This window comes from Chrysoperla carnea, chromosome 1 (genome assembly GCF_905475395.1).
Source record: "Chrysoperla carnea chromosome 1, inChrCarn1.1, whole genome shotgun sequence".
Classification (NCBI taxonomy): Eukaryota; Metazoa; Arthropoda; class Insecta; order Neuroptera; family Chrysopidae; genus Chrysoperla; species Chrysoperla carnea.
Window position 1 is genome coordinate 39652171 of NC_058337.1, and position 72089 is coordinate 39724259.

Below are 72089 nucleotides of genomic sequence, written 5' to 3' on the forward strand. Positions count from 1 at the left end.
ATAATAAATCAAAAACAAAAATTTTTTTTTCTTTAATAATGTTAATTCTTTGTAAGAGCCTGAAAATGATGTCTTCCCTATAAGAACCCATAAGGAAATGGGAAAAATTTACGGTAACTTATTGTTTAAGTAATTTTTAGACAATCTTTTTAAAAATATAATGGTGAATTCTCAACATGTTTAAGAACAATTTCTAAATAATTTCAGTTAATGGTGTTTCTTTTTCTGTAGCGCATCAAACTATCTTAATATAGTATTTGTACTAATATGATAAGTTCCATCTGAAACATCTAGTATAAGTACCATAAACTGGTGCTTTCTTTACCTAATATTAAAAAAATAATATAAAAATAAAGACTAAAATATTAAAGGTTCTGAATATTAGGGATGAAGACTTCAGAAATGGTTGGGTAGACATGGATATATAATAAAAGAATATAGTGAGAAAAATAAATTTTACTGATGGCTGGTTGTTGAGTAGAAGTATTTTTTAGATGACAGTAGAGTTTTTGTCACATATCTTTTTAACAACAGTACCTATAGCTACGAAGAAAATAAAAGAATGTTACTACTATAACGACACTCACAAACTTATACGAACGTAAACCATGAAACTGTGTAGAGAAAATGGTTTGAGAGGTGAAATTAAACGCACAATTGAAGGAATACCAAACAATGTTTCCCAGAACAGATTATACAGACGGGGAACGATTGTTCCCATTTTCCCGTTTGGCTTTCAAATTTGTCAATAATTTTGAGCTTCCAAAAAGCAAACGGTTGTTATAAATTTGGGTCATTTATTTCGTACAATGCGTATAAGTAACGTGCGGTAATATTCCCGGACCAAATATCTCTTGTTAAAATATATTCTCGTAGAATATTGCCAAAACTATATATCTTCAAAGCTCAAACTAAATGTCCTAGACGTATAATAATCCATAATGAAATCTCATGGTGAACGCAAGGATCAAACAACTTGCAGACTGGTGCGTTCACCCTATGATTGCATTAATCACTGGGATAACGCACCATTATACTGTAAAAATGTGAATTTTATCATGAAAATTTGTATAAAAAAACATTCTAAGCGACTTTTTCAAGTAACTTTTTTCGGTAACTCTAACCATCTCTGACAATGTCATAATATTAAGAATCGACCTTATTTGTCAATTTGCAGTAGACTAGGTTTAAAGTTGAGATTTCGGTTAAGTATAAAAAAAAATGGGATCCATCACCCTGTATGACTATGCAAAATTTCAAATCGATATTCCTAAAAATAACGAAAATATGAGGGTGTCTTCATCTAAATGCGACACACTGCATATACGGATTACATTGAACATTTATTATTATATTGTAACAAATTTAAATATGAAATTAATTTAAATTTTTTAACAAGTGAAAACAAGCAATTGACTGAGTTAATTGTTAAAACACCATGTATAGACAGTGTTGATTACTCTGTCACATTACACATACATACATGTCACACATATATAACTGATATTCCCATATAATACATACTATACAATTTTCGCTCTCACGGGTAGACAGTGGTGTTTATGAAAAAATGTTTCTAACAATAGTTGTTTATTTTTATATAAGGAACATTTTTTACATTTAAACTTTTTTTCTATCTCTAACGGTTTACAAGATGGGTCCTGCGGAACCAAAATCCAATTGACCTATGTTGCTCATTTACGAACTTGACCTCACTTTTTACGTCCACAGCACGCTATAAAAATTTCAGCTTGATATCTCTTTTCATTTTTGAGCAATCGTGATGGCAGACGGACAGACGACAGCCAGACAACCGGACTAAATAGGTGATTTTATGAACACCTATACCAAAATTTTGTTCATAGCATCAATATTTTAAAGCGTTACAAACTTGGGACTGAACTTAATATACGTCACTCAGCATTTGCTGAGTGAAAGCTATTTGCTGACGTTAGTTTTGACTCAGTGTGGTGATCTGTATGACTATGCAAAATTTCAAATCTATATTCCTATAAATAACGCAAATATGAGGGTGTCTTCACCTTAAATGCGACACACTATATATTGAAAATATATTATTATATTGTAACAAATTTAAATAAGTAGTATTATTTATACAATTTCGTCTCTTATTTTCACAATTTCTAATGTAACAACTTTCATTAATTGTTATTTTTTAATAATTTCAATTTCACATTTATTTACCTACTACCAATAAGAAGAATGCAGAAATAATTTTGTGTGGCACCTGATAAAAAGTCTACGTCTTGTGAAGCCGCAAATGGAAATAGCAGCTCCTCAATTTAAAGATGGCAGTACAGAATGAGTGCTGGGCCTCCCTCCCTGTCAGTGCCATGGGGCTGTCTAAGGACTAATTCTATTGAATTTCCGACTAAAAAAGCCCATAATGAAACAAAAACTATATTTTTCTTCTTAAACGCCTTTTGATTTTACAATCGTTTTCATATTCTCATTTTTTATTCACCTAACTTAGTTTTAACAATCTATAAAAACAAGTAAAAAAATAACAGATTTTTTACTCTATTCGCTGGTTTATTAAGAAATCTTTATTTGGAACACACAATTCGTTTATATTATCTTTAAAGACATGTTGTTTTCAATTCCCTTAAGAATATTCTGCGAGATATGCTCTCGTAAATATTATATAAAGGACTAAACTAGCAAAAACATATAAAAAAAACACCTCAACAAACTCTTTGTCATTTAGTTCTATGAACAAATATAGAAAGAAAAACACCTCGAAGCGGAAAAAAGACAAACGAATCATTTCTTCATGTATAAATAGACATTACAAGAAGAATTTTTTATTAATATTTTTGTTATTAAATTGAAGAAATTCAGTATTTTTCTGGAAATATTTTTCGAATATCTTAATTTTATGAAAAAAAAAATACAATTAATTATACTTTTTTTTGACATGTGGCTGTTTTTTTGATTTTTCATTCATGTTTTTTTGGTATAAACAAATTATTAAAGTATTAATCTTAATGAAAATATTTTAGTGCACCTGTGGTCCATGTATTTCGATATTAATTATTTAAAAATGTAAAATGCGTTAGAATACAAACAAATTCAACTTATTTTATAATTTTAAAGCACTATGTATAAACAAACATAGACTTTTTTTGGTTTGGGTCATAATTTATTAAAATAATTTGATGCACTTAACATATCTACAATAAGTATTATTTTTAGGATACTATTATTATTATTAAAAAATTAGCACAGAAGAGGCTTTCAATGAACAACGTCTTGAATCAAATCTATTGTATAAACTACAAAGAAAGTTTAAACTTCGTTTTATCTTTTAATGGGATACGTTAACCACGCACGATTCACTGTCGTGTGGAATATTTCACTAGGTACCTTACTTTTTGCAAAATCGTTCTACATGAAAATTGATATATTTTTAAGAGCCACTTGTATAAAATAATCGATAAGTCAGTTTAAAAGTAAAGATTGATAAAGAATGCTCTCGCTTATCCCCCTTCTATAACACTCGAAATAATGGTAAGGATTGTTTTACATAGGTAAAATATGTGTATGGTTTTCTATTTTTTTAAATATGTAATAGTCGTAATTATCCATTGAGTATATCAGAAAAAATGGCCGTGAAATATTTTATATTGAGTATTAGAAATCTGTAACTTGGTATGGTAATGTCAAATTAAATTCATTTTTAAATTTTCTTTTATTTTTATTAATATATCATTATAAATTATAGCTCATGTGGAATTCTGAAGTATGAGCTATATTGCTGTACAGTTTCATTAAAATCCATTCGCTAGTTTTAGCTTGAAAGCGTAACAAACAAACAAACAAACGTGCTTACTTTCGCATTCATAATATATAGAGATAGAAATACCCTCCCTTTTATTTTTTATTAAATATTAAAGGAATAGTTACACATCTGCGGCAGATTTCAAATCGTTGACATTTATTGCATTTTACGGCTATCTATACTTAGTGTAATCAAATTATTGTTATTTCATAAAAGTATTACTAAGTTAAACAAGTGAAAATAACAACAACAGAAATAATTGTTTAAGTACCTTGAATCAATCGAAACAAAAATGCTCCTTTCAAAACAAAGAACCTTTGCTTGGAACTTAATTTTATAAATTCTATAGATTTGCCACAATTTCAAGTTTAAAATTAACTCAAGAATTTAATTCTTCACTTTTTTGTAAGAGAAATTATGGTTATATAGTTTGTTTTTTTTTTTATATCTATATTATATTTTACTTAGGTAGATGTGCAGAATTGGGATGAGAATTGGGTTAAGCCGAAGGGCGTGGTATTTTATACCGACGGATCTAAATTGGAAGAAGGGTAAGCTATAGGATTTTTTATGAAAATCTAGATTAAGGCTGTCATTCCGGCTTCCGGATCACTGTAGCGTGTATCAAGCCGGAGTGATGGCTATTTAAGAGGTATGTGAATGTATAAGCACTCGTATATGCATCGACATTACTATCTACACCGATAGCCAAGCAGCGCTTAGATTCTTCAACTCAGTCTGCCTAGCCTCAAAGAGCTTACTAGAAATGGCACAATGCTACCGTACACAACCATCAATAGACATCTGGGAGTTCCATTTGCGAGCTGAAAGTTGCTCTTCAAAGAAGAACCTTAAAAAAGGCCAATGTTAGATGGAAGGAGGAATGTACTTGTGGTACTACAGGACAGATTTGGTCTGAATACAATCGTAGGCCTTACGAAGATTTTATATCCCTTCTAAGGGTTTCTATTAGCAAAATTGTTGCTGTTATTACAGTACACTGGCTAGGCGGCAGGCACGCTGGACGCTTGGCCCCGACAGTGTATCATGACTACTGCTGGAGCTGTCACATCGAAGAGGAGTAAGAAACGATGACTCATCTTCTCTGTCACTTAACTTATTAACTTAATATTATTACACCCAAAAAAAATTTTTGATTTTAGAGAACCAGTTGTTCCTTATGTCAAATACTGGAGCACCTTTAAGGAGACCGATGATTAATAAAATAAGCGGATGGTTAATAAAGTTAAGGCGGTTATGGTCACCATACATAATAAAGATTTATAAAATTATTTGTATATGACGGCTACTCTCCTCTATGATCATTTTAAACACTTCATATATTTTTATAAAAAATTTTATATAAATATTTATGTAGATCTATAAAACAATTTGATTCATACAAAACACTTTACGTAAACACTATAATTATGTGGTGACGCGCGAGCACTGATGGATTTTATACCATTTATGGACGTACGTGTATAATCACATTGAATTATTAATTCTTCATAATATAAATTTATTTTTTTTTTGTGTTTCAATTGTTTTTAGTAAAAAAAAAATTAATTATTTTAATAGGAATATTTTCCATAGATAATTATTATGCTTTTAAATTGAAAATTATATGTTTTTTATTAATTTTATATGATTTTTTGAGATGTTTTAAATTATCAATTCTTCTGTAAAAAATATTGAACGAATTTCAAATTTTTCGAATATTATGAAATATATTTGACAGACAATAATGAATTTAATTTGAGTACTTGAAAGTCGGCATGTAATTAGATCAAAAGAAATAACAGTTTAAGTAGCATAGTTTTTAATACGATAAAAGCATGCAATACATTGTGGTCTAAAAAACGGACTTCTTATAATTAAGGATCTTAAAAATTTTTATAGATACATACGTTCTTCAAATTTGTTGTTTACGCCCGACTTGCATTTGACGTGGCGTATTTGTATTTTAAACTATAGCATGCCTCGTGAGTTTTTTCTACGACGTGCGCTTACTAGATTTCATATACTGTTTCACATAAATTTATTTTTTAGGTTAAATGAGCTACAAAACTTGGGATCACCTGAACTTCAAACTACAAATTTTAAGCTAATTTACAATGTGTTTGAGTTTCTAGAATTTTGGGTCAAGCTGAACTTGCATTTCTATATTCCATGCAAAAATATTCAGTGCTTACAGAATATAAACAAATTGTAATATTCTTTTCCAATCCTCACTTACAATTTGTCTTGCGCGAGAACATAACACTCATTACAAAAATATGATAAGAAATTTGTTAAATATCTATCCTGAACAAACTACGCACGATGAGATTTCCTAAAATAAGATTATAATTCAGATAACGTTGGCTGGGTTTTCAACTATTGGGTTTTCCAGCTAAGAGATACTCCATCTAACGTTTTTAATAGAAGCCCTCATCGTTGCTAAACAAGCTGTTGTTGGCTAAATACACCAAATTATTCAATGTTTGTTTTTTGTTTCTTTTTCTTTTTTTTGTTACTAAGCAATCAAAATTGTATCATTTTTTTTCCAAAATATGAGTCAAACAAAATTACAAAAGTCAAGAAAGTGACGTTTTGAACATCAAAAAATTAGAAAAAAATCATTATTTAATAAAATTAGTAAATAATAATTTGCATTTTTTCAAGAGTTATTTTGTCTAGTTTGTGAGTTATTTTGTCTAGTTGAGTGGTTTTAAAAATATATTTGGACAAAAAACTGCTATTTTAATTTAAATCAAATGAATTCGATTTTGATTTACTTGGCCAGACGCACAAAATTTTGTAAATATGGGTACAACGTTCAGCTGTTTTTGTGATGATGATGGTTGATATTTGCCACATTGTGGCGTGGTAGTCTTGATTGAAAAATCCAATGAATGTTTTGGTATGAAATGGTTAATAATGTTCGTTTTAAAGAGCCAACTGGTAATCAAATACACAACATGCTCAATGTACATACGAAGATAAACTTTTATTCTACTAACCAACCAAATCAAAGAAATAACTACTTTAATATTAAGGCCAATTAATAAACATTAACTGAAGAAAAAAACATCTTAAAATATCATTTCTTAATAAATTAATAAATAAGCGGCAAATAAAATAAAAAAATTATGACGTTTCATACCATATTATACATATGCGTGCAGAGAAATATATTATCAAAAATGGCGTTGTTGTTATTTTCAGTTACCTTCATCTGAATTTATTGTAAAATATCTAGAATTATTGTTGTATCAAAAGAAGTAAAAATAAACAAGGGTGACCAATCAAGCGCAGAATGACCGTCAGTCATTCAAGGGTGGAAGTTTCTATGATTAGATTTTAAATGTAATATGTAGGTATACAGTATAAAACATAAACCATACCCAAATATGTATAATTCTGCCCTTTCCCATCAATGTAGTATTCAATGATACAGATATGGTACAGTTGTTAGTTACTATGGCCACATCAAAATGTAACTATAATATTTATTCATGCAAGGATAACTTTTTAACATTTATGTTTGAGTTTTGTATTATGGTAGATATTTTCAAAAGGGAACTTAAACAATTCAGTTTTTTTTTATATCGTGTATAAAGGATATTCGTTGGGTGTGTAGTCATGGTAAGGACAATCAAATCGACGCCAGCGCTTCCAGTGGATAATGTTTATTTCTTTGCATGTAAATGCTGTAGAATTGTGAAAATAAGAGACGAAATTGCATAAATAATATTTTTTAAATGTAAATTAACATAATTATTGATTTAAATTTATTAAAAAATAAAGTTCAATTTTCAAAGTAAACCATATATGCAATCCATTGAATTATATGTCCATCCACACCATTATATTAATAAAGTAGTGTATCATTACCACAGAAATCCCTTCAATAAAGCGCATGCACGGTGCACATAAGATCTAGTTATTGTGAAGTTTATGAAGACAATGAAAAGTCACTTTTGGGAAGGTATGTCCCTTCAGATGAAATTTTGATTAAAAGAAGATTTAAAAAAAAAATACTGCACTAAAATGATGCAGAAATCTTTAAACCTTAGATTCATGAGCGATCTGGTAGTATCCATATTCTTAACTGAACTATGAGCAGAAATTTGTAATATTATTTTAATTCTATTGATTACAAAATCAAATAAATTGGCCGTTTCCGATTATGGAAGAGGAATACATGCCGTTCAAAAGTTTATTTCTCTAACATAATATCCATAATCTGTAGTAGGTACATTTATATTCAAAAAATTCGATTCATGATTTGAAGTTTCACTAAATTCAGATATGAAAGCATCGTTTTGTATGCGCACAAATTTTGTTTGAAGAATAATTTAAACATTCCAGGCAGATTATTGAAAAACTTTAGCTAAAATGAGTACTTTTCTGAATATCGAACTTTCTCTGGATATGCGCTTCTGAAGCTGATAAAAAAATACAAAAATATCTTTCATTTTGAAAAAATTCAAAATTTTGTAATTTGGGCACACTCTCCCCCCCCCCTTGGTTATATGTCGATTTTTCTCATTAATAAATTTGACCTTTCAAATACCAAAACCATTCTTGATACCAAATTTAATTCAAGTCGAACTTCAATTGCGACCGCTAGAGAGTTTATGACACATCAACGTATAGTAGATTAATATGTTTAATACATACATTCTATCATAAGCACAAAGGCCACAGTTCCATTTCTTTCGGAAATTTGCTAAAACGATTATAGAATGCGATAAGTGTTTTTTTTGTAAATTTTGTACTTGAATCGCGTTGTGTGTTTTTAAAATAAATTTTGTACTTTTGAATTTTGCGTGTTTTGTGTTTTTATAAATACTTTTGATATTACTGTTTTGAGTATTCGGATGCTGTTTATGCAAATTTTGTACTTTATCGTGTTATGTGTTTTTCTGATAAATATTGTACTTGATCGCCTTGTTTGTTTCTTATAAATTTTCCACTTTTAATTTCAATGTGTTACCATAATTAACAATCGTAATTATGGTAAAGCCTTTCATCTGTATAATATTCTATGTCTAAAAAGTGACCTATAATAAGATTCCCATTTAAATCGGTAGTTAGAGTCTTCCTTAGTAGGATTTTCACATATATTACCTGCATGCCAGTGTTTATTATGTTTCTTACTGTAATATTCGATACATTTCGAATCAACTTTCTCCAAATACTACTGATAAGTCGTTCATGGTAAAGTGTACGACCTTGTCAAGTCCCTTATGACCAGTATGACAAGCTCTATTTCATGAGCACATCAATTTTCCTCTGTACATATATTCGATTTCTATTTTGAGTCTGAGTACTTAAACATGAAAAGACAGGGAACATTTTCATATACAGGCATATAAATTTTTGAACGGAAGTGTATTCCAAAACGTATATACAAATGTTGTTACATTGTCTGATGTAGTCACAAGTCGTCAGCAGCATTTGATATTCATTTGTTTGTATATGTCAAAAAATATTATTATGATAGACAGCCGAGTTGGATAAAGTTTGAAGGAAGGGTCTTTTGCTGAGTGTACAGTGTATGTATTTAAACATACGGGATACGGCATATAAATATAATAGATATACAGAAAGTTGTACTACTTCGTTGTAAAATACAACAAAGAAACTTTTCGTTTGAGCTTCATTTTACCCGACTATGTTTTATCAAACAGTTTCGCTTTGTATATAATAAAGAGGTGCGTGCTATACTCAAGGGACTAAACCTTCGGTACATATCCAGTATAATATAAATAAATACCCTTATACATTCTATTAAATTTTTGTGTATATAATTATTCAACAAACAAATATAATGGCTGCCAACAGCATTGTATATAAATTTAATAAGATTTTGTCGCGTCTACACAACTTATTCACATACTACAGTTTATAGTTCATTCACATGCTTACAAATTGAAAATTTAAATATGAGATATTATGAAATATTCATATAAAATTGCACATTAGACCGTGAGTCCACATTGAAATGAAAATTGTCAGATCCATTCAACCTTCGTTTCGGAAGATTAATAAAGATACGTATCCTAAATTAAAGAGTTGAGATTTCAACCGTGATTTAAGTATTACATTAACAATAAAATAAGTAATAACAAGTAAATAAACAATTGATTGAGTTAACTGTTGAAACACCCTGTATAAATAGTGGTTTATATCATTGTTTCCATTATTTTTATTACATTAGGAAAGTTTAAAAAATCAAAGGTGTATTATCAATTATTTTACTTTAAGAAACAAAAAAAAAGTCGAAAAACAATTTCCACTAAAAACTTTTGAGATTCTAATAAAAAAAAACCCTTTTGAAGTCAGTTTTCTTTTTGTTAAAAGTTTTTTTATTTGGTGAGTTTAAGTGAATCTAAAGTACACTAAAAAGTACTTCTAGTTTGTCACTAAAAAAAGAATCATCGAAATCGGTTGGCGTGACATTGAATTATTCGACCTCTTGACGTGCATACTAAATGCAAATTTAAGACTTTTATGGGTTTCTCATGGATGCCGTTGTCAGAACTGAACCAAAATAAAATGAGACCACACGGAAAGCACCAGCTTTCAAATAGATAAAGAATCATCAAAATCGGTGCACCAAGTCAAAAGTTCTGAGGTAACACTCATAAAAAAAATACAGTCGCATTGATAACTTCCTCCTTTTTTGTATGCAATTGGTTAAAAAATATTCATGAGAAGAATCAAAATTTCGAATTCATGATAGATAAAATCTGCTAAATAATCTATGATATTCTGTTAAATGATCTCCGATCGACAATGATTGTTGGTGAAGTTTTGACTGAATAATAGGGTATGTTTGAAAAAGTAGGTACTTCCAAATGTTGATTGAAAAATTTTGATAACAGGCAAGGCTCATTTTAAATTCTCTGGTGGCATTAATAAACAAAATTGACGCATTTGGGGAACGGAGAATCCACACGAGATCCATGAAACACCATTGAATGCCAAAAAAGTGAGTGTTGGGCCCAAGACACCAAAAAGAGCCAATTTTGTTTAGTAAAATAGAAGCAGCCATTTGACTGATATGGTATTCAAAAAATAATCCAAATAAATTGCAAAGGACCAAATTGAATAAAAACGTCTCATACACAGAAATCGGTTTTTCTTTCAAAGTTATTCAATGTTTACACACCGACATAAAAGTTGGCTCACCCTATACATATATTCCAATGGTGTTTTTGCAATGCTTCATTTTATTTATAATAAATTTTTCCACGCAATCCCAGTATTCGAACAAATCCAGTAATTGGGACACTCCTGATTTTTATTAAGTTTTGATTATTGAGACTCTACTGTGTATAAGAAATGCAATTTTTGTATCGAGGAGTACATCAGATCACTGTTACTAGAAAGTATGAAAATATTTCATGGTATATTCTTAAAAAATATATGAACTGTAACCGAAGTAAGTAATCTGTGCCTAATAATTTGATGAACAAAAATTATCAACATAAAAAAATGAAATTAATCATGAATTCATTGAGAAAGTGGATATATATCTCTCTTTTATGAAAAAATAAATAAAATAAAAAATCATCAGAGCAATAAAAATTATAAGTTACTTTCAAAATAAACTCTTTCGTTTGATACTCACTCAAACTCAAACAAGAGAAATATCAACAAACAAACTGACAAATTTACAATTATTGTCTCCAAGGGATTTACAACAATTAAAGGGATAAGAAACTTTTTTTTTCGCAAATAAATAAATATACAAGCTAAACCGTTGACAATTGTCAAAGGGGTGTGTACAACTGACCAATGGTCGGTTTTATTATATTATCAATAGCATTAACACAAATCTTTCAAAAGGGTTTATAGTAATTTAGTGTTTGGCTCCAAATATTCTCTTGGGTATTATTAAAATATTATTTTTACTTACCAGGCATTATCTATTGTTTATTTCTTGACTTTTTAAGAATATTATTATTCATTTTTGGGGGATATTTTATGGCGGCTTGTTTTTTTATTTTTTATGTATGCAAAAATTTGTCAGTATCAAGAGATTTTACGTACATAGATAACAGGATTAGAGACAAATACTGCCGGTAACTTCTTGTAATTCTATTTCCTTTGAAAATATATTAGCATTGTATTTCATATCTTAAGTATTGTGAATGTCTTTTATGGCGGTAATATTTAAAAACTTGAATGTTTTCCAATTGGGAATCAGAAATTGGAAAAAATGGAAATATTGAAATTTATTTATTCTAACAAGTATTGCTAGAAAGGAAAAAAAGTCTTTTCGTTCTTGGGTTAACATTAGATAAAAAATGACGGCTTTTATTTTTAAACGTCTTATATGTTTACAAATGCCGAAAAACATCATGAATATTCTTAGAATTAGTGGATTTGAAGGTTTTGGAAGAAGTATTAGATGGAAACGAATACTAACTTAGTCGTTAAATGCTAATTATACATGTATTATACATTTCTACGGGACTGTTTCTCACATCCCAGGAATCTCAGAAATCTGAAACATGTATAATAAAGAGAATCAAATCTACCCTAACGTATGGTTTTTGAAAAACTTGATGGGTATACAACCTTAATTGCTCACAAGAAAATTATTGTTTGGAGTTGGTACTTGAAAATTATTTTTTACTTTTTAGTGCATTTTGGAGTCGTAGTCTTTTGTATAAATAAGGGCTCTCCTGTAGAAAAAGTGTATATTTTAAAAGTGCTCAAATTTGAGTTGGATAGAGAACTAAAAAAGCTACAATTGTAGGACGGAAAAGTTTGCTTTTTCTACAAAAGCGCCATTCTGGGCAGTTCTAAAACTGTCATTTAATGTTTCTAACTGAGCAATTTTTTGCTCAGTTAGACTGTGACCTGTATTTAATTGGATCTTCCTCAATTAATACCAGCCCAGTTTAACTAAAAATGGCGGAATTGACTAAACTCTCCCTTAAACAACTTTAGTAATTATAAAACTTTATGTTTATGACATCACAAATATTATTATTTATTGAAAAAAAAAAAAAATACATAAAATAATGAAACACTTAATTGAATGAATTTTAATGGAATCTATAAATACCATCTATTAATACGAGATGGTTTCCAGAAATCAGTGTAATATTCTCTTAGGAAATCTATAAATATATAGGAGACTTTCTATAGATATAGATAGTCACTCATCACGATATCTCTGGAACTATAAGACCTAGAGACTTGAAATTTGGCAGGAATATTCCTTTTGCCAAGTAGAGGTCAGCTAAGAACGGATTTTACGAAATTCCACCCACAAGGGGGTGGGGGGGGGTGTTCATGAATAAAAAATTCATATTTTTCAATTATGGCTTTTAATAGTTCAAAACTTGGTCAGAATGTTTTAAATTACATTTAGAAATTTTTTTAACCTTCGGAGGGTAGAAAGGTGTAGCGAGAAAGTGGGAAGGAAATATCGAATATTTACAAATATACCTAAGTGGGGTATCAAATAAAAGAGCATGGCGTGTACATTACAAAACTGTTATCCAACGCAAGGAAATGTGGAGGGAGGGGTGCAAGTGGGGATGTTGCCCAGCAAAGCGGGTAGTTCCCAGCTAGTATATTATATGTGGCTTGTCTGATAAAAATTTGTATCAGACAATCTTACTTTCTCAAATATACCGGGGTGTTTTTAAAGAGAATTAGTTTTTCTGGTAAAATAAAAAACTTGTTTGTCCTCATGTAAATCTTATAAACTCCATTTGTTCTGTAGACACATTATAGTATTTAAAAAACCATTATATAAAAATTCATATCAACAAGCATTGGTATTTATATAAAATATTTATCAAAAATATAATTAATTTATAATTAATTATAAATTTTATTGGTTATATAATTATGTCAATATGCAAATAGGACATTAAAATTATCAACAAACAACAACAGGTGAGCTACAATAAATAAATATAACAGGAGCTAAGTTCATTATAATACATTTAAAGGGTTTTCCATTAAGATTGATAAAGCTCTAAACTTTAAACAACTTGTGTATTAGACATCTTTTTTGTTTTTGTTTGAAAGTGTATTTCATAGGAACTTATGTGTTGTATGAATTTATAAAATACAACTTATCGTTTACTCGACCACATAGATTCGATTCGGTATCATCGATGCCTTTATTTGGGCCTACTTCTACACACATGTTGGTTTATATTGACGTTGATCCAAAATCATATATTATACGATAAGTATCTCGATTTTCATGTAATGTTGAATCATTATTTTTCTAATATTTATTTATTACATCGCGCTGCTCAAAAAAGTTGTGGTTGCCAATTGGCTTGTAGTATACAACACCCAAGTTCCCATAAAAAACTTTTTCAACAAACAAATTTTTTTATGATATATGTTACAGAAGTTGTTAACTTCCCACTATAGGAAGTTATTGTATTGGGTCCGATTTTCGATATAGAAATTTTCAACAAATCTTTATGTTTCATAGTTAGGAGAAGGCATTAACATTAATTTGAAGAAGTATGAGTGTGTGTGTGCATATACGTACGTACGCTCGTAGTTTTTTTTTTCGTCGTTGATATCGCGCGAACAAAAAATATATATCGACTTCGTTGAGGTGTCGATCGATGCGTATCAAAGGCAATATGATTCAAAAAGAATTTCATAACATTTGATCGAGCCGTTTCGAATCGGGCTAGCTTTTTCTTAAATTTTATCCTGGTTGACCAACTCGCGCAAAAAAAAAATGATATCGACTTCGTTGTGGTACCGATCGAAGCGTATTAGCGGCAATATGGTCTGAAAAGAATTGCCTAACATTCGTTCCAGTTGGCTCCAATCGGGTAAGATTTTTCTTAAATTTTTTACCGGCCGATATCGCACGAACAAAAAATGATATCGTCTTCGTTGAGGTGCTGATCATATCGTATTAACGGTAATATGATCCGAAAAGAATTCCATAACATTTGATCGAGTCGGTCGAGTCATTATTTTTTTAAATGTTTTATAACTTTTTATTATGCTGGGAAGTTATAAGTGTGGATCCCACCAGACTCTATCCACCACTTGTTTAATGTAAGCTTACAATTCTATCAATATTAATGGAAAACCTTTGGGGTATATACTTGTATCATACAATAGTAATAGTCTACATATTATTATGATTATTAATATTATGACGATAATTAATATTGTAATTAATCTTTTTTTTTACTACTATACTACTAGGCTCTGGTGGTGATACCACATAACATTGTAGAATGCTCTAAAAATACGTGTTGTCATGTTAATAATTTGTGTAAATATAAATAAATATTATTTTATATGTTTTACTAAATGAAACTTGTTGAAAAGTTAATTAATCAATCCTTAGTAACATTAATCGCTATTATATAATAAATGTGAAAGTGAGGATGTTTGTTTATTACGCTTTCACGCAAAAGCTACTGAATTTATTTGCATGAAACTGTACAATAATATAGCTCATACTTCAGAATAACACATGATCTGTAATTTATAAGGATGTATTTTTAAAAAACAAAAAAAAAATAATTTTATTTTATTTTTTTTGAAATTTCATAAGTTAGTGTGACGGAGACAACTTATGGACATCTGCCAATCAAGGTTAACAGACATACTTTATACATTTTAAAACTGATTTATTATTTGACATTATATAAAACATGAAAGATACAATTAATGGCCGTTTCCATTTTTATGTCACCTTTAAGGCAATAAAAAAATTGCATATTATTTTATTCACTTTTTAAAGCTAAGTAGAAAATATGACTTACTAATTTAACTGCTCGTGTTCTTACGAAAAGCTCTTACGCATAAAATTGATACACCAAGCACATTGTGGAACAAGCAATCAGCCATTTTTAAAGCAATTTCAAAAAAGTCCTAAGTTCTATGTTCGACTGTATATATTTCTTTTACCATGCATATATGTAATATGAAAGGTATACTAAGTTTAGTCTCAAGTTTGTAACGCTTAAAAATATTAATGCTATGAACAAAATTTTGGTATAGGTGTTTATAAAATCATCTAATTAGTCCATTTTCGGTTGTCTGTCCGTCTGTCCGTCTGTCTGCCAACACGATAACTCAAAAACGAAAAAAGATATCAAGCTGAAACTTTTATAGCTTACTCAGGAAAACAAAAAACAAACAAACAACATAAAAAACAAAATGCAGAAAAAAGTAATTATGTATATTCGCCGATTTCCAACAGTTTTTGTTTGAAAGCATATGTACTTTCTAGATGGTCACATAATTGTATCGTCAAAATCGACTCAGTAGTTTATAAGAAATGGGCTATTACATGTAGCTCATACGTACACCTAGCTTATTACCTTGCAAAGATATAACAAAATATAAAATCGACGAAAATACTCACAAAATATTAAAAATTAATTGTCACATTTTTTCAAATTTTTCGTTACTGTAACTTAACGGCATCCTCCCTTTTTAAAATATTCTTCTTTACCATTTTACAATATACTTTGTACTATTTTAGTTTTAATTTAATTTTGGAAATCAACTCAACTATGGACACGTGTTTACTCCAGTGTAGAAATAATCAGAAATTAGATAACGATACCTATCGTATTACTTATGTATTTTTCGATAAAATATTTTGATTTTTGACTAATGGACCTGTATGTTTCCTAGATATGTAGAAATTTCAATTGTAACTCTTATAACTCGTTTTGGAATTCATTTTTAAGAATATTGTTTTAACGAGTTTTGATTATTCTCAGCAATAAAAGGAAAGTAATCTTAAAAACTTATATTGATAGAACTGCTAATGTGAAGTTGTGAGATTTCAACTGCATGCAGTTTATATAATCAATTCCATTCCATTCGTTTGCTAGGGCTATACATTCAGTAACGTGTAAACTGCATGCAATCGATTGTAGCACAACACGATTGCAGGCCAGGACGCGTTCAGTTGAGTATATTCGACTTCTTACAGTTTGCAATTTTTTTATGAAAAATTAATATTTTTTATCATGTTCAGTACCAGTAATCTACCCAATTTTTAACTTTGGACTTCAAATACGGGACATCACAAGTTCAACAGAATTTTATATAATTATATACGATTGTTATACATTTAGTTTTGGTTAATTCCTATTTGATAGGTACAAACACCGTGTTTTTTTGGTGTGTAATATTTATAAATTAATAACAATAATCATTACCTACTTACTAATACACTTACATTTGGTTATTTTTGGTAATTTTTTGATAGTAATTATGATAAATGATATTGTCTTTTTATTAACTCATTGTAGATAAAATTATCAATTGAAATTATTTACATCGATATTATTATACAGAGTGCCCCACAAACAAAAACATAAACTTCAAGAATGTATTCTTTGAACATTTTTAAGTGACGAACACCTATACAAACTAGTGTTTTTTGTCAAAAACACAATATTTTAATTAAGAAGAATTTCGTTGGCAGTGATTATATGTAATTAACGAATTATTAAATTTTAATTAAAAATTATTTAAAAATATTTTCGACAATTTCCGCAAGTTAACACAAATCAACTAGGATAATTAAAGCATTATCAATCATAACCTTAATGAACCCATTAAACAGGCTAGAATAACTCTTCTAACACTTTCTTCGGACCTTCTAAAATATATCCCCCCAAACGAATTCTAGAAATTTAAGTTATTTACGGAAACTTTGAGAGGCATATCCCGGAGACTATTAGGTCTGCAGAGACAATTATAGTCTCATGTTATAGCAAGTTAGTCTACTCTATAAACGTCCTGAAAAGGTACCATCCAAAACTAGTCCTTTAGGGTTATAATTACCAAAATCTGAAAAAAACGATATTTATTATGATAATGTATGCCACACTTTCTTATTATTCTTCGATGACACCTTCAGATGAGTTTAGCACAGCGGGACGAAAGTTTACGCCCAGAGGGGAAACAAATAATTTTTTTCTCTGAGGAAGTATTACCAATTAAGAATTTTCGGATTTGTTTTGTTTTTCTTTTTTTTTGACGCACCCTTTACTTTTCATCACTTTTGCAGTGTGTAAGTTTTTTAATTGAGAATTTTTTTTGAAAATATTTTGTGTATTTTTAAAATATCAATAAATAAATATCAGAGAAGAAAATGGATGGTAAAAATATTTTTTTTTTTGTATTTTTTATAAGATATAAAAAAATGCTCATTTGTGCATTTAAGTAGACTAGAATACTAGCTTATAACTGTTTTGATTGATTACAAGGAACTAATTAGCTGTTAACAATCCTCTAAAGTTAAAGATATTAATTAAAAGTGTTTGATAAGCCACAATACAGTTTTGCCTAAACTAAAGGGAATATTGCTTTTATAAAATAATTTTTCATATTTTGTACTTTTATATTTGTTGTCTAGTGCGAAAATTTCCGAATTTTATATATAAAATAACAGAAAGTCTCAAAAAATAAAACAATAATAGGATTGAAAATTTGATTTTTGTTTTTAACGACCAATAATAAAAAATGCGAATTTTTCAAAGAAATTTTATTACTGAATCTTAATTTATCAATGTTTTTATTATAATTAATTATGAGTCATAGCTGTAAAATGGCGGAAGCGCCAATAGCACTCATTTAAATTTACTTTGAAAGTGAAATATGGGGACCATTAAGAAATTATTGGCTATGGTCCGACGAATAGACCGTGAACCCGTAACGAAACTAAATTTCTACACTTCTTTTTGTCTATCATTTGAAGGTTTTTGGTAAAGATAAGTATACTTATAAAGAAAAATGTAATTTTATTATATTATCATACCATTTATCTTAAGAGGAAGGAAGCTTGCGACTGTTGAAAGGGTTAAAATCGTTTCATTGCACTTCTTTTTGCAAGTCTTTTACTATTTTCAAGCATCTTACGAAAACATTGTTGCCCGTGAAAATGTACACATAAAATTGGTAAACTCAGTTTCTGTAAATTCAAACGTTATTCAAGCCGTAAGAGTCAAACCACGATTAAAACCTCATTATCCTTTGTTACAATTTGCCTTTATCAATCGTTCAAATGGCAGACAAAAAGAACCATCCAAATTTCGTTTCATTATAGGCACTAGTCTGCTTAGTAAGACGAGACATACTTCAATACTTCTTAAAACAAACCATTTTGTCGAACTGACAACATTTTAATGCACACTGGTTCATGCAAATACATCCTTATAAAAAAGGCGGTTGTTATACAAAAAATAAGAGTACCTATAATGATTTCATGTTATATTTATAAAATCTGTCTTTTAAGAATACGAAAATAAACTCAATTCGAAAAGTGAATCGAAAAATATTGGATATCATCAGACAGTTTTAGTCGTTCCTATCAAATGCATATAAAAATCGTCAGTAAACACTTTAATAATGTAAAAGGTTTAATCTACAACGGCTTTTGCTGTATCAGTGTTTCCTTAATTTTTTCCCAAACGATATATCTTGGTGTCAGACTAATATAAAAACAAATGAAAACAAACAATTGACTGAGTTAATTGTTGAAATACCATGTGTAGACAGTGTTGATTAATCTGTCATATTACACATATACTTACATGTCACACACATATAACTGATACACCCATATAATAATTTGCGCTCTCGCGGGTAAACAATGTTGTTTACGAATAAATGTTGTAAACAAAAATTGTTTATTTTTTCATATGGAACAATTTTTTACATTTAAACTTTTGTTCTATCTCTAACGGTTTTCAAGATGGGTCCTACGGATCCAGGACCCAATTGAGCTATCTGGCTCATTTACGAACTCGAAGATATCTCTTTTCGTTTTTGAGTAATCGTGATGGCAGATAACAGACGACAGACAGACAGACAACCGGGAATGTACTAATTAGGTGATTTTATGAACTGCTATACCAAAATTATGTTCGTAGCATCAATATTTTTAAGCGTTACAAACTTGGGACTATACTTAGTATACCTTGATATATATTTCGTATACATGGTATAATCATATGGATGATACGAATTTTTTTAAGCTTACCTTTCGAAAACGGAAACGGTATATATATTTGTGCTTACCTTCTGGGATAGATAATGATTCATTTAGAAAAATAAAATGAAAATAATTCTGTAATAAAGAATAAATATAAAACACAAATTTTTATATTAAATACATAATTTTTTATTTTTAAGTAATTTGTAATCAGGTGATAATAATTATTTATCATAATAATATTTACAATAAATTTTTAAGTAAATTATAAATCGTACAATAGTTTTTATTTTTTTACAAATAATAAAAATATTTAATTGTGTAGTAGTCCCTTATTCTCCTTTTTTTTTACATAATTAATATTCACAATAACATAGGGGTATTTATTATTTATTGAACAATTGATTTTTATTTTTGTTGTCGTTTTTTTTACCACTTTTTTCAGTTTTATTTTACAAAAAATATATACTTTATTTTGTTTATTATTTATTTAATTGTTTTGTTTTTTTTCTTTTAATGCAGTTTACTTTAGCTCTTTTGGAAATAAATATTTAATTTTAATATTAACAAAATATTTTATAATAAAAACTTAAGGGAGGTATGCACTGGGTGGTATGGGGTAAATACAATAAAAATGGATTTTAAAATATTTTCTAATCGATACTAAACTTGTAGTTTATAATCATTAAATTTTTCTTATTATTAAATGTTTTAATTTAGTTTCTAATACAAAAATTCGCACCACCAAGGAGTTTTGAGTACTAGAATCTTGTGTAGTTTTTCATGCTGTTGAGACTAAAAACCCTTTAGAATTTAAACTGGTATATTTTGAAAAATGACGGCTAAAACAGGTGTTTTTATCATAATAACTTAGATATAAAAATAATGAAATAAGTTTCAAATTATAATTAAAAGTTGTTATTTTTTATCTAAAATTAAAAACTTTTAATTAAGAACAAAATACAAATATTAATTTTGGTTTTTCAGTGAAATACATCTTTTTAAATAAAAACCCAAATTTTTGCTTATGGAACATGTCAAATTGTTGATATTCAAAATTTTTTACAAGATTTTTTCTTATTTTGCGTTCATTACCCTTTTACAAAAACATTTGTCAGGGGTGAAGGTATTTTTAGAAAATTAAATGTAACTATCGATAATTGGTTGAAGTGTGCGAAATTTCCAAACGTCTCTTGATTGAAAATTACGATGGTAATAGATGCACTGAGTGACGCTAGTAATATGAATTTTAATCATAAATTAATCGCGAACGGTTTAATGAGGTGCAAATAATGATCCTTTAACCACTGATGACTGTTTATGTAACATTCGTAACATCAAAAATGAAAGTTATAAATCGTTCATTGATCTATCGAATCTGCTGAATGCACCCATTATCAGAAATTGTCTTATAATAGTTACTTACTATAGAGATCAGATGACGTTTAACGAATGCATCTTAAATAATGATCGTTCCATTTTTTTTAAATTAGTTCAGGTAATTAAATACTAATTCACCAAATTATTTATTCTAAACCATAATTTTCTGAAACAATTCGACCCCTAGAAATTTCTTGGAAAAAATTATTTGAATTGAAGATATTTTAAAATAAAATTACAATTACTTCAATGTTGAACAAATATAAATTTTGTCGAAATTAAGAATTACTTAGTTATTTTACAAATATAAAAATCGGTTATTTTACAAATATAAAAATTACACATTTTACCTGCAACAAAATCAATTTCATGAGACAAAAATGACGCAATACCCATTCCCGATTCTTCTTGCATTATTGAGTAAGAAAACAATTATTTTTATATATTTGAGTTGTTTAATCGAAGCATTTAAAAAAGCAAAGTAAATTTTTAAAGCACACAGTTTAATTTAAGTAGGTAGTTCGATATTTCAATTCTGATTTACCAAAAATAAAAATTCAAATCAATTAAATTGTACTATAAGGCTCGAAAACACACTTATAAGTTCAAAAAGTTGGCCTCGATAAAACAACCCAAGTATAGTTTGCAAAAAAATAAAAACAACAACAAACGGTTAAAAGAATTCAGAACATAAAAACAACTTACGAAACACTAATTAATTTTTATTACGCGGAAAAAAACTAATAAGTGTGAACTGATTTTTTATTATTAAATTGGAATGAAAGTGATTTTTTACTCATTAAAAAAATAAAATAATTGAAAAAAAAACTTCAAACTATAATTTTTTTAAATATATAATTTGTACTTTCAGTATCGATTAGAAATAAAAAATTATTTTGAACGGTTAATAATATAATTAGATTTACAAATTCAAAATTCAATTACAAATGCCAAAAATAATTAAGAATAATTACCTTTTATGGAGTGAGGAAGATTGTGTGAGGGGTACTCTTTTCTTGTATACATTACTAAGAGAAAAATTAAGATTAATTATTATTTACAACAAAAAATAAGTTTTTTTTTGGTACTTAGAATAATTTATTTGACTATCATCACTTCAAGCTATTTTGGAATGTGATCATTGTACCTAAATTGGATAGAAAGAATATCATATTATCTTTCTTTTATTTATTTATTTATTTATTTTTTTTGAAACTTTAAAAGAGATAATTATCCACATTTTGGTATTTTTTCTTCTTTTTGAATCCTTTTTTGCCATTGGCTAGTTGGAATTTAAACGTAGGTATTCAGTTTTTAGCAAGATTCACTATTTTGCTAACGAATATTGTTAAAGTAAAGCTATTAAATTTCAGACATTTTTACTTCTATATTACCTAAATTAAAAGGAATTATCAGCTTTCTTTACGAATTTATACAGCCAAGATTTCAAGTTTATTGTTACTTCCATGTTACATAATTTTCATAAATTTTAGATTATTGGAGTAGATGGAAATGTATTCTAAGATTGATATTAGCAAATAATATTAATAAAATTAAGTTAATATTCTACGTGAGCAGGTCCGAATTGCATACTGGGCCGCATGGATCATGGCTCTAGGCGACAAAATTTGGAGGAGGCAAATTGATTGAAAGGTCAAAATATTTTGTGTACATGTGAATTTGATCTTAGACATGACGATAAGTGCTGAATTAGTTGAAAAAATTTGATACCTTTAATTTCACAACCAAACGTACATTTTTTAAAACCTGATTCATTCGCTTTCTGAAATTCGTAAGTATATAGCATCGATGAAAAAGATTTGCGTGGAATTTTTCTTTATTCTATGTATTTTATAGAATCAGACCTAGCTGAAGAAACTTAGAGGGGCTTTTTTGTCATTGCAAAATGGTTGCGTTTTGTGTAAATCTGGCCCTGTACACAGGTGACGAAAAATACGATGCGCTACCTTTCAAGCGAAGGAAAATATTGTTCCTCTAAAAAAATATGTATAAATCAATTTTGAAATAGAAATTAATACCTATTAAGCAATATGCACATCAAAAGATGAATGAGTCATTAAAAGGAGGGGCCACGATGCCAAAATTTGTCACTTCGCTATTATCTATTTTTAAAGATTTTTTACTCTTTCAGTTAAAACAAGTGAAGATCCTTTTCTTGTTAGCTGACAAATCGCGTTCATCATCTGACAATTGACAGTGGACTTCAATTGCTGAATAGGCTTTATTAATGAGCAAAACAAGTTCAAATGGTCTGAAGATGTTTTATGACATTAGTTATTGCTATTGACGAAAGTTATAAGCCAATTATCCGTAGAAACACTATGTATGTTTTGATAGCATATACGATCAGCATTTATTTTTAACTTTGTGAAGAACGGATTCAAATGCTTTCTAATGACAGATTGAAAACTTTAAAGAAAGGTTTCACTGGAAATAATTTAGTACCTATAAATTCAAATGATCACATTCCAAAAGCTCTAATTTTTTTGCAATCCCAACAATTATGACAAAATGGCACACACAATTTAACACAAAAATTTATAACAAAACAAAAAAAAAAATGAACAATAATTAATTTTCTTTAATAATAATCACATAATTTTTTTTAAGATTAAAGTGCAGTTAAACCGTAATCCGATTTTATTGTTGGTGTACAAGGCGCTTGCGTTGCAGGTGTTAAAGGTGTTATTTGGCCAATTGACGATAAATGTATAGTTGGATCTGTTGGATACGTACTTGGATGATGCGGATGATGTATCGGACTTGGACCCATTGGACCGATTTGTTGTTGATTTTGTTGATTTAAACTATTATTTGTATGATCACTCATTAAATTATTATTACCATTTATTAAATCCATATCGTTACGATTATTTTTTCGTTTATCATTATTGTTTAATTTATTTGATAATCGACCACCATTCTTTGGTGATGTATTTGTTTTTGGACTTTGTGAATTATTTTGGGAATTTGGTGTTGTTGTTGTCACACCTGCTGGATTTGTTTTCCGTCTTACATTCTTTGTATTTGGTAATTTATTGTCTTTTTTCCATTTCATTCGACGATTTTGAAACCATATTTTTATCTGTCGTTCTGACAATACTAATGTATGGGCGATTTCAATTCGTCTTCGTCGCGTTAAATATCTATTGTAATGGAATTCTTTTTCTAATTCTAAAATTTGGTGTCTAGTATATGCGGTACGTTGTCTTTTTGGTTCCATTCCTGGTGTAAAAGATCCATTAGCTGTAACAAGATGAAAAGATTCAAATTAGAATACCATATGTACTAAATTTATTTAATTGTAAGTTAAGCCTTTTAGTTTAAGGTAACTAATCCGTTATCCTAGCGTGTGACCTTTTTTGACATTTTTGCTATCTTTAACATATAAATTCGTTTCGACACCTATTAGGTAAAACTGAGTGACCTGATTATCCACCCGGAAAGTGGAAGGCTTGTGGTTTTATTTCTCGTATATGATCAAGTAATTTCAGGTAAACAAATAAAAAATATATTTTTTTTCAACTTTGATAGTAATCTATGTGAAAACTTGACGGTATAAGACGAAAAGTAAGAATAATTTTTCGATACCTGGCGTAATTTTCAAAATATTGAAAATTGAAATTTTTTTTTTAATTATTTAGTTTACGATATTTCGAAAGCCGTGGTAGATATTGAAAAATTGTATTCTTATATTTCGTCTACATTCATGAACTTTCGGACTTCATAATAAAATTCATCATCATAGTTAAAAATAGCATAAAGATAATTTCCCCTGCTCGTATATCGCATAGGTATAAAGATGGAGACACTTGGTTTTTTTCTTCTCTATGTCATTGCTAATATGCTCACTTTCAGTTAAAAAGTTTTTTTTAATTTGTTTTCATTCGTTTCAAGTGAAATTTCCCAAAAATTTTCAAATTATGACGTTCTTTTGAGATTTCTCCGTAAAAGCAATTTATATTGATTTTCAATGATTTATTCTTAACAATTTTGCATAGATACTTAAGCTGAAATTTTAATCACTTATTCTTTTAGTAAAAGTCTACTTATAAAACAGACCCTTGTTGTTATGTTCATACAAGCTTAAATTTTTAATTATGGAAAAACTGTGTACACGAAACAAAAATATATCGTAAAGTAGAATAATTCAAGAATCTCTCGTATTTCTAATTTATTTCCCAACTGCACGGAACTTTGAAGTGGCAACCCTATTCCGAAAGCTTCATATTGATTCTGAAGTAAAATCCTAAAAAATCAAACTAAGCAATTTTTGAAAATATCTCTGCAAACTAAATTAATTTCCTAAATGTTATGGTCATTTTATAAAAATGCTTACATATAAGAAAAACCTACTTCAATTTTTCACACTTTATCAAAAAAATGCAAGGAAACCATTTTTGATTCGTGTTTTAAATACGAATAAAATTTAAAACAAAAACCAAGGTATATTTTAGTATTTGTGCTAGAATTACCACCCGCTAAATATGACGAAAGTTGAATAAACAAGAAAAAATATTATAAAAAAATAAAAACATTTATATTTCTAAATAAATTAAATTTCTTAGAATCCACTAACAAAAAACAAAGCAAAACAAGTGTGTAGTATTATAATAAATAATAATATAGGGGTCGATAATTTTTGTGTGAATTGAATTGAAATTCTTGGAATAAAACGATTGAAAAGCCGAAAGCATACGCCATTTTAGTATTTATAAAATGATTTTTATCAAAATTAGTTTTCGTTATATACTTTCATTTAACAATATTCTTATATATTTAACATTTTAACAAAATTCGGGAAATGTAGGTATATAGTTAGTTTTTTCATATAGTCATTTCAGTTACAATCTGTTGCCATGTTAAAAGCTGAGTTGAACTTATTGTATATAAAACCGTCTACCCGGTCCGGCTATGCACGAATATAAAGAAATCTTCCTTGAGAAATCTTCGCACCTACAAGTACACACAACCATGTATGCGCTCCGTTAACGCTCAAGTACGCACACGGCAGAAGAAGAATATAATTTTGTATATATAGACAATATGTATGTATAGAACTTTCGAATTTAAAATGTACAAAATTTTACGAAATTTTAATTAGAATATACTCTACATAAAAGCCTTCCGAAAAAAATTACCTATATGATCAAGAAAGCCGTTTCAAAATTTTGTACGTGATTTAGAAGTAGTTTGATGATAAGCAAAAAGACAGTCGTGGATTCTTAAATATGTCTTGAGTATAGCAAGAAATGCAAGACACTAACTTGACTGTGATATAAAAATTGACTTTACGATCGTGTATAGTATAAGGTCTAGGTATAGGTATAAAAGCTGGCAACGTCACAAAAAAGTTGATTTTAAAAGGTTCAATTTTGGATATTTCTTTTCTTATTGAAATTGAGCGAACAAAGGTAGGAATATCCTGAAATGAACTCTCCAAATGGTTACCAATTCTCATATCAAATAATAACTTTAAATATCTATTATATAAATAAGTAGGCACCAGATTTTCGTTCAAATCCAAAATCTTTAAGATTCGGGAATTCAATAAAAATCAAAATTCGAGTATGCCGGTAGATTCATTTATCAATTTGAACACACATTAAAATATACATGAAGGTTTTACTCTATTTAGGATTGGAAAAATTTTTTACTATCAATCGATTTAAATAAGTTTCTCCTAGAAATATCTTAAAAGGTATACATATATAGGCAACTTGACACATTCATTACTCAAATAAATTGGTCAAACATATTTTGTAATATTTGATATCAATAGCACCTTTGTTTCGAATATCCATGCAGATCCTAAGAGTAGTAAATAAAAGTAATGATAAATTGAGTACCCGTATGTATTCGTTGCTAAAATAATCAGTACCCGTTACAATCTTATGGTTACGTTACTCGTTACTTTTGATACATATTACCTAATAAAATTTCAATTGAAAATATTTTATGCCAATTATAGATCAACTGTGTAAGTCAAAGTGTATATATTCTAAATAAAAAATTTGAGTAACGAAAAATGCGAATTACGAGATAAATTCGTGTGTAACGTTTCAGTACTCGGTACTAGATGGCGTACCCATTACTCAGTATTTGTTACATACAGTTTGTTACAGTTTTAGCTAAGAATAACTATAATAATTTTTTTTAACGTACAAGTTCAACACAAAATATGCATTTCTACTCTCTATTTGTGCTATTAAAAAGTCTGTCAGTTAAAAAACTTGAGAGCAATGTAACGATAATTGTGTTCCAAACTCGGAGTTATACCCAGTGTAACATGTAGAAAAAATTGTTTTATAACAGTGGAGTAGCACTTTTCTTGCTTATGAAAGCTAGAAAATATGATGGAAAAAGTGTTTTAATAAAAATAAATTAATATCACTTTTTTAATTTTATGGGCTATTAATTATATTTTTTCTCACTTGAAAAATTTCGTGTGTGAACTACACTAATAAATAATAATTAAAATAATTAAAAACACGCTTTCGTAACTAGCTGAACTGAAAGGTGGAAAATAATTTCTTTTAATTCAAAAAATTCATTTTATCGTAAAAAATCGTGAGGTACTAAATTGCAATTTTTGTAAATATTTTATAGACAGATATTGGTAAAAGTCATTATAAAATATATTAAAAAGCACCCAACGCTTTTTTACGATCAAATGTTTTTTTTTTTTTTTTTAATTTAAAGAAATTATTTTCTACCTTTTAGTTCAGCTAGTTACAAAGTCTTTTATATTTTTTGTTTTTTTTAATTTTTTAGACTATTACTTATTTATTAAAAATTCAGTATAAATATGGTGGGAGCGCAAGTAAATATATATAATTTCAGATATATTAAATTATTGTATTGTCATCGGTCCTTGACAAGTATACCAAATTTCGAGTAAATTCAACGTTTTGAAGGCGGTCAAAATCATGTTCAAAGTTTCCGTTACATAATTACTAACATACGTATGAAATAATAAAAGCGTGTTAAAATTTATCTCAATTTATACGTTTCTGAAAATTGCTTTAAAAAATTTTAAAGAAAATTGTGCAATCACTATGGACTTTTTATTCATTTTGAGTTACTTATGGTAGTAACTACCAAATATTTGTCTGTCGTAATTGTCAAATTAGTTATTTCTTGAGGAATTGTATACCTATATTAACTATTCTGTTTTTATATTATACCGGCAGGATGTATAAGTTCTATCAGGTAGGTAAGGAAAAGCAAAATCTTTTCAAAATCGTTTTTCGGATGAAAAAATTTTAAGCACTTGCACTTGACAGTTATTAAAGACCACAGACCTATTCGAACCGTGTGTGGATTTTATTGGGGGCGTTTCCATGGTAACGATACACTACTTTAATTATAGAATTGTGTGAATGCATATATAATTGTATGGATTGCATTTACATTGTATTAGACTTACATTGAAAATTCAATATTATTGTCTCACAAATTTAAATAAATAATTATGATAATTTACATTTGAAAAATAATATTTGTGCAATTTGATTTCTTATTTTCACAATTGCATTAAGTTTAATTAATAAGTGTTTTTCAACAATTTTAATTTGACATTTTCTATAACATTAACATGTAAATAATTTCAAATTAGTCATAACAGCCTCCTTTAACGCCAAAATGTTTTACTGGAAGCGCTGGCATCGATTTTATTGTCCCTACCATGACTACGCACACAACAAATTACTAAAATGTTGAAAACCAAACTTAATTGTTTGGTGATTCAATATTGAATGTCTCTTGTAATTGAAATAACAATAACACATAAAAAATTAATAAAAACGGCAACATACTTTTAAATTATTAAATATTAAAATAAATACCTACTAAAAAATATTGGAGTTAAATTTAATACAATACATTTATAAAATTATTTCTTACTTTTTAATTCCTATCTAAATAAAAGCACAAAGTTTTATTAAAATTTTTTAACTATAAACTAGAAGATTAGTATAATTAACTTTTCCTTTCTTTTGAACATACATTTCCCAACGCTTCCACCAATTTGATCCGAATCACTAAGTAAAGAAGATGGTACCATATTTTTGTATTGTCTTTATGTCTTGATGATGATTATATTTTTATTATAATTAGCACGATTTTAGCGCATATGAGCATGTTAAAAATTTATACTGTCACAAAGCTCGTTTGAATAGTTATATATTGACAGTTTTATCACCTTGAACACGTTTTGAAATGCACCAAAATATCTATCCTTAACTACAAATATTAATCTAAAGTTAATTATTATTTCTTTTTTTTTCTGACCTGCAAAAAAACAATGATGAAATCAATAGTAGATGTAATCTATATTGATTAGTAGTAGGTATATTTCAATAAAAAAAATGGGAGACTTCTTGACTTTGTCAAGGAATACCTTCTTCAAACGACCACCAATGCATTTTTAGATATGATACGATATTTTTTATATTTTTTATAAACATTTTGTTATGTTGTTCGCGTAGGTACATTTTGACGACGGTATCTATGAAATCAAGCCGCCGGAGACTAGTACGGTAGAAGAAATAAAAATTATGCCCAATCATTCTCCTGCTGGTTATATTTATGTTGTTTTTTTCACATGTAGATATCAAAACTGTTATTTTAATATTTTGTATCAAAATTCATTCATGCATTTTGTGTCATTATGTTTTAAATATGTTTCATCATCTGCTGTTTTTTTTTGGGCTATCGTGTATGCGCATAATTTAATTAAAAATTAAAATTTTAAAAATTTAAACTAACAGAAATAGTTGGAATTATATAAAATTAGAAACACTGAAAATGTGCTTACCAAAGTGAAGTAAAATATACTAGTTAAGTAAGCAAAATAAGTGAAGCACAATAAGTTAATTTATTAAACATCCCACTACAGCCTCAAAACGACTCCAGAGGGTAGACAATTTTTCTTAATTGCGAACATTATAATTGATTATAACGACGTTAATCAATCGACGTTAATGGCCGTTATAATCGATAGTCGTAATAAGCGATATGTATATTTTTTAATTAAAGTAATAGTATGCATGTAAATGTACAAACTATGTTCGTTATTACTGATTAATTCTAATGAAAATTGGTTTATATAACCGATATAAGAATAAATATCGAAAATAAAGTTTATACGGCGACTTATAATACCAATAAATACTGATCGCAATAGCCAATATTTCGTTATAACCGATATTGTTATAGACGATACATACATATACGTGTCTATAGAAGGACTATATAGTCCTTCGGAAGATACCATTCTATTTCGTCGTTACCGTCAGCTTGTAGAAATACGGTTTTGACTGTATTCATAAAATAATTTTGTACCTATTATTTTTTCTCTCAAAACATTTACGCCAGTCAAAGTCTACATTAAAATCGCAAAACACGATAGGATAACGCTGCTTTTTTGCTATTTGGAGCCCATAAGGGAGTATGAAACTATATTTTGCAAGCAAAAATAAGTAGTGCTCTAAATTTTTGAACTTTTTTTAGATTTTACCTATTACGCAGGAAGCAGAACTTTTTTTTTTTTTTGTAAAACGTAGTTTCACAATCTCTTAAGGGGTCCAAATAACATATCAATAAAGTAGCTTGACATCGCCTTCCGGTCGCTATTTGTATAAGGTTTCAAAGTATTTTCTAATAAATTCTTTTTTCAAAATTTTTTCATTATGGTCACCAATTGAAGCATCCTCCAAGTTTTAATTTTTCTATCCTTGAAAAATGGACACCAAAGTTTTGCCCTAATTTGTCCCCACACGAGAAAACAATGCAGTTTACGAAAAATTGTTTCAAACAAAATTTGTTAATTTTTTAATATGGAACAATTTTTACACTAAAACTTTTTTCTATCTCTAACGGTTTAACATAAGCAAAATTCCAAATTTTAACATTTCTGAAAACCGTGTAAATTTTTCAGGCATCATATCTCAGAACTTATTAGACTTACGGTGCTGTAGGTTTGCTTCAATTATTTCAAATTTAATATTCTTTCAAAATGACAGTTGCAACTAATATCAAAACCTCATAATTTTTGAATTGAACTGCAAAAACTGACAAAATCGAAAATTTTGCAGTTTTTCATGGATTACGCTGGTACCATAACTTCTTTTTGCTTGCAAAAAGTAGTATCACTAATTTACTAAGAAATCGAATAGGATAATTTTTTCTGAATTATTTCATTTATGAATTATTCGCATCTTTCTAAGACAGTATTTTTACCTTGAATTAAATATATATGATTGTGATACAATTTTTAATTCTATTTTCACCTACTTACGGGCATTTAAGTGTTCCAATATTTTTGCAGATGACAATACGCTAATGCGATACTATTTAACTGATATCAAGGAAATTCAAAAATATCATAGGAAATAGACATATTCGTGGAGGTGACGAGATAGTGTAAGTGGTGGATTTTAGTTTTGAATTTAAATCGTGGTTTCAAAAAAACTTTAAACACACTTTTAATAAATATTATTACCTATTATCGTAAGAAATGGTTTAAACTTATATCAACAACGGGCAAACAATAAAATTACAAATTTCTTTCCAATTAGTAATAGTAACATAACATCACGCCATAGAAAATGTATATATATTTAACTATAAAGTAAATTTACGAAGTTATTTATAAAGTTTCATAAGTTCACAAGTCCTAGTTTTTTCAATATTTCGTTGCTTAGTCACTAGAATTAGCTTTATGTCCAGTTGACCTTAACTCTACATTAGGAAAAGTATTTTGAAATATTATTTGAAAAACAGTAGGTCCAAACAAATTCAGTAACCCGGATATATTTTTATTTAAAATTAAATTTTGATTATTTAACATAATTCAAACTGTGTTTGAACAATAAAATTATAAACACCAAGAGTTTTCAGCCTTTATTGTCTTTAAAAAATTAATTTATATTTAAATATTAATATAAAAACATTACTTGAAATTCATTTTGAAGGACATTGATATTATCTGTCATGTAAAAACCATTTTGAAAATAAAAAGTAACATAGGCCATCTTTTACTTAAGAAGGTGAGATGACCGTCTAACATATGTCAAAAAAAAAAAAGAACCAAGAAAAATATGAAAAAAATTATTCAGTTTGAACATATTAACAAAAAAAAAGGTTAGAATATAATATAATATTTTATATTTTTGAAAAAAGAATATTTTTTTAAAAATTGGCCTCACCTTCTGAAGTAGAGGAGTACGCCCCTAATCCCATCTTGAATTTCGATTTGTCTACAAGCAAAATATTAAAAATATATTAATTTTTGTTTTTTTCTAATTTTATGAAATTAAAAAAAAATAATAATTTAAAAATAAAAAAATCGGTAAAAATTCTTTTCAGCTAGGTAAATTTAAAAGAAAAAAATTATCAATAAAAACCAAAAACTTCAATACCAATTTTTTTATTTTTTAGACGTTTTGAAAAATGGTCGTTAGGTACTTATGTTTTGTATATTATAACTTTTTAATCTAAAATATTTTAGGAATTGTACAGATTTGAAATATTTCTGTTACATAGGGGGCTGTTTGTACATTGCTTGACCATTTATGGTTTTTCATCGTACATTTATGTCCGTCTGTCAATGATCCTTCGTCAGAATTACTGACTCATCGTTTTCATAAAGCATCGGTATATTCTCGTCAACTGTGATTTTAACTTTCCGATTCAAGGAATTTTATGATTTTATTTTGAATTGAACAAAAATATTTGTTTGTATTCCGTCGGTCACCTAAAAGATTATATTGAATTTAATGGAAATTAACAAATACAAATTTATATAGGCGTAGTCTTTAGATAGTCCAAAAACATCGTACAATTAATATGCTATTGAGAAAATTAAATTCAAACTCGGGGACTGAAAGATTTTTAATGGGCCATAAGCTTCAAACTGTTCAATATCCTTTTTTTCGCAATTCTTGTAAGAAGATAATTGAACAAAAATTCGAAAATTTCGCTACTCGACAAAACGGCATGTCCTTGAATACTTGGCATCTATTTTGTATTTTGCCGGTGTGATAAAATGATTTTTCATTTGTTTTGATTTGTCTTCTTATTAAATTAGCAAATAAAATAAATAATTTAAAAAATACAAAACTCAAATGAAAAATGAAATCTGAAAAGATAGAAACGTGTCCTGTGGTTCACATAGGGCCCTTAACAGTCCGGGCCCATTATTTGGAAGCCTAGAGCCGGTCTAGCTTTTAATGGCTCCGACTTTTAAAGTCCCTATGTACACTACTGGACTCGTTTCTTTCTTTTCAGATTTCATTTAATGCATTCGGGTTTTTTATTTTTTTTATTGTTTATTTTGTTTTAGACTTTTTAGTGCCTCGGCACTAAAATACCCCTCATATTTATTATACTATATTAAAATTTTTTAACCAATTTATTATTTCTAATTAAAGTTAAAAAAATAACTTTTCCTTTTATTTTGATACCCTACTCGATAGGTTTAGTTAATCTTATTTTAATGACGTATTTCGCCACTTTGCCTTTTTCTTTCAAACCCTTATCTTAAGACACTTGAAGACGAATATAACGATACCATAACCGACGAAATCCATCGAGCAGTTTGGAAGATAATATGGAAATTTACATAGGTATATATAATTCATCGTCCCCAATTTTTAGGAGCAGGCACACTTATTAGAAATTATCAAATTCAATAGTAGCCGTTTTCTAATAACGAGGTCTACAAACAAAAATTTTAGTTTGGAGTGGTGTGAATAAAAAATGAATGGTAGTATTCAAAACTTATTTGTAAATTATGCAATTAGATATTTTGGTTCTTTCCATGTATGAAACAAAGACAATTGTATCGTCCATCTGTATACTCCCATCTGTTTCTTTGGCCAGTCCTATGATATAAATTTTCATATAGAAAATTCTCAATAATTTTTTACTACATGATAAATTTGGGTGATTTAAATTTTTCTATTACTCACGGATGCTAAATATCTATGGGAAAGACTAGCACGGATAAAGGGTTAAGAAACTTAATTAGATCAAAATAATTCAAAGGAATTTTCTAAGAATAAGACTTTTCTGAGAAATCCGAAAACGATAAATATGAAACAACCTGTGTGATTGTATCTGATCGTGTTTCTAGGCACAAAATTTAATAAGTTAAAAAGCTGCCCACATTGCTTATTAGATGCCGCGTGTAAAAATTATTCATGAAGGTGGTGTTTTAAAGGATATCTTTAATTTTCTCATAAAAATAATTGATATTTATTTCAAATTCAAAACTCCTCAAAAATCATTTTATGGTTTTGTTTGTCAGTTAGGTATATATAGAGTGAGTCTTTAATTTGAGTAATTAACGCCTACACGATTTTAATTTTCAAAACTAAAATACATTAAAAGATGACAATGTGATCAACCGAATGATGCATGGAAAATAAATTTTCAAATGGTTAACCATTTTCAAAAGTCATAGTATGATGGATGCTCTTATGAAGAAAGGTCGATAAAAACGGAAAATATGTATTTTTGTAGATGCCGACTTATCACAGCTACATATATTTATGTAAATTTACGGAAATAGAGTTTTATAATTCGCATACTTCGTAAAAAAAAACCAATGTTCGAGCTTAAAGCTGTTTGAAATGTTTTATTGAATTGAAAAAACTATAACCGCATAAAATCAAAATTTCAACGGAAAGGCTTTACTAGACCTAGAAATAATACAAGAGGTATTGTACTAATCATGATAGGACATACAGTTGTGGCACTATTACATATAATATCATGTTTCTGGCATACATTTAGCGCAGGCTTTTGTGGCTTAAATCGACTCTCTTCTAGAATTTATACAAATTTCTATGCTGATTTGGATGAAATTAAAGTCCAAGCCACTGCTTTTGGTTTTATGATGTGTTGGCGTGCTCAAATACTCCTATGCTTTCAATATTCCCTTCATAAATTAACACCTTTAAAACAATAGAACTACTAAAGAGCATGCGATTTAATCGATGTCAATGATGTAAATTTAGCATTACAGACCAACCGGCTTAAGTACAGGGTTGTTCAGTGTATATTTGACTCTCTTTGTTTAACATAAGTACTGATGCACGCGTGGTTTATACGTATAAGTAGCAACGTCTTATTGAACAACTCTGTATCTTCTACGAATTAGATGTATTGATTGTTTTTCAATCGATTTAAATTAAACTCATTTTGCAATATATAAACTTCTACATAATTTGTATTTTATTTATTTATTATAGAATAATGCATTGTACAGTAAAAATATTGAGTCAGTCAAGTCAGTCACGTAGTCTAGACATTAAATTAACAAAAAACTATCATTAGTTTGTCATGGTTGTCGAAAAAACAAAACACACTCACTTTGTAGAAGTGTATACATACACAAAAAAATTACTATAATGTTTGGTTATTGTTTGTTTTTTTGTATTTTTTTGCGTTTCGATGAAGAAAAAAATTCATTTCTTGTATTTTTTGTTTTCTGTTAAATAAATATTTAAATTTTATTTAAGTGCAGGTACAGGTAGGAAACAACTAGGACAGCTCGACATACAAAATTTATAGGAACTTCACGTTGAGTCACTTTTAATATAGAAATACTACTTTTAGGCTTTTTTATTTCTACTAGAATGAATACGATATAGATATTCAAAGCATCCATTTTATTCTATACAGGGTGTATCATTTTAATCTAAAGTGCCTGATAGATTGTTTTGTACTTAACCAATCAAAAAATATCTTAAACAAAAGCTGCTGAGTTTGATGGGGGCATCATGTTCTGACATTAGATTGGACCTAGTTCTTCGGGTTTCTTTCCTTCGGGTACCTTTCGGAGGACATAAAAATATTTCATTATTGTATTTAATTGCAAGAAAACACGCTAACTACGGAAAAATACTTAAGCCAAAAGTTTAAATGGACAATAGAGAACATTTGCTTGTGTCCATGACTTTGACATACAATTATCGATAGATATTAAACGTACTTTCTTTCGATTAAATGTAATAATTACATATTTTAAAACTCGCATTTCCTCCCAAAGCTAACTTTTCGAAAAAATGTTTTAAACAAAAGTTGTTAATTTTCTTATATGGATCAACTTTCCAATTGAAAGTGTTATTATATCTGTTTCGTTTAGAATCTTGATTCACTATTAAAGAAACCCGAAGTGCTGAATCAAATCTGATGTCAGAACATCATGTTACCCATCAAACTCTGCAACTTTTGGTTGATGTATTTTTTGATTGTATGACTATAAAACGAGCCATGAGCCATTATTGATTAAAATGACCCACCCTGTATATTGGCTTTTAGACTTGTCTGAAACAAAAAAAAAATCGTAATTTATAATGAAAATGCCTATTGTCTAATATCACGATATTTCGAATTCATACTATCACTATGTATGTACAAACAAAATAAACAAATAATGATAAAACAATCCGAGATGTGAAAGATCTTTAGATGTCAAATCAATAGTTTACTATTTAAGTAAATTCAAATGATGCATTCATTTCGCTTATACTAATGGTAACAATCAAATAAAAATCGTCATAATCTTACTGATAACGTAATTTGATGATTATAATTCCAAATTTTATGTTTTAGAATATTAAAAATTGAAATATCTGGGAAATATTATATCAGAATTTTCATTGCTTACGATAAATATTCCCCTTTGATTAAAAACAATTGTAAAAAGTATTCATGCCAAACGCCTTAGCCAGTTTGGCCATACGAGCTCTAGACACAGAATGTAAATTTTTAAACTCAAAGTTTTATTTCTCTCTGTTTTTCAACATTCACTTATTTATTTATTATTTATGTTTTATTTAGTTGATCGTGTATACAATTTTTTTAAACGCCAAAGCCTTTCGGTTAATAGTTTATGTCTATTTATGAAGGCGTAAAGTATAAAGACATATAACTTTTCGAGTAATTTTAATTAAAGATAATTCCTCTTTGACCTTTCAAACCGAAAACTTTGATATGTTTATTTCCAATGTGGCTAAAATTATGATAGAATTAGCAATATTCAAATTTTCAAAAACAATCCCAAAATATTTTGATAATTAATAAGGGGCAAGCTTAATCATCGAAATTCTAGCAAACAAAATCAAATATATTTTTAAAATAGTGTACTAACACTCTTTTAGGTAGGGAATGCCTTAAATGGATTTACGATGCCACAGGCAGATACACAGGTACATAGATAGGCACGTTAAACTTAAAACACGCTTTATATCATCGCAGGTTGTTAATAAAAGTACTTATGATAACATCTACGCAAGTTTAAAAAACTTTGAATGGCCTAAGAAAGAAAACATATACTGTTATCGAATGAATTTCGATGAACATGAGACTAAACGAGCAATATAAATCGATATTTCTCAAAAATAACTTCGAAAGCTATACTAAAAACTTTTACAAGTTAATAATTTTTTTCCTGTCTATTTATTTAAAATATACATACTGTGGCTCATAGTCTATTTATAGAATCAGAAACTTATTGATTGTACTCGCAAAGACCATATCCAACCCGGCTTGTTTTAACTGTTTTCTTACAGTAGATAAGCGAAGCTTGAAGATGGATATTTAACCTAGCATTACACCACACGGAACGTAGACCAACATAAAAATTCATATAGTGACTGTCATGCGATAATGAAAAAAATAAGTTGCCCCCTTGCTGTTTTTTTTCCTATTTAATAAATACTACGAAATATAATTTAAAATTTAAATTCATATTTAAATAAAAATATTGTTATTATTAAAATTTTTATTTAATATGACTTGTGCTTGTGTATTTACACATACAGTTTGAGGCAGAGAATTGTACGATTATGAAAACGCAGGAAAAATAAATCCCACCATTTTTTTCAAATTATCATTTTACCACCTTAAATAACATAAATAAGCATTTGCGAAAATGAATTGTGAATTTTAAGCAAATTATATCGTTATTTTAGGTCAATATTTTTTTATTAGGTAAATTTAAGTGGATATCAGTACGAAATATTGTCCTTTTTTGACACGACTGCTCGACGCAAAGGAATGGTAATGTGTTTATCAGTATATATGTATGTATGTTTGTTGATTCACGGCAATCTACGTGGACCAAACGCGTGGACCGATTGTGATAATTCAGTCAATGGATTTGAGAAAGAAACAAATGAAAGTCGACGAACTATGTTAAGCAGGATATCATTGAATAGGTCTTAAATAGACAAACATATTAATGTAAAAATTATAAAAATCACATTTGGTCTCTAGAGTGCCACAAAATATCAAAAATATTTGTACATAGGCTAAAAGCGAAAGTCGACGGATGTGGACGGAAAGTCGACGGATGTCTTATGTTAAGTGGAGTGTATCATTGAATAAGTATTTGAAAATCCTAATTAAAAAGTGTTAAATAAAAAAATGAATTCAAAAAATTTGATTGCGTTAATAAAAACTGAATAGAAAACGACAAGTCCTGTAGTTTACATAGCGTTTTTAATTGCCAAAATCGCTTAAAATCTAGACCAGTTCAAATATTCCCAATAATAGACCCGGGCTATGAAAGCCGCTATGAAAACTACTGTACTTGCTTTTTTTTACTCTTTAATATTTAATACGATTTCCAATTAAACGGACAAACAAAAACAAAACTCAAACAATAACTGTTGCAAAACATGTCACTCTTTTTCCGAAAAGTTCAGTTATTTTTCGAGTTTGGGTTTTGTTTTTGTTTGTCCGTTTAGTGTAGAACTAGCATAAAAAATTTTTTTTTCTACCACACTTTTCTTGTAAATAATTCATTAACTATGGTGCTGTGGATATGCTTTCATTGCGCTTACGCCGTGAAAGCGTTTAACCGAAACAATATGGAACAATTTTGAAAGAGGGCAGAGAAGAGTGGAAGAAGAACACAATTGCCTTCGATACTTAATTTTCTTAAATTCTTCTTTATGTAGTTGCAGGTGGTCAAGATAAAAATTTGGAAAGCTTGATAGAATTTCTTTTAACAGGGTTTTCAAAATCGTACACTTATCTGCCCCCACGCTGTTTATGACTTAGACTTTACCAATGTACCTATGTGTGCGTGGAATTACAATAAACACATCGTTTAAAATTTAAACAAACATCAAGTAAGTAGTAAAGATATGATGAATATAAAAGAAAAAAAATTAAAATATTTGAATATTCATAAAGTTATTATTATTAATATTAATATTAATATAATTTTTTTAATGTTTATATTAATTTTTTATATGTTTTCGTTATATAAAGAGTATCTTAAAAGTTACTGGAACTATCACTGCAAATCATTGATTGTTACTCTTGATAAGCTAGAGCGAATTTTGAAGTTAAAGAATAGCATTGGTGTCTGTTGTGCCTTTTCTTGAGAGAAAACATTTTTTCATGTTTAAATCTATTTGTATTTTCTATTTGAAAACTGGTTCAAATCGGAAGCGTTTTAGCTATGCTCATTTTTTTAACTACACAAAAAAAGAAAGGAGCTTTTTACTCAAGAAAACGCTGTGGTAATAACAATTTCTTGGCGTTTTTAATTGTTTTCTTTTCTCAATCCTTTTTGGCCGTGTATAATTAAATCGTTAATTGTCAGGCCATTACTTAAATAACATTATTAATCTAATTTTATTTAAGTTAAAAATTTTTTTTTTTTCCAAAGTTTCATTACTTCAAAAAAATCGGTTAGAAAAGTAGGTATATAAAATTGTATTTTGGAAAAGAATTAGTTAATAAATAACAGTAATTTTGGATTATTATAAAAATTTGAGCGGGAAATTATTATCCCTTCTAAAAAATTGTGTTGGTTAGTTTCATATTGACTCAGACTTAAGAACAACATTTTAAATCGTCATTATTAACGTAAATAAAATTTCTTAGATGTAATAGCTTATTTTTTTTAAGAGGTAATCTAAAAATTTGTCTAGACTCTACAGAGGTAATGAATATTCAGTGGCGTCCAGATAAGATGACCGACCTATTTTACGGACTAGACATTTGTCTATTTTTCTAATTTTTGGTACTTCATTTATCTCTATAGAGATTTGATGGAAGCGATGAGGATTGTTTTACCATCTTTTTTCTGAAACTCCAGCAAACCAAATTTTAAAAAGATTTTTTTTTTTTAATATAAAAATAATTTATGTTATATCTTTGGCTGCAAAAATAATTCCCATTATAAAACATTTCAAAATTAAATGTTCCCACTTTCAGTTTGTATTTGTTGGGAGGTCAAAAGCCAAAATAATTTTAGTTCATTCGATACATAATATAATAAATTAGATAATATTATAAATCTATACATTCGAAAACTTTTTTACCAAGATAAATTGCACATACTTAAAACAGTTAAGAAAAATCACCTTACAACATAAATCGTTTGTCCTTTTTAGGTGAATAATAGGATGAGTCCTTATATTTATACATAAATATTTATACCTAATTTTTGTCAGTGACTTTAATCTTAAGTACAGGCAATTTATTATCCTTTTGAATTTTTAATAGCTGGTAATTTGTATCAAGACCGATTTGTGACACTTATGGATGGATCCTTTTTAAAGTTTCTTGTGGTTAAGGATTATTATTATCAAATAATATGAATGCAATACAAGAGTGTTTTTAATGTAATTTAGAAAAAAAAAATTATACCACACACAAAGAAAGAAAAAACGAGGTCTTTTGAAAAATTTGATCTGTCTGTTTAAATGTTTTTGCTAAAATAAATTACTAGTAATTTGTTTTTCTTTTGTATTCGAATCGGATTTGTTTCATATTTGTTTGGTTTGTTACCAATATAGTATAGCACCGAATAAAGTGTTTGACAATTTTAAGTATGTGTTAAGGAGATTGATGTATCAAGCGAAATCTTTTTTAGGTGGTATTGTGAACGAGGGAATCTTTTATGATCATGAACTTTTAAATAGATTTAAATTAAAATCATTTTTCAGAATTAATATTTGAAAGGAATATTTATCTATTTTGATGCATCTTATTATCTATTTATATTTTATGCGTTCCCATTCTTTGTTGAATCTTAGTGAATAAATAAAAAGTATTAAACTTGGAAGAAATAATACTTTTAGTGAGAAACAACCAGTGGTGCGTCCTTATATTATCTACTAGGCAAAGTAGGCACGTGCCTACAGGCGTGAGGTTACATAGGAGCGCAAACCTGGAAGTTTTGAAACATAAAATTTTTAGTGGAAAAGTAAGAAAAACAATTATAGTCGGTTGATATTGACATTTGAACATTTATTCAGTTTATAACAGTCGAATTTATATAATTTTTGCAAAAACCGCAAATTTTAATAAAAATAAACAGCAAGCTTTGGAATTCAATAGTTAAAGATTATGAAGGACGAAAAGACGATACAGAAAAGAAAGCTCTCAGCAGATAAGTCTGTAGAAGAAATTACTTCTTCCTCGGGAAATATTCAGGTACAGTGCCTATATCTAATAATTTTAGACAGACTTGCGGTTGAACTTCAAAAGCGGCGAGAACTGTACAGAATTGTTTACAGAAAATTTTCAACACTGAAGAAGTTCAAAATAGTGCAAGTATGTTGGTAACGATGTTTCTGGTAATTTACAAAAGTGCTATTTTGATTAATGTATAACATTTACGATCTTATTTAACAACGATGGCTCGAGTTGAAAAATTGCCTCGAACAACCAACGCAATTTAACAGGTCCTAATAAATAGAGAATCCTAATAGAATTTGAAACAAAATTATTAAAAAAAGGTCTTACGAGGAGATTCTAATTTTTTAAACTGCCTACGGGTGTAAAATTTCTTGATCCGCCAATGGAAGAAACCGATCACGTTAAGAAACATTTTGGACTCAGACTATACGTTCCAAACTATCTCAAATGTTGCTAGATTGGAACAAAACAAAATGATTTAGCATTTTTAATTCTTATTTATTTCTTTTGGGAATAAATAAAAGTAGCTTTCTCACTAGCACCCTTGCTAAGTGTTATATTCGGACTACAATTACACCAAAAATGTCTGGCTTGTTGCAAACAATTCCAATTTACCTAACAGATAAAATATTTTAAAATAACGAGCATCAAAAATTTCTAATAAATAATACGCAAACGTCTTTGGGATCTCAAATTTAAATTAAAATTTATTACTTTTTATCTATCTATCTTATCGATTGTCTATTGAAAACATAGTCTTCGTGCTTTTTTATTTGAAGATCGTTTTAATTTGGGAAGTAAATTATTGCCAAATATGTTTTATGCTTAACTTATACAGCAATTTAACTAAGATCAGCTTATCTATGTTTATAAAGTGATCATTATATTGGTGGAAGCGCAAATAAATGTCTTGAACATATTTATTTATTATATAACTATATTCTTCCCTACTCTTCCACCATTCTTCACTTTTTTGAACTCTTTGTTGGTGTCAAAAAATTTTAAAACTAATTTTATAGTAGCTTTCTTTAGTATATATATCTTAATATGAAAATAATTATTTATGAAAAATAATTATTAATAATTAGGAACTATTAATATAATTGGTAATAACTTTTTCGGAATTTATATTATATTGCATAGTATATTGTTTTATATAAAAATTTTTAAATTATGTAAGGTACAATTTTTTATTGCCATTTTTTATTGCCTTTTTTTATCTCCTTTATACCCAAACCATAAAAATTAATAAAACTACAGTGGACCCCCGGTTATCCGGCCCCTGGCTTATCCGGCGCCCCTTGTAATCCGAACTATTTTTTTCTATTAAAAGATGGAAAATAGGTACATATTATTGAATATATCCTATATTAGAATCTTCTCATTAGATTTGTGAGTTGTCAGATTACAAGATACCCTTATGTAAAAAATTTGGGATTATACGGGGTCTAAGATAGTACTCTATAATCCGACTAATTCGATAGTCCGACACTGCCCTGCAAAACGTTTGTCGGATTACCGGGGGTCCACTGTACTGCATTTCGATATTGAATTCTAATTAGAAAATAAAATATAGCAATTAAACGAATATTTACCAGATGGTAAAAGAAACAATTAATAAAAAAATTATTATTATTTCATTAAGTTGTCATTTTTTGGTTTAATAAATTAAAAAACATTAAATAAATAAATAAATAAAGAAATTAATTAGAAACTTATTATAAGTTAACATGAAATCGTCAAAAATATAATATAAATAATAATAGAATGCATTTAAAGAAATTAATAAAAAAATATTTATTTATTTTTAATAATGTTGAAATAATTGTATTATTATTTATGATAAATGAAACGAAAATTTAATAAATATTTTTAAATCATCAAAATGTCAAATTAAAAATAAAAATTTTTGTTTTTGAAAATTATCATTTGTTTATTTATGCAGAGGTATTAATAGTATTTATTTAGTTGTTTTTAATTTTCTTATACAAATGACGATTTATGTATTTTAATTTTAATTATATGTCTTTTTCTATATTTATTGATTTTTACTTAGGGCTACTTAAAATTTGGGAAAACTTTGGAAACTATCCGAATAAAGCCTGATCTATTTATTTAAATATGTAAATACTAATTACTCATTTACCATAGATATTTTCAAAATTAAAACAAAATAATTCGATATTTATTTAATCGATTAGTTTTTATTTATTTGTGAATTTGAATATATAAAATCAAGTAACTTTTGTTTGTTTGCTTAGAAAAAATCATATTTCAAGACTAATTTTTAGAATTATTGATTTTAAGGCTTAGATATAAAATCAAACAAACAGTTCGAGCATTATAAATAAATATAAATTTCTCACGATAATAAGTATACTATATTATTATTATTCATAAGGCCAGAAATCAGTCTTTAGCCCGAACAATTGATCGGGTCTCTGACTTGCAAACGCAATTTACATCAGTTGATGGGATAACTTCACAAAATATATCTAGCTGACTCCGATATATTCAAAATGAAACGATTAACAAAATTTTTTTTTCAAATTTGATGGAAATTTGAATCAATACAAAACTGAAAGTGCTTGTTAAATGGCATTTTATTTTCAGTTTGAAACGGATTTAAAAAAACATCGGAATTATTACCTATATAAAAGCCTTTTTTTAATAACCTGGCTCGTCTAAAATAAGTGAAAATCCAGACATTATTTGTCAATTTTATCTGTAAAACTGCGATCGGATCCAATTTACAAATCCAAAAAAAAGCACAACCTTTTTTTTTTTTTGTTTAAATTTAATACCGTTAAAGGAATCCAAAATAATAATGTGTGTTCCGTCTAGATCAGAGTCCCGACCCATTTTTTAGGCTAACGATCGGTTTATATCAGTACAAGATTTTAACGCTTTACTAATGATTTTAATAATAGTCTTCTTTTTAACTGCTCGAATAGAATTTCTATTTTAATAATTTATTAAAAAGATATAATATAATCAATTTTTTATATAAATTGCAAGATCATTTTCGGTTAATGGTTTTTGATTCTATAAAATTGTAGCCCGCTGTTGAGACCTTAGTCGTTTTCATAAACACTTTTGAAAATAATCTGACAATTTCTTTAAATTTCAATTTAAACCAGGAATATTTAGAAATATTCAGACATTTTAAAACCGCGTTCGTAAAACCACGATTTTCACTCTAGAATTTCTTGTACGCGAAACAAAAATATTTTCTTGGCTCAATTATATTAAAAGTACAAATTCCAACAATTTTTTAACAAGAGAAAAAATTCTGAGTTAAAAAAATTTCCTACTCAAGAAATCCTTCTTTCTGTGTAGATTCAATATATTCAACCTTATTGATTAAATGTTATTAATAGAAGGCTTGTATAGCTTGCTGTTTTACTCTTGAAAGTATAATTTTTTTTTCAAATTTCATTCACAGACACCTGGTTTTTTATAAGGTACTTTATAAGGAATTAAAATTATCAATATTCATGATTTTAATTTCAAGTTCGAATTAAAACTATCAATATTAATAAATTTAATTCTAAGTTTGAATCAAAGTTATTAATATTGATAATTATTCTGTACACCTAAATGCAAATTTGAAAAATAAAAAAAAACTGACAGTATTAAAAAGTAATACGGCGTGCCAAAACGGCGTGTAAAACAAAAAACGTTTTTGCGTCGGATGATAAAGATTGTAAACTTTACCAAGGAAACGCTAGATATGAAATATTTTCATTTTACCAATACATTAGTAGACATGTGCATTTTTTTTCCTTTCTGTACTTGATTAGGTTTCATTAAATACAGCTAAAAGAACTATTCCTAAGCAGACGGGCAGATGTCCCAAGTACCCTCTCACGTTTATCGCGAGTAAGAATTATTAATATGCTGTGAAAAATAATTGAGGCCTTATCTCTTGAAAGAAATAAGGATATGACAGCCTGTATGTAAGTGACTGCATATCTTTATTTAAAACACAAAGATGAAAGTTGAGCCAATCAAATTATTTCTCTGAAATTTAGATTACGAATAACTGATTACCCAAAACCTCTAACACGTCATCCAAGTGCCTAATTATTTAATACTAGAATAGCACAGGTCGGAGAGAGATTACATAGTTATTACTTGAGCTTTCAGAAGTCTTAGGCAAATTTAGTTTTAAGAATTTTTCTTATTTTAAAATAGGGTACAAATTATTAAACGTATTTAACAAAAAGGTTTATCCCGCTTTATTAGCTTGATATGCGTCTATGTAACAAAATGTGTGCTTGTGATTTTCACCTACTTCAAAAAATCGAATTAAATTGAGACTTATTTAGGGCTGATGGCAATACAATGATAATGGTAATACAATAATAATGATAAGTTTATCTTGATCAGTATCTCAAGATTAACAATTTTATAATATACATATTTCATATAATTCTGGTGGAAGTGCAGATAAAATCCCATAATGTTAATAAATAATATTTTTAAAAATCACGCTTTTGTAACTTAATTAAAAAGTAGAAAATAATTTTTAAGTTCAAAATAAAATAAAGTGATTAGGGAGAAATAATTTTATCTTAAAAAAGTGTGGGGTCCTTTTTTGGATATTTTAGTTCTACCAATATCTGTCTAAACAAAATATCTGTCTAAAGCAATAAAATATTCACAAAAATTAAAATCTAGTACCCCACACTTTTTAATTTTTTTTTATATCTAAAATTATTTTCTACATTTTAGTTCAACAAAAGCATGCTTTTTTAGTTTTTTAAACTATTATTTTTCTTTCGGACTATTTTTGAATTTTTGTAGAAAGGTTTTTCTTACAAAAGTCTACGTATGCTGTGTTTTTCATAGCTTACACGGTGCGTAAGCTATTTAAAACTGGTGAAAACCAAAACCACACCAAAATTCTATCAATTGCATGAATTTGATACTGTATTTTTAAGATGATATGCTTAGGGTCACAAAATCTGCTAAATCAGAGTTATAATTCATGAGCCACTGAACCACCAAAATAAATTATGTAAGCCTTGATTACTTTACCTCAATAATTTGTAGAGCCAAATGCGTCTTAAGTTAATTTTTGTATTTTTGATTAAGTATATATGGAATTTTAAACGTAAAGAATCATTGTATAATAACTATATTACTTTCCAACATAAATAAAGTACTCACCGACTCCAGCCACATGAATTTTTTTCATCCACGGGTAAATTACACGATCTCCATTTTCTGAATCATCGTCTTCGTCATCGTCCATCAACGGACTTCCATCCATCATCAATTGATCCTCATCAATATCATCTTGCCCATCAGATCCGCCGGTATCTTCCATGCGTTCCATACGCATTCCTAATTCATGTAATTGTGGCTGTGCTTGTGCACCACTTTGTGGTGAGTGATGCATATGATCTTGATGCGAAATTGATACAGGACTACACGATACCGCCGACACAATTGATGGATCCGTAGATCCAGGTGGTGGTATATCACTTAAATTTGATGGTAACATTGATGATGCTATGGAATTTGGTGCGGAAGATACGACAGCTGACGTTGGTAAATTTCCATCACCCGGGGCACATTGTAGTTGTGAATTATCGTGTCCATGATGAATTCCTGGTGGTAATCCAGGTTGTCGTGTTAATTGATGTATATTTGAGTGTGGATGTATTTGATGTGGATGGTAATAATTTGTTGGATAACTAGGATAACCATTTGAAATAGGTGCACCACTATTTGGATGATGAGGTGGTGGTGCACCGTATGGAGTGGATGTTGCTTGATGTGGATATCCATATTGCAAATGATATTGGTTGGAATTTGAGAAAAAATCACTAGACGTTTTAAAATCACTAGGTATATAGTTATTTTGACTATACTCTTCGGTAGGTGGAAATTTTGGATCAACTAATACATTTGGTGTATTGCCGGTGGTGTTACCCAAATGATGATGATGATATGAGCCAGGTACAACACCTGGCACATTTGTTGAATTCATCAAAAACGAATTCATAATCATTAATTTCTATATAATTTTTTTTATGTCCACAATACTATGTGAGACTCTACTATGGAGGGTTAGTAAATTGTGCTAACGTTGATAGTTCTTTATAATAAAAACACACTTTTCGCCAATTCACCACGTTTGTATGTATTTCGTTGAAAATGTACACCCCTATATGTCATATAGAAAATAACACAAGGAAATAATTCAGTTAGTTGTTAGTGGGGGGCGTTGTATATTTTAACATTACACATATAGGAATCAGACACGAACGCACACTAAAAATTTTCCCCTACTTATCAAATACAATGGTATAACATGCAATGTGTATAGCATACAAGCTCCACCCTATTTTATCCAGTTTACCATACCATGTGATACAAAATCAACCAATAAGTATACAAAGACGACGTCCATGATGGATTATACACGCTATTTCACTTTAACATCAATTCTTCCTTGTTATTTATTTCAATGGAATGGTATAGAATGTTAACTTTAATGTAAAATGTTTGACAACATTCAAAACGCGGTTTTTTCAAAATATTATCAAATTTCGGAAATACTATTTTTAATATATTTTCTTGGATTTGCACATAAGCAGTAAAAACTAAAACACTTTTTTTTTAATTTTATATAATAATTTTTATGAAAAAATCACAATCACAACATTTTTTCGATTTACACTAAAAACAAAAGTTAATATCACTTTGTAGAAATTTGTATAGAAATTGTTCTCGAAAAACTCGACATTAAAAATGTGTTAAATTAGCCCCGGAGTAACATTTTGACACTACAGAAGCTTTTATGAAACTAAATGTGTAAAATTATAAACCATTCCTACTTGATTCACAGACCGTATAGTATAATAACAATCCCTCCCATTTATTTAACATGTATAATAATTACTCTGTTCAATGCATTATGTAGAAGGGAAAATTGAATAAGGACAGGTACAATTTTCACGTTTTGTTGTTTCAAAAATATTACAGTTGACTAGATAGGCGGCTTGAGTACGGCCCTCTGCCATTCAAACTTTGACTGTTTTTAACGTCAGTTTTAAACTTCACCATAAATGTTACCTACCGATTATTTACTGTGAGAAATATCTTCTTAATCACTAACCAGCTTTTAAAAAACTTTTTATGTTTGTAATCTACAGTCTTTTCAAAATTTTGACTTTAAAAAAATAATAGTCCGGTCCCTTCCATAAGTGCCTTCAATTATTTTATATAATATTGGGTGCTTTCTGTAACTGCTCAGTACTCTCATGAGCAAAGTTTCTACCTTGCAAAAATAGGGCTCCAAGAACAAGTAAAATCGTAAATTGGAGAATCAACATCTTTTTTGTCATGATATTTATAAACTAAAAGCAACTTTGGTTTTATAAATCGCAGCGCTTTATAATATGTGACCTGTTGGGATTTTTTGTGAAACTAAACACATCAAAAATATATTTGTAAGCTAAGGTCTTCGAGAGTCTATATCTCAAATAATCATAATATACTTTTTGTCATAAAAATAATTTTTTTGATGGTGTAAGGATAGGGAAAAAAAGCTTTCAATGGAATACTATTTATTGGCTTATAGTTTCGATAAAAAATTGGTTTTTTAAATATTTAAGTAACTTGCAAAATATTTCTGTTATAAATATATTTAAGTTGATTTCTTGAATAATAAATAAATTAATATAAAATTTTATTAATTTTTCAAATCTAGTATAGACAACTTCAAGTATTTTTCTAAGTAGATAATAATTTAAGAGGTATTGTTTTTAATTGATATAATTGCTTACTTTACGAGTCTAGAAGTTTATAATTAAATTTTAATAAATTAGGTACTCGGTAAAAAAGAAAATTAATACCTACTTGCTCTAATAAATTTTTAAATTTCGAGTAAATCGATCAATTATTATCGTATGATTATCGAATGACAGATGTTTTTATATCCAAGAACAAATTTAAAGAAAACTTAAATAATATAGCGTTTTTGCACTAGGTATAGCTGAGTAAAATATAGTTGGTATAGGTACATATCAGTTTGTAGAGTACCGACATACAATAAGTGTCATAAGCAGTGCCTGATTAAGACAGCGCGGAAACTGTACCAAATTCTATAAACGGGTTTGTGTATTTTTTAAGTCTTCGCAAATCTACCTGGGGCTTCTGAGCAGGTAGGCGCTTTGGCCAAAAATTTGTCTACTTCGTTCCACATTTTTTCTATTTTTTCTAGTTCTTCACTTTTTTCGTAAATATATCTGACTACTAAATTCGCGAATATTGTAGCATTTGCGACTCTTGCTACATGGCTAATCCCCCACATAAGTTTGTAAGTAAATTTGAAATATAAAATTATTTTGGACAACTACGGAATTTTTTTGTGGTTAACGCTATACCAGTATCACTGTGAATGCCATACTGATTTGACCATTGAAGAAATAGTAAAATTAGCAATAATTATGGCGGATCAATCAATGCAAAATGGGCATCAGGTCCATACTGGTTTGCGATATCACAATACTTCTGGTGGGTAGCCCTATTGAATACTGTAATATTACTTTTGCTATAGATACTATATGTATCTGTCGCTATACCATACCAGCATTGTAGTAAACGCAAAACATTTCTTACCGTATACATACTATTTTTACAAAACATGCAAAAGAAATGGTTTAGGTATACACGGTGTTCTGTTATTGACTGCAGATCGTGGGCCTACAGAATAAGCTCATAAAGACGATGGAAAAAGTTATTTACCAATTTTGGATCTGAGCCCTAATTTGGGCGCTACAGGTATGACAAAATTGATAAATTTGTTCATTCACTGAAAATCATTCGATAACTAGCAGCCAATGATAATCAGTAGATATTAGTAAATTTCATTTAATAATATTCAACTTAAGAAGGGATATCAAGTGATTTCATTCGATTATATTATTTTGAAAAACATTTTAAAAAATTATTTCACGCAAAGTTAAACAATTTTATTGTTGAACAGAAATAACTATAGTAGTATTGAGTATTGGAGTTTATGATAAAAAAAAACTTTTAACAAAAAGAAAATCGACTTCAAAAGAAAAACTTTTCCAAAACAAATTAATATACACTAAAAAGTAAAAAAATTACGATAATATAATGTAGTTAAAATTATTGTTATTTTTGGAGTCGGTGTCAGCCAAGGAAATAACTCTGTCAGAACAGTTTGCTACATTAGCTTGGCTGACACCGACTCCAAAAATAACAATAATTTTAACTAAATTATATTATCGGTCTTTTTTTACTTTTTAGTGCATATTAATTTGTTTTTGAACTGTTTTTCTTTTGAAGTCGGTTTTCTTTTTGTTAAAAGTTTTTTTATTTCGTGATTTTTAGTGCATCTGAAGTACACTAACTAATTTGTCATCAAAATGAAATAGGACCACACTTGAAGTACCAGCTTTCAAATAGATATCATCAAAATCGGTTCACTCAGTCGAAAGTTCTGAGGTAACACACATATAAAAATACAGTAGAATTGATAACCTCCTCCTTTTTTGTTTGAAGTCGGTGAAAAATAATAAGATTAACATAATTTTAAACTCATCGTGCATTTCATATTGTATGCAGTGTGTATTGAAACAGTTGAGTGGTACCGGATAAATAAAAATTTTACATTATTTCACTACAAGCTTATACACTCTTACTATGCATATAATCCAAAAGTTTTTTACAATATTGTAGGAAGACAACAACTTTAATAATCGAAAATTTTTAAAAAGAAAATGGATGTGTCGTCAATACATACTCTTTTATTAGAATTTTATCCTATATGTCCCTATGCTGCACATATCACAGTTACGGGACATCCTATACAGTGGTTGTATTGGCGTTCACACTGAATTTTTTATAAATTATTTTTGAATTAAGTATATATTATTTAATTCTTAATACATGACGCAGGTTCAACCCGCTGCAGCATATCAATCAACAAATAGTAGGCCTTTATAAATACCTTTATGTAAGGTACCTAAGGATTGTTGAATAGAAGTTAAAAAAGTATGCTTCAATGTTTTGAGTTGAATTCAATGCATTTCAATGTTCATTAGTATAGCATTTATTTAAACAGAACAATTATATTAATATATAAATAATAAAAGAAATTTTATAAAAGATACCGAAACTTTTTATATGATATAAAAAATTCAGATTGGTATTTTGAATATATGTGATATTAAAATGATAGAATTTATGCCGCTTTTATACTGAAAATAAAAATTTATTTACTAATAATATTTCAGTATGAAAAAAAACACACAATTTTATTCAGAGTATTCAGTTTTTTTCATCTTATCAATGCATTGAGGTAGGTACTGGAAACATGGAAATGGAAATTAAATTTTTTCGAAAAATTTCCATGAGTAATATAATTACGTAGGTATTCACTAGTAGTACAAATTTTAGAATCTTGTCATATTTAATTCTTAAATAAATAATCAAAAGTTAATAAAATTTGCGGGGAAATGTTCATAAACGTATTCTCTTTAATAGGTATAGCTTTTACCTAACTTATGATAACATGACAAGAAAAAAGTTATTAACAACAACAAAATTTTTGACAAAATTTTGTCACTTTTTTGCTCATAACTTTTTAAACTTTAAGTTTATCGCAAAAAGTTACAGAGACAAAATTATAGCCACGACAATTTGCTACAAATTATGCCTTACAAATTTTTTTAGAAATCATTAGTTTACAAGATACAGCTAAAAATATGTTTCCACCCCTTTTTTCAAGATGGCGGGTGGGAGACAAGGGCGCCAACCCCACAAACTTTGGGTTAAGGTTGTATTGACCCCCCCTACATGTTCCACAAATAAAACTGCGTCCTCTATAAAATGTTCAGACAATGTAACATTTCAATGGACTATAAGTAGTTCTAGAACTGATAAAAACTAAATAAAATAAAATAAATGAAAACTAACAATTGACTGAGTTAATTGTTGAAATACCACGCATAGAAAGTGTTAGTACCAAGTTTGTAACGCTTAAAAATATTGATGCTACGCACAAAATTTTGTTCGAAGCATCAATATTTTTAAGCCTTTTAAACTTGGGACTAAACTTAGTATACCTTGATATATATTACACATATACATGGTATAAAACGTGATCGGCTATCTTGGCAACATATATGCCCAAGGAGATCCGTTACATTTTGGGAAAACAAACTATAACTAAATCTAATAAAATAATCAGCTTATTGCGTTTTTTATTACCTAATACATATACGCCCGGTCACTATTTTTTTAAGAATTATAATTTAAAAAAATTGAAAATAAAAAGTGGCTTGGACATTCTTTAGTCTATCGAAACTCAAAATTTTTACAAAACATTTTCTTTTTCTCACATCAAAAATATCACACTTGATAAGACCAATCAAATTCATTTAGGTATAACAAAATTTTAGAAAAAATTAGTTATCTATTTTCAATCATATTTTGTAGGCCTTAATCCTTACTCAATGTTAATACATTCCTTGTAAAAAGTTAATTATCAAATAAAACTTTCTTTTCATTCAATGTCCATATATTTTGGAATGAAAATGTATTGGTTTTAATAAAATACTTTTTACTATTTTAGCTACTTTTTTTCTTTAATTAGTTCACATTCTCAAGTTATATAAATCAATAATATGCGACTGACACTATTTTGTTATGTCTTTGAAAACTAAAACCTTATGTTAAAATGGCGGGGTAATTTTGTATAAGAAAGGTTGCCCTTTTGTCTATTAATAGTTTTTGCACATGCCCACAAAATATGAAATCTACTAGACCTTAGTACTGTTTTTTAATCGGGTTTTTCATAAAAAACCGGGCCATCATGGGTTCCATTACCTTTTTTATATGATTATCACGAGCATTGCATTAAGTACATATTACAAAAACAATATCGTAAGTAGATACCTGAGTGTTTTCTCATTTTTTCAAATAACTAATCTGGTTCATCATACGATATTACTTATCTCCATCGTGGTATAAGGAAGATTATCAACAGACCGATACGTCAAATAATCCGGCACCCTCTGATTTTTAATAGTGCCGGATTAGTAAGAAAGCGCCTTAAGGACTGACAAATATAAGATGAAAATTATAAGTAAAGGCTTATTTTAAAATATCTTCGACTTCCTTTTAACTTATTCTGTAGACAAAAAAGATTTTATCTCAACTAAAAATCGTAAAAATTGATTGCCTTTATTGTGACATTGGCACTATTGAAGTTCTAATTTTCTGTATCGCGAAACTACTTTTTATCAATCTTTTAAAAAGTAGATTAAAATACTCTACTTCATTATTTGTACAATATAAAATAAGTATAATAATTATATAGAATAAAAACAGTTTCCGTTTCCCATCGGTTATCAAGGTAGGGAAAACCTTAAAAAATATTCAATAATCAATAAATTTTAAAAATCACCATCAGCATGTTAAAAAAGAAAAAAAATAGAAAAAATCAGTATTTACATTTTCAGAACTTAATGATATGTCAGTGACTAAAAAAATACGTTCCACACTATATGTTAAACTATGCTATCAGGTATTTATTTTTCAAGATGATATGTTATTGATATGCCTGTTTATTATAGATCCAACTATCCTTATATTGTACCTACAGCAGCCTTGTGTTGTGTATTACAACATATTTTTATTTTATTTTTCATATATAATAATATTTTTGCAAAAACATGATATTGTTTATACCTATTTATTAATATTATAACTTTTTTTTTGTTATTTCACTAACAATTTTTTGCTCTGTCAGCATGATAGTACAAGTTTTTGATCTTGAACTTAGCACCTATTCTCTATTATTGCATTAGCTCTCAGTAATAACAGCATATACATATCTACAATCTTATCCATCTACGGTATAATACCCCACTGCAACTTTGTATAAATGTTACCGATAAAGTATATACATTCTATCAAATCTCTGGCCATTGAATATAATATCGTATCTTCTAGGTTAAGTATAAAATACCATTACTTTTAACAGGAAATTTCTAAGTCAGTAAAATGTAAAAACGGAGAGATTGAGTATTTATTTAAAAAAAATTCATCCATTTACTGAATCAAAAGGATTAAGTATTTATTCAAACAAAATCTATTCATTTATATTCATGCGCGCCGAGAGGGGAGTGAAAAGGGATGCACTTCCACTCTCCTCCTCCCGTTTTCGAAGGAAAATACACAGAAAAAGATAAAAAATTGATGGTTCTCTTGTACTCTTTTTCACCAGTACAAGTCCCATATGAAAAAAATGCACATCTCACCATTAATTAAACGTACAGAAAATACACTCGTCAAAAAAAACCTCATCTTTGCTGCTTCCAGAAGTTTTTCCAGGCCACACATAACACTTTAGTACCCACGTCTTGGTTCGTTTAGAATTGTTTTTATTTGCCAGGAACGACCTAAATTTATGAAAACCTACTTTGCTACCGTTGCGAGGGTGACACGCCTTTTGATCTTATGTACACATCTTCCATCAGGTATACTCTTTGGTTCACTTGCTCTACCATGGTGTTATGAATTCATAATTTGGTTTTTGTTTGTTTATCATCATGCACTTGGTCTTACTTGTGTCTATCTAGAAATAGTTTGAAAAGCATTCGAAAACTCAAATTTCTTAGAAATATTTTCAAAAATAAATGATTTAAAATCGTATTTTCTAAGTTAATCAATAAAAACTTTGAAAAACTTTGTTTTTTTAATTAGCGAGTTATAAAAGAAAAAAATTTTTGTCAGTTCTTCAAATTTTGTCCTTTAATATCTTTTAAATGGTTAGTTAGATAAGTGACAAGACACCTCTTGCGTGGAACGTTCAACTTCCTACAAAAGTATGTGTTGTTATTTGCTGTACAATCCATAAATGGTAATATATGAATTTCTTCATAATTGGTTGAGGTAAATATGAAAACTTTCATAAGGAGAACCTTCCTATTAATATTAATATCTCATACTTGGAGATAATTTATTAGATATGCATAGCAACCATTATTTCGCTCTCGAAAATAAAAGAAAATAGTCGACTATTTTGACCAACCCAAGGGTAGATACTGATGCACCCCTCTGATTGTAATCCTAACATCCTTGTTCATATTCTTGGTAAGCAAGTTGCTGAATCTTTCAGTTGAGTCAACATGATTGTGTTGAGTTACTAAACGATTTAAATTAGCACGCGTTTGGCAACTTGCATGGAAAATATTTTATGCTTTCAATTTAAATTCACATAAATTCATATTTATTACTCAATAAAGATCGGTAACTTAAAATATCGTAGAAAAGATTTTATCAATATCATAATAGGGTAGAATATAGTACCTAGTAATATACATATACCTAGCATCATTATATTGGTTTTTACTGGACATCATTTGTTTTGAAACAAGATTTTGTTAGCAGAATGCAAGAATGTAGCTAGGGGAGTTCACGGTGCTAAACAACCCCCCCCCTCCCGAACTTTTGGAACTTGCTGAATGAATTTCAAGTAATTATACTCTTAGCCCCCTTTTAAATGACATGATTGAAGAAGTGTTTTCAATATTTAAAAAAAAAATCAAGACATTTTTTGTCACAAAAGTACACATTTTAATTCTTTCAACTATTTATTTAAAAGCTGTTCATGATCTACAAGAACTTATTGTATAAATTGCCGGTAACATGTATATTAGTGCACTTATTAGAGCAGTGTCTATGTCTTAGAAAAAAGATTTCTTGTTGTTGCATCGCCTAGCAGTAGGTCGATTTAAATTTATTAAGTATGTTCTTTTTATTTGATGTATTCATAATTGAATTAGGGAAGTGTTATTAAAAAGATCTACAATTACGATATGTTTATGAGAAACATACTTGTTGAAAGATCAGCGGTTCATAAGTACGTTTAAAACAACATAGTAATATCACAGTTAAATACAAAAGTTTTTATTTTATTTCAATGTTTATATACAAACGGAATATTTCATGAAAAAATGTTTAACTTCTTCAATTGGTTTTTTCAATTATTTAGAAAATTTTGAAATTTAAACATCATGAATTCTAAACATTTAATGAAAACTTATCTAGTCTTTCATAAAAAATTGGTTATAGATCCTTAAATATTTTTATAGTATAGACAATAACAGATATTTAAAATAAATCACGTTTTATGAAATGTGGTCTGACGTAAATTATTACAAGTGAAAACAAACAATTGACTGAATTATTTGTTGAAATACCATGTATAGTACTAGTACAATATACTCACTTCCATATACAGACATACATACAATAAGTGTGTACTTGATACAATACAATACATATACAAGGCTTTCACCTAATTTGCGTCCTCACGGTTAAACAGTGATGTTTGTGTAAAATGTTTCAAACAAAATTTATTTATTTTTTATAAGGAACATTTTTTAGATATAAACTTAAGTTGTATCTCTTCTAACAGTTTACAAGATAAAACAGTCTTACGAACCCATGACTCGAATTTTTATAAGAAAAAAAAATCCCTTAATAAATATAAATTTACTTTGATTTATATAAAAGAAATATTTATAATATCCACAGTATTACATATAGATAAATACTATATGTTTTTATAAAAATTTATTTTAAATATTTTGTTATGATATGGCTCGAATTACCTTCAATTTTGCAATCATGTTCGATTAATGGCATAGATAAAAATGCAATTTCATATCAAAGGTATGCAGTTGCCATCTTTGTAGTGGTTGGTAGTTTGTCAGCAGTAGAACAGGGACATTATAAACTAGATCGTTGGATGGGGGAAATCCAACCTTGAAATTTTTCTGTTAATACTAAGAAACTCGAAATTTTGATTATAATTAAAGTTTTTATTATTAGAAAATCTTACAGAAATATTAACAATAATTGATTTTAGGAATTTCTATAACATTAAAAAAATATTTTTCTCAGTGGCTGGTGCTGATATCAGCACTCTTGAATAGAAAGCGTGTATTTAAGCACTAAGCTATACATCCAATATAATGTTCCAATTAATGAATACTGTAATATTTACTGCATAGGAATATCGCAGTTATTTTCATTACCTGGGAAATTGAACGTTAAACTTTCATATTTGACCATAAGGTTCGTACTTACATGAACATATCTTGTTTTATTTTACATGTTTAACACATAGCACATAATAGTTTTATGTATGCTTAGATGAATGGATAGATTAAAGAAGTATGCATTATGAAATCATACACCAATATTAGTTGCATCAATAAATGTTTTTACTCGGGAGTCCTCAATAACAGCTTCGATTTTGATAATTTTTTTTCAAAAGGATTCTTTTTGTACATTATTTAAAATCAGAAATATTTCAGAGGTTGGAAATAATCTGTAGGGGGAAAAGGTAATGTTCCGACTCATATATTGATTTTATACTGTAGGTTTCATTTTAGAATTGATTTCGCGAAAGTTTGTATGAAAATATACATAAACCTTTGAGCTCGCTACTTAATCGATTTTAAAATTCTTTCACCTATAGAATGCTACATTATCAGCAAGAAACATGGGCTATATTTTATTTTCAAAAAAATTAGAGTTCCGTACCAAGAGTAAAAATCCATTAAATAGTGAGACCGACATTTTTGAGTTCACTACGTAACCGATTATAAAAACTCTTTCATCTTAAAAATGCTACATTATCAGCAATGCTACAGTACAAAATCAATATGCTCTCGAAATTCCAAACTTCTATCATTAGCGATTTATGCTTGGCGTCGATATACAAGTCGGAGCATTGCCTTTTCCCCCTCCAAATAATTTCCCCCCTCTGAAAGGTTTCTGGTTTTAAATAATATACAAGAAGAATCATTTAAAAAGAAATCATCAAAATCGGAGCTGCTATTGAGAACTCCGAAAGAATGTCTATTTACTGTATTCCTTTATCCGACTATACATATACACACATTTATATTACAAATAGAACAAACTTTCATGAGTTACTTTGTAGCAAGTAAGTATTAATATGTTGTGGTTGGATTAATTTGAATTAATAATATTTATTAATACATTTACTTTAATTAAATTCATAATGTAATGTTCAAATGTCAGTAATTATTATTAAATGCATTCAAGGCTATGTTATTTAGTTTAGAATATTTATTATAAATGCATAATTTAATATTTTTAATCATTATAATTTCTAATACATATTTTATTCATATTAGTTTATAGATATAATACATATGATATACAATAGTATTATATAAAATTATAGTAATATTCTTAAGTGAATGAATTGTTTTATTATAATAATGATTATATTTATTTAATAAAATTCATTCTGTAGTTTTTACCTCTATATACAAGATACAATGTAAAAATAACTTGGTAAGGATTAATTGGTCAAAGGATTCTATCAGCAGTGATGACTTTCACACACAAATGAAAAGTTTAATAAAAAAACATTTTCCAATAGGAAAAAAAGTGATCCAGTAACATTTTTCTTTATGGGAAAAAAAATTTTTATCCTATAATGTATTAAGAGCCAGGCCAAAAAAACTTCGTTAAATTCACTAAATTTGATAATTTGAGGATTGTTTATAGTAGTTTTGTACACACAAACATTCTGCGGTCAGTCAAGCTAACGATAGAACAGGGGATAGATATATGCTATCGGTCAGCCCTTATTTATGAACAATAAATAAATAAGATTCATTTATGATTTCCATGGTATTTAAATGAATTTTTTAAAGCTGAAAATTGTAATAAAGCTTGTATATTGCTTAAATTCATTTTAATACCACGGAAATCATAAATCAATCTTATTTATTTATAGTTCATAAATAAAGGCTGACTGACCAGTGCTGTTCTAACACTTAACTTACTGACTGTCATAACTGTTATTTATATGCAATATAAAATCTGTATAACAATTTTCAGCTTTAATAAATTCATTCAAGCACCACGTAATAACAAATATCCCTATAATAAGTTGCCTAAAAAAATATAGTCAAGGCTACTTCTTTAGATATGCGAGTCAATGAATTAACAGATGAACTTAATTACTATTATAAACTTTTATATAGGCGCAAATAGTAAAAGAAAAGAGGACGACATCTCAGTTGCTGGATATTCCTCATGGCTTTTACTTTCGAGTAGACCAAAATTAGGAATCAGGAATCAGGAATATTTGTAAACATTTTATATTTCAATAATATTACATTCATTCGCTAAGCAGATGGGTGAAGGTTGATCCTAATTCGAATCTTAAACCATTATATTTTTCCTCATACTGAGCATACACAGTGTTTATTTTTCAAGTAAGAATTAAGTTCTTACTTCAAAAATAAACACACTAATTAATTATTTTAGAACGGCATTTTCATTATTCTTGCTCTCATTCATTTTGCCACTAGTTTTGATCTCGCCATTTACTTGCTTTTTGTTTATGATTTCATAGACTATTCCTTTAGAAATTTAGTCCATAGTAGCAGTAAATGCAAACAATCCTTTGCTCTCTGCTAGACTTGCCAGTATCTTTGACTTAGCTATTTGAAACTATATTCAATTTAAATCAAGGTACCGATTTTTTGTGTTTTACATTAAACAATTTAATTCTGACTGTTTGCAATCTTAGAGTTACCAAATTTTTCTCCAAAGCAAAAGAAAAACTATGCTTTTGTCCAGATAAGTCTTTATAGAGATAAGAACTGTGAGATTTTAAAATTCTTTTTTCTTAATATAATTACAATTTTTATACCTTGTTTAAAAGTTTATTTTGTTATCATTATGTTAACATAATGTGGGAATTATTATATTAAAATATAACGGTATCGCTAATTATTTAATTATATAAAAATTATCACTACTTACTATATTTGCTGTGATGATTATACATTTTTATCACTTTATCTATAAATAGGATGTTTTACCTACATATGATAATCAATTGTAGATAGAAAATAAAAACAAACAATATCTAATTTTGAAGTCCACTTCTTGAGGGTAAGTGGGTGTAAGCGAAACCAAAGTAATTTATACGGCATGGTAGTAATGTATCTAAATGATCTTGTATTCGTTGGGTGCGTAGTCATGGCGGGGATAATCAAATCGACGCCAGTGCTTTAAGTGGATAATTGTGGCGTAAAAGGTGGCTGCTTTGACTAATTTTCAATTTTTTACCTGTAAATTGTATAGAAAATGACAAATTAAAATTCTTGAAAAACAACTGAAAACAAACAATTGACTGAGGTAATTGTTAAAATGTCATGCATAGACTGTGTTGATTGCACTGTCACATTACACATGCTATATAAGTTGCGCCTAATTTGCACTCTCACAGGTAAATACTGATGTTTACGAAAAAATGTTTCAACCAAAAGTAGTTTATTTTTTTATAAGGAACATTTTCTATTTTTAAACTTTTGTTCTATCTCTAACGGTTTACGAACTCGACCTCAATTTTTATGCCCTGAGCACAAATTTCAGCCTGATATCATTTTTCGTTTTTGAGCTATCGTGTTGACAGACAGACGAACAGACAACCGAAAATGAACTAATTATGTGATTTTATGAACACCTATACCAAAATTGTTTTGGTATAGCATCAATATTTTTAAGCGTTACAAACTTGGGACTAAACTTAATATACTATGTATTGATATATATATGCATGCTATAATAACAATTAATTAAACTTGTTGCATTAAAAATTGTGAAAATAAGAGACGAAATGGCACAAACAAATGTAAATTAACATAATTACTTATTTAAATTTGATAGAAAATGGCATGAAATTTTCAAATTTAAAACGTATAAACAAACCATAGTATGATGGACATAATTATATGTCTATCCATACAATTATATTAATAAATTAGAGTATCATTACCATGGAAAATGCCACCAAGGAAACTCGGTACGAATAGGATGCACGGTACGAATAAGATCAATAAGAAATAAAAATCACTAGGTCGTTAGAAATAGATGCGCTTTTACAAATGTTGCTACTTTTAACATATAAATAACAAAACTCGCGAAAATTTAATCCGTGATTACTCACAAAAGAAGAATAGAACTATTATCATCCCACTAACCATTGCCACAAGCTTAAAAAACAAGAAAATACAAACTTTCTAACGTAGAGAATTTATGAAAGCTAAAAATAATCTCCGGAAAAATATTAAAACGGAATTTTGACATAAATTTCAGGCAGAAGAAAAGATGTGTAACAATTGAATCATTCACAGGACATACAAATTTTTATTTTTTTTTAACCAAAGGAAATTCTTTTTCTATTTTATTAATCAATATTATTAATTTCCATTCATATAATTCTAATAATTTTCTATTTATGTTTACTAGAAATGCGTGGCGATTCTTGAATTAGGGATTTTAAATTGCATCCTGAATGATATTAAATTATAAACATTATAATTTTATAAAAATTAATTTGCATTTAAATGTCATAATAATACCTGTAAAATATTTAGTTAAGTGTTATCTGTTCACCAAGGTAGGTAATGCATGTAAATAATATACCTACATACATATTGCAAATAGGTAGTCTCTAAGAGAATGTTTTATTTGTAAATACGAAACTGAATACGTGTATGAGTAGATAAATAAATATACACTACTGTCATAAAACACGACATCTAAAACAACAGAATAAAGTTAACAAATATACATAGTATATAAATACATAAATAAATACAGGGTGACGCAGAGAAATGTGCGTTTTTGAAAACGCTGCTCAAAGATATCCCATTTATTTTTTAGAAATTGTCTTTCCGTAGAAATAAAAACGCGACACTTAACCCGTCTACACTCGCGCTATGAGCATTTTGCTCAAGCTCGATTTGAAATATAACTTTTTTTTAAAGTGAAAACTTCTTTAGCGGCATTGGGCACTTTTGGTAGGGTAAAATGTTATGGGTTCGCGTTACCGACATGCTGTGCGCGCTTCGACATACTTATAGCAGTATATCTTTAGCTATACAGCTGACGTATTGTGTAACATTAGTGCTGCGTATATAACAAGTACATTGAAATTTAAGTAAATGCAAATACTATCCACAAATCATATGTATTTATATTTGTCATAATCTTGTACAGCCCGTAATATATTTAACGTAGTTCCAGCATGGTATTTGCAGTTTCTATGTTAAAGCAATGGTACAATTTTTTTTTTCGACAGAATTTAACGAAAAATTAAATTTAAGAATTTAATAATGCTTACTATTAATTCCCAAAGTTTCAGAAATTTTGACCGTTTAAAATGGGAAATAATTATGCCAACGTCCCAATTTCGATCAACTTACGTCAAAATTAATATCTCGAAAGTGAAAATTAATTTCTAAATTTTTTTTTTAGAATTGTATTGTATAAACATTTTTTTCTACTTTTTCTTCAATATATAATAATATCATAAAAAATAGTTGGAGAGACCGGACATTTTACATGCTTTAAATGGGACATGACCCTCAAAATCGCGAACTTTGTCTTTAAATATCTCGCGATCTAAACGGTCAAAAATTATGAAATTTTAGGAATTCATAAATAAAGCTATTATAAACCCGAGAAAAAAAATTCGGCCAAATCTGTCGAAAAGTGATTTCATGCTGGTACTACCTTAAAACCATATAAACGTGCAAATAATTGTTGCTCGGAGTGTCAATAGATGTGAAAACCAGATTGATGTTGATACTTGTAATTCAAATATTATGAAATTTCAAATTTTTATACTAAAAGTTCTAAGTTTTCACTTCTATCGGCAGCTCCTATGACTGCCAATTTTTTTTTTCAAATGGTATATTTGGTGGAATCTTTATATAATTTTATATATTTCGAATTATGAATATTCAGATTTTTTTTACCTATCTGCAGTTTTTAAAAATATATTTTTTTCAAATCCTTCAGAAATTTGTGAGAATTTTTCTCATCCCGAGAGTAAAAGTGTAAGCAAAAAATATTTACTTTCTATTAATTTTCGTGCCGGTTCGTATACCTACTTTCGTGTATGGTAGTTAAAATGCATTTATTTCTTAAATTATTTCTCTACTCTCATTTTGTATTCATCATACAATAATCACTTATCTCTATTTTTAATTAGCTAGTACTAGCATTAGAAAATAAATTTATGTAAAATTGTAAAGCGGTTATGATTTACAAAATTAAAAATAATTTAACGCATGCGCAGGACGTGTGAGTATCTCTCTCATCACATGGCTAAAGCTAACCGAACGGCTGACGTGAGTGCTGACGAGTTTAAAATAAGCCGTATTTGCAAGGATGTATATTTATACCCTTAGTTCTTTTTGGCTCTTTCAGTGCTCCTTACAATAACAAAGAGGTGAATTTGAAGATGTGCTTTTCCAATTTACTTAAAGACTTGCAGTGTTGTCATGGAAATTGGAAATTTGATACCATTATTATAAACTTTTATGTGGTCGTTATGGAGTCCTAATTATTTCCTCTAATTTGGTATTCGTTCCCTAGCCGTAGGATTTTTTATTCTCGAGGTATGAGCATATCTGTAAGAGGAAGCCAATGAATTTGAGTTAAATTTTGTATACCAAAATTATACATTCAAAAACATATACAACACTTCAATTCCATTCTACTCGATTATTGTCAAAAATACGACACATTTTATACGGAGCATATTTTTAAAGAATTTTACCATTTTGAAATTAATTGTCTATAATGTCGTATTTTGCATTTCGTATATTTTTCGAGGTTTTTAAATTTTAGGGTAGTATATTTAATTACCTTTTACAAAATCACTCGAAACTTGAAAATGAACACGGCTATAAAATACGTATAAGATGGGAGAAAATAGGGCTTGTTAAAAATAATGACATGTTTTCATGACAGAGGTGTGGCACGTGTCATACATCAGGACAAGTCCACTAGAGCCCGCTGTAGCATGTAGCGAATCCAACTTACCTACAAACGTCAGACGTCGTCTTGTTAGAGTTAAAACATTAAAAGAATTCATCTGCTTATTTCCGAAATTAATAAAATTTACTTAAAAACAATACAATATGCTTAAAAACACAAATCATTTGCATCAGTGCGTTTTCAAAATCGTACACTTCTCTCTTCCAGCCTGTACAACTATGTGTATATAAGTCTCAGTCAATTCACTGGGAAATTAATATGCCAGTACAGTACTTTGCAAGTAACGAACTTATGGATTAATAAAACCAAGTAGATAGTAAGAAATGTCTCATTTTAAGAATTTATTCACAATTTTATTTATTGTAATTACAATTGTAAAGTCTATTCCAAGAAATTTTGGGTTGGAATTTATATGAAAAGACAGAACCTTGAGACAATTCTTATTTTGACACAGGCTTTCAGACAATTCTTATTTTGAAAGCAAAATGAAAGTTGTAATGACTGCCCGGATAGAGCATCTCAAATCCTATCCATATAGTGCAATAAATTATTCTCAAACTACTCCTGCTTCTCACACATATTAGGAGGCTGACCGGGCCTCTTTCATGAACTACATTAACTAATAATCACAACTATTTAACTTTATTAAGACAATCCACGTCAGATAATCGGTTATTTCGTTGGCGAAAATAAAAAGCAGAATTGTATACTGTCATTTCAAAATTATTATAAATTGTTAGGACAATATGGCGGTTGGTACTTGGCAAAGCTGAAAATAGTCTGTTTATACGACTTGCTTAATCCGACACTGGCTGGTCGCAAAAGCTAATTTCACAAATTAACAGTTTTTTCATTTTTCCATGAAAAATCCATGGAACCGTGAAAATATGGTATGAAACTTCATCTGGTATATAATACCATAAGCTTTTAGTTATTTATTTCCGTTTGCCATTTCTGTACACATATAAAATATCATCAAAGTTCAAAATTCGTTAATTATAATTGATCAGACTGTCGCTGCCTGTATTCGAACATGCAACCTTAGTCTAAATAGTCACACGGTTAACATTGATACACCATTGATACACCAACGCCAGACAGGCGTTGCTAAGGTAATGTTTGTATACAAAGCAAAGTCGCATCTATCGAATGTACATACATTCGATAGAAACGCAATTACAATGTCATTACACGTTTTGACTCGTTCGCCCACTTAGTCTCTAAAAATAGATTCAGAGGATAATAGGACGATTCTCACAGTCATGCGGGGAACGCAATATGAAAAGCGAAAACGTGCTCACATGAGAATCAAGAAGAGGAAAATGTTTCACAGACTAAAAAGGTAAACTGACAATTTAGAGGTTAAAACCATCTCTAGTATCATCAAATTCAATTTAAGGGGTCTATGAATTCGCTCAATTAAACGAATTTCCGATTTTTGTCTTTGTAATTAAATGAGTTTTGGTTGAAAATTTGAAATTTTCTTCTTTTTTTTTTTGCAGACCTGTGTAGGTATTGGATAATTTTCACATACAACACTGTATATATTAAAAGTATAAATGTTTCAGTAAGTAAGTATGATAACCTTACTGTACTGTACTTTACACACAGTTTTATATGATATAAAACCAAACAAGCAAGCTTTAATGATTAATAATCATCAAAATACTAAAAATGACACATTGTATGAGGTACCGTATATTTAATACCAACATATAGACTACACTACTAACTTCTCATATTATAAAAGTACTGACTGTATACATATATACAGTACATTGGTAGTACACGAGAAATTCGTTAATCTTTGTAAAGTCTAGCTTCAAAAATCTATGAATTTCATGTAAGAAAAGTGAAAACAAACAATTGCCTGAGTTAATTGTTGAAATACCACACGTATAGACAGTGTTGATCACGCATAAAATATTTCAAACAAAAAATTTAATTTCAAACAATTAAATTTTTGTTCTATCTGTAACGGCTTCCAAGATGGGTCCTACGGACCTTGACCTACGTTGCTCATTTACGATCTAAGCCTCACTTTTACGTCCTGAGTAAGCTATAAAAATTTCAGCTTAATATCTCTTTCCGTTTTCGAGTTACCGTGTTCACCGGTAGACGGACAGAGACGAAAGGATAGCCAGAAATAGATTTTATGAACACCTATACCAAAATTTTATTAGAGCATCAATATTGTTAAGCATTACTAACTTGGGACTAAAATTAGCAAACCTTAGTATATTTCACATATACATGCTAGAAAAATAGTACTAATAATTACTCCTGAAAAGGCACAGGGGATCCCATTTTCATATAGTGAGCCGCCTTATAAAAAGTCTTTTCCAGATATTTTTATGTCTATTTACAAATATGAACAGGTATTCAATTTTTAAGATGGTAAAAATACTCACTATCATTTTTTCATAAGCCGTCATTCCAATTGTCTTCTCTTTCCCTCTGTATCTCACATTTACAAACACACAGTAAGAATGTGAGAAACTTCAACATTGACACAAATATTTCGTGCCAACTTTGGAAATAAATAAGCTTAAAATAACGAAAAATATAAAGTGACAGCTACAAATCATAAGCATTTTCAAATTTAACATTCCAGATCGTTCTTGTTCATAATTTTTTTACGAAATGCAATTTAATAATATTTTTATTTTACAAACACTTTTGTTTGAAACATTTTTTCGTATACATCAGTTAATCAGGAATATCAGTTATTTTTGTGTGACATGAATGTATGTGTAAAGTGATAAGAGTCACCAAAATTGTCTATACATGGTATTTCAACAATTAACTCAGTCAATTGTTTGTTTTCACTTGTTATTTTAATGTTTATTTAAAATGGATGATAGACAATACATTAAAAGACTAAATTCATGCGTATATATTATATTCATGGTTAAATTCATCGTCCTCATCAGCCAATGTGTAAGTTATTTGTAGTGACTTCGCATGTTGTTGTTGTTGTTGTTGTTACAATATTCTATGTCATTCGTTTTTCGATGTCGTAAAGATTATAATAATAATATGTAGGTTGTTGTTTGGTAGTAGATATGTTTGTTTGTTTACTTACTGTTTTCACTGATATTAAAAGTAATTTTATGTTTGTTACTCACACACGATGATGTTCGTTTGCTTATAAGAACATGTTTTTCTTTTTAAAACTAAAAATGTTTATTGTGTTTCATACATGTATGTATATATGTATAAGAAATTGTGGTGAGTATGACCTAAGCAAGTCAAACACTTTCTGATACTAACTAGTAATCCGCAAACCGTCTTCCCCCACGTAAGCTTACATAAGATTTCTCGAACCATTCTCCCCTATTTTACGCAAAATTCAATCTCGTTTTGCCGAATAACAAAATGATGTTATAAACGGATCAGTTACACTAAAATTCACATTTTGACGTTAATTAGATTTTGATTCTTTAACACATAGACTTTAGTTCGCGATGTACATACATTATTTCTAATATTAAATTTCTTCTCTTAAAATCTTACGTAAGAATGGGTTTAGCTCCCCTTCCCCTCATATGTATCTGATAAGATTTTTAAACCCCCTACCCCCAAAATACTTACGTAATTAATGAATAGCCCCTTGTGGTCAGCATCTTACATAAGTAAATTATTGGTAGCGATTCGTTCTTTTTTACGGGGCATGTTTTTTGTTATTCTAACAGAGATGATTGAATAAAAAATAGGAAATCTTTTTTTTTTACCTTCAATATAACATGGTGATCGTTAAAATTCTACCAGAAAATTGGAATTTTTAAGGTGTATGTCAACGGACATCCGATTCTATAGAAGGTCAAGTTAAATGACTTTTTCATTTGATTGTCTTTCTGATTGAGTAACAAAAACGAATATCTCTCTACGTGAAGCTGGAGGATGTATCGAAAATTTTCTCTAAAAGGTTGAGCGCAAAGACATAGTCACAACGGTGATGTAATCAGTATCGTTTTTGGACATGGGCACGCCAATTATTACAAAATATCTATCAAACCGCATAGTCCCTTCTAAAATTCGAATCGAGCCACACATGCCATGTTCCATGCCCCAGATTTTTCACTCTTTATTTTCTCATGATATTCGAATGGCGTATGTATCAGCTATTTGGAGCATTGCAAGATTATAGTCTATTATAACCAAATTATTCTGTTATAAGCATCCGGTCTAAAATTAAAAATAACTAATATTTACTGATAAATTCCATTAAAATATTCAAATTGCAAATAGCTGACTTAAGAGACTCGATAAAAATTTCCAATATTCCTTAAAATTTTTTAACTTATTTCCATTATATAGACGAAGTCTTCAAGATTGATGATGCTTATTGCAACTGCAAAACGAACGCTTTTTTTTACAAAAATGAATTGTTTTGCAATCAATAGCAAAACAGAAACATAAAACAAAAACGTCATGGAAATAAGTGTCATAAATTTGATTTTATCAGGACGTTAAAAACTTAAAACAACAATTTTATTTTCTTGGATTGAAATTTCTAGTAATAAGGCGGAAAATTTCATCTCGTTAGGCTTTTATTTAATTTAAACATTTCTCCTGTGCATATTTCGTCGAACTTAGAAATTGGCTACATTTTACAAGGTTTTTTTTTCTCAAACAACCATGTCACAATCTTCACGACCATGCAGACAACTCAAAGCTTAAATTATGGTACAATTTCATTTTTCGGGATTATTTATTAATTTCATATCAGAAAGTTAATATTATATTTGTATCCCTTGTTATGTATTTATATGATGTATATAAAATACCATTATTAAAGGACATTATTACTTTATATTATATGACGTGTTAAAAAAAATACATCAACTATCTATAACTTACTACACCTTGCTACTGAAATAATCATTAATTTTATTCTTTAAAAAGATTACTTAAAATTCAGCTAAGTGCACATCCTAATTGAATATGACGTTTAATTATTGTGTCTGTTATGTTATTTTCATATTTCATTTTATACGATTCTACTGGTGTTCAAAATATTCCTTACATGTTACTAAAAATGCTAATTAATACTAAAAATGAATCACCTGTTATTCGAAAACTAATAGATCTAATATTTTGCAACTTTAAAATAATAAGAAATCGTCGAAAGCATTTAATGTCTCAGAACACCAAAATGAGAGAGAATTTGGCGATATATAATCTCTGTTTTTTAATACTATTATGCTTCAAAATGTGCTTAGCCCATTTTATTTAATTTAAGCCAAATAACACACGATTAGGAACGCTTTTGTTTGTCACCAGTCGCAATCAACATCATGTTTTTTTATTTTTATTAAGAAATATGGATTTCCTTGCGCTTCCACCAATTTATACCTCGTATGTCTGACATTTTCGTGGAGACGACAACGCTTTGATACAAGCTGTGTAATGAATACTTTTTAATCAAAAAACATAATTTACACAATTCATGGGACATATCATGTATATCATCACACGTATGATCGCTTGTCTCAGTCTCAGTCCTCAGCATGGGTGTATTAAAAACAATAAAATTTTTATAATTATTTTATTTCCTATGGATATTTGTAAAAAACGTTATAGCATCCGAGTTAATTTATACATTATGTAGGATTGCGGAAATTTAAGAAATTTGACTGTCGATTTTCATTTTTAAATTACTTCAAACTTTTAGTTTTTAATTTGTATTCATTTATTATGCCCTCAAAAACAGAATACTGAAATATTTGCTTATTATCTATAAGTGTATCTATCTGCAACATTAAAGCTATAAAGTGGATTTAATGGTAGTCTATACTCCTCAATGAGAACCATTTCTCCTCAAAACTTGTTAAAATACTGTTTTGAAATTATAAGAGTAGTATTTATAAGCTAGTAGTATTTTGTCCTCATCATAATTTTTCATATTTTTGTCCACTTAATATACATTTAATTCAAATAAAAAACTGGTTAATGCTCATTTCAAAATTGTTATTCCATTGATATTAATGTAATTAATAGTTCCATGTGGAACATATTCATTTGGACCACAATTTATTAAATATTGTTTCAGCTTTTACAAATTTTTCGTTTTAAATTTTCCAACAAACGTTTTCAGGTTACAGACAAATTTGGCAAATGAAGAAAGCAAAAGCTGTTATAATGATATAATTAGCCATTCTTGGCCATTGGCTGTTATAATAATATAATTGTCCATCTGCAGTATCTCCAATTAAGTCGGTACCTTTTGGAAACCTTGTTTATTATTTTTTTATAAAAAAAAGGTTTCTTGATAAAAAGTTTTGCATGGTCTAAAACGCAAAATAAAATTGACAGATATTCACTTTTTTCGTCCGTATACGAGATTTATCGAATAATGCAAAATTTGCTAAGGAGTAAAGTACCTTCATTTTTTAGGATATTGACAATGTTTATTAAAAAAAGTTGATTCTAATTGAAAACTACGGTCAAATATCCAATATTATTAATTTATTTTTTAGTACATCCTAGATAAAATATAGACTGGTATGGGTACCGGGACACAGGGACATTCCAGCATCAATGAATATCCGGGAGTTCCATTTGCGAACTGCAAGTTTCTCTCTAGGATATCTAAAAAGGTCAATCTTAGATGGAGGGAGGAACGTATTGTGGTACTACAAGGCAGATATGGTCTGAGTACAATTGTGGGCGTTCCGAAGATCTTATATCACTTCCCAAGGCCTCTGTTCGCAAAGTTGTTGTGGCTATTACAGGACACTGGTTGGGCGGCAGGCATGCTGAACGCCTGGGCCTGGCAGTGTATCACGGCTACTTCTGGAGCTGTCACACTGGAGCTGTGGAGCTGCTGTTCTTAAACAACTCCAAATGGTTCATGGAGTAGTGGCTGGGGGTGGACCAAGGCCAACCCTTTTTCAGTATCACAACGGACCCTATGGTCTAAGTGTGTCCCACCCCAGGACAGCCACTCTAACCGAGCCCAGCCTAAGCTAATCTAACCTAACCTAACCTAACCTAACCTAACCTAACCTAACCTAACCTAACCTAACCTAACCTAACCTAACCTAACCTAACCTAACCTAACCTAACCTAACCTAACCTAGATAAAATATCAATCTGCAGACATAATAAAACGATACAGAGAAAATCTATTTTTCATGGTGAATAGATAATATTGAATATATTCGAAATTTGTAAATAGTGTAAAAAATAAAGTGGCTTTACTCTTGTAAAGTCACTTTATACGAATGCAAAAAATTGATATGTGATTATTTCATACTGCGTTCTAGCCCATGCAGAATTTTTTTCCTAAAACAAATAATAAAAAGTTTCCATATGGTTTGCGTTTAACTTACTTATCAAGCTCTTCGTATAAAGTTTGATAACGGTGTAAGATGCCTTGCCAGAAACTCCGCATTTCGTTGTAAAAACGCATATGCAGATCTATAGCCATTAAAAACTAATCTGTTACGTTTGATATTGCAAATTATGTATTTCAGGAAAAAATATGGTTTGAATAATAACAATAATAATACCCTTTTAAATAAAGGTAAAATAACAACCATACTA

At 28.6% G+C, this 72089-nt stretch overlaps 1 protein-coding gene across 1 annotated transcript; it reads right to left on the reverse strand.

Annotated features, from left to right (window-relative positions):
- Positions 1-23787: 23787 nt before the first annotated feature.
- LOC123304971 (homeobox protein Hox-A4) lies at positions 23788-47794 on the reverse strand. The gene is made up of 3 exons (XM_044886546.1): positions 46806-47794; positions 32387-32437; positions 23788-24422 (listed from the first exon to the last, which is right to left on the reverse strand). The coding sequence occupies exons 1-3, from the start codon at positions 47650-47652 to the stop codon at positions 23788-23790; spliced, it is 1533 nt and encodes a 510-aa protein (XP_044742481.1). The 5' UTR covers positions 47653-47794.
- Positions 47795-72089: the final 24295 nt, after the last annotated feature.

Coding starts and splice junctions, on each gene's coding strand:
- LOC123304971 (XM_044886546.1), bottom strand. CDS start 47,652: ATGATTATGAATTCGTTTTTGATGAATTCAACAAATGTGCCAGGTGTT. Junction 32,438..46,805: donor AATTCATGTGGCTGGAGTCG/GTGAGTACTTTA, acceptor TTTTGCTTGTAG/ACAAATCGAAATTCAAGATG. Junction 24,423..32,386: donor GTACTCCTCTACTTCAGAAG/GTGAGGCCAATT, acceptor ATCTTGTTACAG/CTAATGGATCTTTTACACCA.